The sequence below is a fragment of the Moschus berezovskii genome, chromosome 11 (genome assembly GCF_049115385.1).
Source record: "Moschus berezovskii isolate FMDL1 chromosome 11, NW_MosBer_1.0, whole genome shotgun sequence".
Classification (NCBI taxonomy): domain Eukaryota; kingdom Metazoa; phylum Chordata; class Mammalia; order Artiodactyla; family Moschidae; genus Moschus; species Moschus berezovskii.
The window spans coordinates 1,037,996-1,102,420 of record NC_142470.1 but is presented as its reverse complement, the minus strand read 5'-3'; the positions used below and the strand labels follow the sequence as shown (position 1 = coordinate 1,102,420).

Genomic DNA, 64,425 nt, shown 5'->3' with positions numbered 1-64,425 from the left:
TAAGACCCTTGCCTCACTGTCACTTGGTCAGGTAAGGTTGCCCTACTTCTACTTTGTGGAGCTCACCGATGCTGCCCTTGTGGCTGGACAGTCAGTTCTGTGCGTGTTTTCCTGTCTGTTATCGAGACGTACAATTCTATGTGCATGCGCGTGAATTGGCTCCAGCTGTGTCCAAGTCTTTGTGACCCCGTGGACCGTAGCCCACCAGGCTCACCTGTGCATGGGACTCTCCAGGCAAGAATACTGAGTGGGCTGCCACGCCCTCCTTCGGGAGATCTTCCCCACCCAGGGACTGAACCCGCGCCTCTTACACTTCCTGTACTGGCAGGTGGGTTCTTGGCCACGACCACCTCCTGTGAAGCCTGTAAAATTAATATACAAACCCTCATGACCTGCCTTAGACATTTCAGGACTCCTTCATCCACATCAGGGGCTTCCCTGGTGGCTCAGATGGTAAGGAATCGGCCTGCAATGGATGATTGATGATTTTGAACTGTGGTGTTTTGACCCAGGTTCAATGGGGTCGCGAAGAGTCAGACACGACTGAGTGATTCACACTTTCACTTTATCCTCACCCACAGTGAGTCCTCAGGCCCACCCCTACTGAGAGGGTGTGTGCATCTCTCCTGCTTCAAGTGCATTTCTGTTTGTCTTGACTTGTATTTTGCCTCTGGAAGTTTGATGCCAGCTTGTTCTCACCCTTGAAACTAATTCGATCATTTGCCTGGAGACCCTGAAGAATTTTCCTTTATCGGTAAAGTCTGAGAGTCAGTTTCTTTCCTGAGAACAATTAGCTCTTACTGAATTCTTTCCTGTTTTTGTTCATTTCTGCTCTTAGTTAATTAAAAATAAGAATTTCAAGATGTTCTTCTAACGTCCTGCAGTGCTTTGGCGTATTTAGTGCAGTCTGGAGTTTCATGTTATAGTTACTCCAGTCCACACACCCTCCTCTCCCCACGGTGGGATTTCCACTAGAAGAAATGCTTTCATTCTTTTCTTGATTTCTTCTTCTTAGAGCAAAGGATAAAGACTCCTTAAGCCTATTCATTTCCTGAATGGGACTGGCAGTTTGGATGCCTTTCAAGAGTCCTAATTCATATGCGTCCATACTCTCAGTTCAGTTCAGTCCAGTTCAGTCGCTCAGTCGTGTCCGACTCTTTGCAACCCCAGGAACTGCAGCACGCCAGGCCTCCCTGTCCATCACCAATTCCCAGAGCTTGCTCAAGCTCATGTCCATCGAGTCGGTGATGCCGTCCAACCATCTCATCCTCTGTTGCCACCTTCCCCTCCTGCTTTCAATCTTTCACAGAATCAGGGTCTTTTCTAGTGAGTCAATTCTTCGCATCAGGTGGCCGAAGTATAGGAGTTTCAACTTTAGCCTCAGTCCTTCCAATGAATATTCAGGACTGATTTCCTTTAGGATGGACTGGTTGGATCTCCTTGCAGTCCAAGGGACTCTCAAGAGTCTTCTCCAACACCACAGTTCAAAAGTATCAATTCTTTGGCTCAGCTTTCTTCACAGTCCAACTCTCACATCCATGCATGACCACGGGAAAAACCACAGCTTTGACTAGACAGACCTTTGTTGGCAAAGTAATGGCTCTGCTTTTTAATATGCTGTCTCAGTTGGTCATAATTTTCCTTCCAAGGAGTAAGCGTCTTTTAATTTCATGGCTTTTAATTTCATCTGCAGTGATTTTTGGAGCCCAAAAAAATAAAGTCTGGCACTGTTTTTATTGTTTCCCCATCTATATCCCATGAAGTGATGGGACCGGAGGCCATGATCTTAGTTTTCTGAATGATGAGTTTTAAGCCAGCTTTTTCACTCTCCTTTTTCACTTCGATCAAGAGGCTCTTTAGTTCTTCTTCACTTTCTGCCATAAGGGTGGTGTCACCTGCGTATCTGAGGTTACTGATATTTCTCTTGGCAATCTTGATTCCAGCCTGTGCTTCTTCCAGCCCAGTGTTTCGCATGATGTACTCTGCATATAAGTTAAATAAGCAGGGTGACAATATACAGCCTTGACGTACTGCTTTTCCTATTTGGAACCAGTCTGTTGTTCCATGTCCAGTTCTAACTGATGCTTCCTGACCTGCATACAGGTTTCTCAAGAGGCAGGCAGGTTAGGTGGTCTGGTATTCCCATCTCTTTCAGAATTTTCCACAGTTTATTGTGATCCACACAATCAAAGGCTTTAGCATAGTCAATAAAGCAGATATAGATGTTTTCTGGAATTCTCTTGCTTTTTTGATGATCCAGCAGATGTTGGCAATTTGATCTCTGGTGCCTCTGCCTTTTCTAAAACCAGCTTGAATATCTGGAAGTTCACAGTTCATGTATTGCTGAAGCCTGGCTTGGAGAATTTTGAGCATGACTTTACCAGCATGTGAGATGAGTGCAATTGTGCAGTAGTTTGAGCATTCTTTGGCATTCCCTTTCTTTGGGATTGGAATGAAGACTGACCTTTTCCAGTCCTGTGGCCACTGCTGAGTTTTCCAAATTTTCTGGCATATTGAGTGCAGCACTTTCACAGCATCATCTTTGAGGATTTGAAATAGCTCAACTGGAATTCAGTCACCTCCACTAGCTCTGTTCATAGTGATGCTTCCTAAGGTTCACCTGTCTTCACATTCCAGGATGTCTGGCTCTAGGTGAGTGATCACACCATCATGATTATCTGGGCTGTGAAGCTCCTTTTTGTACAGTTCTTCTGTGTATTCTTACCACCTCTTAATATCTTCTGCTTCTGTTAGGTCCATACCATTTCTGTCCTTTATCGAGCCCATTTTGTATGAAATGTTCCCTTGGAATCTCTAATTTTCTTGAAGAGATCTCTAGTCTTTCCCATTCTGTTGTTTTCCTCTATTTCTTTGCACTGATCACTGAGGAAGGCTTTCTTGTCTCTTCTTGCTATTCTTTGGAACTCTGCATTCAGATGCTTATCTCTTTCCTTTTCTCCTTTGCTTTTTGCTTCCCATCTTTTCACAGCTATCTGTAAGGCCTCCTCAGACAGCCATTTTGCTTTTTTGCATTTCTTTTCCATGGGGATGGTCTTGGTCCCTGTCTCCTGTACAATGTCACGAACCTCCGTCCAGAGTTCATCAGGCACTCTATCTATCAGATCTAGTCCCTTAAATCTATTTCTCACTTCCACTGTATAGTCATAAGGGATTTGATTTAGGTCATACCTGAATGGTAGTGGTTTTCTCCAGTTTCCTCAATTTCAGTCTGAATTTGGCAATAAGTAGTTCATGATCTGAGCCACAGTCAGCTCCCAGTCTTGTTTTTGCTGACTGTATAGAGCTTCTCCATCTTTGGCTGCAAGGAATGTAATCAATCTGATTTCGGAGTTGACCATCTGGTGGTCAGATGTAAACAGAGTAATCCTAGCTGCTTTCACAGCCTGTGCTGCAGTCTGAGTGTCTGAGTGCCCTCCCTCCCAACCGAAGTCCTGTGCCGACAGTAACCAACAAGGTCCCGTTGTGCAGCACAGGGAAGTCTGCTCAGTATCATGTGGCCGCCTGGATGGGGCAGGGTTTGGGGGAGCATGATACATGTATGTGTAGGGCCGAGTACCCCTGTTCACCTGAAACCATTGCAATACTGTTAACTGACTACACACCAATAGAAAATAAAAAGTTTAAATTTTAAAAAAAGAGTGTGTGTATATATATTATTTATATAAGAAGCTCTAATTCTTTGGCCACCTGATGTGAAGAACTGACTCATTAGAAAAGACCCTGATGCTGGGAAAGATTGAAAGAGGGAGGAGAAGGGGACGAGAGAGGATGAGATGGTTGGATGGCATCACCGACTCAATGGACATGAGTTTGAGTGAGCTCTGGGAATTGGTGATGAGCAGGGAAGCCTGATGTTCTGCAGTCCATGGCGAAGCAAAGAGTCGGACAAGACTGAGCAACTAAACTGAACTGACACACACACACACACATATATATATAAAACTGAATCACTTTCTGTATAGCAGTAATTAACATAAAACTGTAAATCAACTATATTTCAATAAAATGATTAAAATTAAAAAATAAAAAGTCATAAAGTGAAAGTACCTCAGTCCTGTCTGACTCTTTGAGACCCAATGGACTATACAGTCCCTGGAATCCTCCAGGTAAGAATACTGGAGTGGGTTCTACTCCCTTCTCCAGGGGATCTTCCTGATTCAGGGATCCAACCCAGGTCTCCTGTATTGCAGGCAGATTCTCTGCCATCACCAGGGTAGTCACTGGACCTATACATCTGAAAGTCACTCAGTCGTCCCCAACTCTTTGTGACCCAGAGTCGGTATAGTCCATGGGATTCTCCAGGCCAGAACACCGGAGTGGGTAGCTGTTCCCTGTTCCAGGGGATCTTTCCAACCCGGGAATCTAACCCAGGTCTCCCGCATTGCAGCTGACACCCTAAGCCCTGATGTGATGGGACTGAGGAGTGGGGCCTTTGGGAGGTGATTAGGTCATGAGGGTGGAGCCTCATGATGGGAATGGTGGTTTGGTGGTTTAGTTCCTAAGTCATGTCTAACTCTGTGACCCCATGGACCGTAGTCCACCAGGCTTCTCTCCCCATGGGATTTTCCAGACAAGAATACTGGAGTGAGTTACTGTTCCCTTTTCCAGGGGATCTTCCCAACATAGGGATTGAACCTGGGTCTCCTGCATTGCAGGGAGTCTCTTTACCGACTAAGCCACCAGGGAAGTCCAATGGGTCTGCTTCTAGCATCTGCTTTTTTCTGCTGTCTCACTCACCTAGTCTTCATCTCCCAGCTGTTTTTTCAGGAAATCCTGCTTGAAAAAATAATGAACAAGGTTAATGTGAAGGTTCGGATGATGTTTTGTCTTTCAGTGTCGTTTTCTCCCATCAGGCATCTGGAAGGCTGGTGGTCAGGCAGGGACCTTGACCACCAACAGTTCTAACTGTTGCTTCCTGACCTGCATACATGTTTCTCAAGAGGCAGGTCAGGTCATCTGGTATTCCCATCTCTTTAAGAATTTTCCAGTTTATTGTGATCCACACAGTCAAAGGCTTTGGCATAGTCAATAAAGCAGAAATAGATGTTTTTCTGGAATTCTCTTGTCAAGAGTGTATCTCTATTACCCTTTAATAAAACTTTGCTACACGAAAAGCTCCGAGTACTCAAGCTTTGTCTCTGGCCCTAGATCGAAATCCTCTCCTCTGGAGGTCACGAATCCCAGCGTAGCACATGGCTCACCACCGCAACCTTTCACTGGAACCACCAACCCAGCGCCAGTCTCCCAGTGCAGCCCACAGCACTCCTGCCTGTTCCGTCGCTGAAACACCCTCTAAACCTTAGCAGATGCTCTCCTGGAAGGCTGGCTGCCAACCAAGCAGGAAGGCTGTGTGTCCACCACGCTGACATCCTTGCCCGGGCTCTCCCACTGCAATCAGAACTGAAGCTCCCGCCAGGTTTCAAGGCACAGAAGGCTGTCGCCGGAGACCCTAACTTACAGCCCAACGCTTGTGTGACCCTCAGATCCAGCCACTTGGGCCTCCTGAAGCTTCTCAAACAGGCCAGGGCTCAGTCCCACGTGGTTGAGGGTCCTCTGTTTGACCCTCTCCATCCCCGCCCCCACTTTGTCTTCCTGACCTCCCCCCAGGTCTGCTTACCTGTCTGCTCTATGAGGGGTAGGGGCTCTGACTCCTCCGTGGGACCCCCAGCTCCGAGCACAGGACTGACACCAAGTATGGGCTCACAGTATTTGGGGAGTTAACTCACTATGCCATTGTTAGATACGCCACCCCCTATTCCGAGGTCGTCTTCAGTACAGGTAATGCCTTAAGCAAAGCCCACCCCAACAAACTACTAACAGTAATCAGGTCTCTAAGAGCTTGGAGACAAAGCAGGCGACCCAGACCAAGCTCGCGGCGAGGGGCGCGCGCCCCCGCCTGCTCCCGCCCCACGCTCCGGCCGGAGCAGGCCCCGCCCAGCGCCCCGCCCCTTCCCATCCGGCCCCGCCCCTCTCCATCCGGCCCTCCCTCTGTTCGGTCCCGCCCCTCGGTCCGCCCAGCGCCCCGCCCCTTCCCATCCGGCCACGCCCCTCTCCATCCGGCCCTCCCTCTGTTCGGTCCCGCCCCTCGGTCCGCCCAGCGCCCCGCCCCTCTCCATCCGGCCCTCCCTCTGTCCGGCCCCGCCCTCCGCCCGCCCGGCATAGGTTAGCCCGGCGGCTCCCTAGGCCGCGCCAGCCATGGTGAATCTGGGCCTGTCCCGGGTGGACGACACCGTGGCCAGCAAGCACCCGGTGAGAAGGCCGGCCTGGACGCGGGCCCCGACCTCAGAAGCTGAACTGAGCGGGGCGGGGGCCTTGGTGGGAGTACCCTCATCAGGGAAGCGAAGAGGGACAGAGGTGTGGGACCCTCTTGCGGTGGCGGTGGAGGCCTCCTGCCTGGGTGGGCACGGGGTCAGGTGGGGTGTGTCTGGGCCCCCAGGGCCTCACGATGAGTGGTCCCCTCCCCCGGGGCCGGAGTGCGCCCTAGGGAGGGACAGGAGGGGCAGGGAACTGAGCCTTCAACCCCTTCCCCCTCCCAGGGACTAGGCGAGTACGCAGCATGCCAGTCGAACGCTTTCATGAAGGGCGTTTCCACCTTTGTCACAGGTAGGCTGGGTCCAGAGTGTGAGGAGGTCGCACCCCGACTCCCCAGCAAGTGGCGCCAGGTCACCAGCCCGCAGTGCTGGGAGCCTGGCAGGTGCTGCGGGCATGCAGGCTCTGGCATGGTGGTCCCCTGGTCAGCCCCGAGGACAAGCTGGCTGATGGGGACCGTGGCTCTTGGCAGGCACCGGTGCAACCTTCGGCCTGCAGATGCTGGTTCAGAGGAAGCTTCCATACCCCTTTCAGTGGAACGTGCTGGTGGCTGTGGGTGGGTACTCCAGCCTGGGACCCCTGAAATGCACCCCGGTTGCCACTGGCTCTTCAGCAGAAGTTGGTTCCCACTGGAGGTGGGTGGCTGTGGTTCTGGGCATGCCCACCCCACTGACCCCTGCCCCCTGCTCCCCAGTCGCAGGCTCAGTGGCCAGCTACTGGGTGACCCGAGTGGAATCGCAGAAATGCAGCAACCTCTGGCTTTTCCTGGAGACAGGGCAGCTCCCCAAAGACATGGGCACAGGTGAGAGTCCCCAGGGCAGCAGGACGCAGAACCGAGGCTCCAGTGCCCAGAGTTGGAGGCAGCAAACCTGGACCCAAGGTGTAGGCTGCACAGGCTTGTCCCCTTGACATGCACACGAGGGGCAGGGGCGGGAAGGAGAGGGCCCGTGTGCAGGAGGAAGACGCAGGAGGGGCTGGGTGGCCCTGGGGGAGTGAGTGCAGGGGGAGGAGGGCAGACAGCCCAAGAAGAGCAGCTGGATGGAAAGGTCCTGCATCGGACACCAGGCTGGCTGATCTCAGGTCTGGCCTCCACTCCCTGAACCCCTCCTGTTCCAAGCCTCAGTTTTTGCTTCCAGAAAATGGGCACAGGGACTGGAAACAGCTTCGGGCTGTGGTTCTAGCTGTCTCCTCTGCTTCCTACAGACCAGCGCAGCTAGGAGACCTCCAGCCAGGCGCAGAAGACCTGGGGCCAGACAGTTCTAGAACACAGCCCTCGGCACCTCTGCAGCCCAGGTTGGCCCTCCCCACACCCGTGGCCCCCACACACAGGCATGGCCAGGTCTGTTGAACCTGTGCAGACTGCTCCTGCCCAGCCTGGCCGCCCGGGAGCTCAAGCCAGGAGACTCCGTTCCTGGGGTGGCTGCCCTCCTGCAGGCAGACACAGCGCTGGAGAGGACCAGCATGCCTCTTGCACCTTTGAGGGCAGCCCTGGAGCAGGGAGGGGGCTTTTGCACTCTGCTGCTGACACTCCCTTTCTGGCCCCTGCATCCCCCACCCACCCCCGTCAGGGATGACAGTTCCCCTGGGGGCTGGGGAACTAATAAACAGCTTGTCCTGTTTCCTATCTAAGTTCTAAAGCAGTCAGGGAACAAGTCGGAGCAGTAAGCAAATGAGAGAAACGTCTCCTTGGAACCACACTGCTGAGGGGAGGAGGCACCAGGGCAGTTCTGAATCTGAACCCCAGAATTAGATATCTGGCGGGCCCCACGTGCTCTCCCGGTGGCTGGGGGTGGGGGAGGCGCAGAGCGGACTTGTGCAGCCAGAGAGCACACAGAGAGGAGGGCCGGAAGTGACCACGCCCACCCGCCTACCATTCCAACCCACCCATCAGATTAAGTCCCTTCTCTCTGGGGGAGGAGGAAGTCAGGGGTGCAGGGGACCAGAGCCAGCAGACTGGAGCTCTGTCCACATGGAGGAAGGCTCCTGAGTGGGCAAGGCTGTCCAGCTCAGCCACAGCCCACAGAGGGAGAGGGAGCGGAAGACATGACCCGAAACCTGGGCAGAGCCATCGTCCTTTCCAGCAGGCTTCTCCGGAACACTGAAGGTGCACCTCCCGGGGCCCTGCTGCTCCAGGCCCAGCCCCGCCCTGCTGGCCTGGCCCATCACTCAAAAGAACATCTATTGCACGTTTACCTGCACCAAGGAATCTGCGTGTAGGAAGGCAAAATAGTAACCGTGGCATAAGTCAGCTAGAGTCTGCATTTTCTTTCATGTAGAAGTCCAAGGGGGTGGCCTGGGGCCAACAGGGAGTCGGGAACCCAGGCTCCTTTTACTGTGCTGTATGCTGTAAGGGCCCCCATTCCAAATCTACCTCATGGTGCCAGGCAGCTGTACCAGCTCCAGCCATCATGTCTTCATCCCTGTGAAGAGGAAGGAGAAAGGGAGAGGAGGAGAGTGATTCACTCACCACCCATGCATTCACTCCATTGGCTGGAACTAAGTCAGGAGGGACACCCAGTGCAAAGGCACCTAGGAGGGCGGCCGTGCTCCAGGCAGCCATGTGTCCCTTGGGCTCTCTATCTGAAGAGACGAGAACCAGCATCAGGGAACAGGCTCTGCGTCACACCTGGGAGGAGACGGGCAGCGAAGGAGTAGACCGCGCCCGTGGCAGGCCCTTCCTGAGGGTGAGACCTGGGCTCTGAGGGAGGGCAGAGGATGAACTTGGAGTCTCAGATGGGACTGAAAACCGAGAGTGGGCGGAAAGGAAAAGGGTCTGTGAGAGGTCACAGGAAAAGAGGCGAGCCATCACCGCACTGGGTGAAGGCCACTGCTGCAGCTGAACTGTCTCCCCCTAGTTCACAGTGTGCAGCCCTGACCCCAGGACCTCAGATGTGACTGCATCTAGAGACAGGGCCTTTACAGGCGGCGGCGTTCAGTCGCTCAGTCACGTCCGACTCTGCGACACCATGGACTGCAGCACGCCAGGCCTCCCTGTCCTTCACCGTCTCCCAGAGTCTGCTCAAACTCATGTTCAATGAGTTGGTGATGCCTTCCAACCATCTCTTCCTCTGTCCCCTTTTCCTCTTGCCCTCAACCTTTCCCAGCATCAGGGTCTTTTCTAATGAGTCGGCTCTTTGCATCAGGTTGCCAAGGTATTAGAGCTTCAGCTTCAGCATCAATTCTTCCAGTGAATATTCAGGGTTGATTTCCTTTAGGATTGACTGATCTCCTTGCTGTCCAAGCGACTCTCAAGAGTTTTCTCCAGCACCATGGTTCAAAAGATTTCTTTGGTGCTCAGCCTTCTTTAAAGGGGTAGCTAAATTAAACAGGGATGGGCCCTCATCAGACTGGTGTGCTTATCAGAGCAGATTACGACCCAAAGAGTCCAGGGTAAGGACCCCATGAGGACAAAGCAGAAGGCGGCGTCTACCAGCCTGGGGCGAGAGGCCTCAGCAGAAGCCAGCCCTGAGACACCTTGATCTGACTACCAGCCTCCAGGTTGCACGACAATAAACTCCTATTGTTTTAGCTGCTGGGTCTGTGGTGCTTTGTTTCGGCAGCCCTGGCAAACTCATGCAGGTTTGGAAAAGTAGCCCAGCTGGTGTGCACCCCCTGGAACCCCAGGCTTGAGCCACGTGGCTGTAAGGCAGGCTTGGACTAGCGGAGCAGAGGGAGGGCACTGGCCCCTCCTGTAGTCAGCTGAAGTTGTTGAAAATCACTCAGTTGTGTCCAACTCTTTGCAACCTCGCGGACTGTAGCCCACCAGGCTCCTCTGTCCATGGGGATTCTCCAGGCAAGATACTGGAGTGAGTTGCCATGCCCTCCTCCAGGGGATCATCCCCACCCAGGGGTCGAACCCAGGTTTCTCGCATTGCAGGCGGATTCTTTACCGTCTGAGCCACCCGGAAGGCCAAATTTATTTATGGAGTAAATGAGAGCTAAAGCCAGAACCAGGACTTTGCCAGGGAAATGGGGGTTGAGCAGGGAAGGTCACTGAGAGATGTGGGGTAGTGAGGGCTGAGGTTGGGGGTCTCACAAGCCGGGTACCCAGGGTGTAGTTTGAACTTGGGGTGGGGTGAGGGAATGGAGACCCTGTAGGCAGTGAGAGGTTGGCAGTTTTTTGAGGCTCCATGGAGGACCGTGGGGGTGTGGGGAGGATGGGGAGGGTGCAGTGTGAAACCACCACAAGTCACCCTGCGGATGACAGTGACCCTGACCAGGGCAGCACTCCTGAGCAGAGAGCAGCAGGGAGACTCGTGTCTGGGGGACCAACCCTGAGGCTGGCTCGGGGCAGAGGGTGGGGTCACCAGGGAGGGCTGGGAATTCCTGGGTTCCCTGGGCATTGAGAACCTCGGTCCCATCACAATGGGCCAGGATTCCAGGGGACAATCTGAACTGAGGTTCTGTGGAGCAGGCTCAGCACAGAGAGGGCAGGAGGGGTGGAGGGGCCCTAGAGGACCCCGAGGGCCGCCATGAAGATCCGCAACGAGATGGAGATGGAGGAGCAGATCCAGGAGCTGAAGACCATCACTCGGCTCCAGGGTGCGTCTGCCGCCGGGGGGCCCGGGGCTTCAGGTGCAGGACTGCCCGTCCTGACACAGAGACGGCCCAGGGCAAACTGGCTAGGGGCCAGACCACTGTTCACCTGCAAGCAGAGCTGGGAGAATGGATGGGAAGGGTCTGCCATGGGGAGTGGCTGGAGAAACTGGGGGCTTCAGAGAGATTTGTGAGTATAGTGGGCCCAAAGCCAGAGGGGACAGGAGCGTCTGGGAGTGATGACACTCCTGCCCATCCTGGTTTCCCCCCGCCCTGCCACCCAGCAACACTGTCCCCTGAACGCTGTCCAGATGAGCACCGCTGGACAGCAAAGCGGGTCCCCATGCAGGCTGGGGGGAAGCTGCGTGGGCTTAGAGGCAGCAAACTCATGCCCCCACTCCGGGCCTCCCCGGCCCGGAGCCTCGGCCACCCGGGAATCCAGGCCCGGCCCTCGCCCACATCCCACTGTCCTGCCCCTCCCCCGCCCACAGAGCAATGTCGGGCGCTGCAGATCCAGTCGGTGAAGGAGAAGACAGCCAAGAACAAGGCCGCGCTGGCTCTCCTGCGCAGCAACATCCGCCGCAGGTCCCAGGAGTGGGCTTTGGCCAAGAAGGTGGACTCGGGGCCCCTCCTGCTGCCTGGTGGCTGGGGGTAGGGGGCGCGCTCCGAAACAGCTCCTCCCCCTAACACAGGTGGACAGCTGGCCCCTGCTTTCCCCAGGCTAACTCCACCACCCACCTCAGGGGGTGGGGCCAGGACCCAACTCGGGGCACTTTCTGGAGCTAGCCCCCTGCGGCAGCCACCGAGGGGACACGGGAACCCTTCTCTCTGGACCCCATCACATCCGAATGGGGATGACCCGATGGGGCCTGCAGCGCTTTGCCCCTTGTGGCCCCAGGAGCTGGGGTCTTGCTGTGCAGAAGCGGCCCGGGGAGAGGGCCTGGAGGGGACGGCGGCCGGGTGTACGCAAAGGGGACGGCCCCCAGCTCAGCCGCCGCCACTCCGCAGTACGACCAGTGGACCATCTCCAGGGCCTGTGGGAAGGACGTGCCCATGAGGCTGGCGAACAGCCGCTGCACCATGGAGGTAGGCGGCGGGACGGCCCCTCCGCCCGGCCCAGCCGGTGCACCCCCAACTACACTACGAGGTGGAGCCGGTGGGGAGCGGAGCGAGCGCCCAGCCCCAGGGTCCTCCCGACCGGCTCCCTTGCCCCCCGCGCACCCACTCGCGGGTCGTGCCCTCCCCTACGCAGGTGGCAAGGGAGAAGCTGCGCAAGTATGTTTTCGACCGCGTGAACGTGCATAACGTGCTGATCCACTTGGTGCGGCGGCGCGGGCGTAAGCTGGAGAGCATGCAGCTGGAGCTGGCCGGCCTGAAGAGCCAGCCCGACGCCACCAAGGAGGAGCTGCGCCTGCAGCAGGTGCCGGGGCGGGCGGGGCTGCGCAGGGGGCGGGGCCTCCAGTGCGGCGGGGCGGGGCTGCGTGGGCGTGGCTAGGTGAGACTCCTCCCCTTGGAGAAAGACCAGCCCCGCCCCCGTGAGCCTCTGGGCTCCCAGGTGGCCTGTCCCCAAGGTACTCTCAATATGCCCTCCACCCCCCAACCCCAGGTCATCCGTCAGCTGGAGAACAACATAGAAAAGACGACGATCAAAATCACCACAAGCCAAAATATCCACTTCCTGTACCTGGACCTGCTGGACCACCTGAAAACGGTGAGCCCCCCTCACCCCGCATCCCGGTTCCAGGGAGCCTAACTGGGCTTGAAGGGCGGGAATCTCGGGCCCCAGGCTGTATGCAGGACTGCGGTCTCCGTGGGGGCGGGGTCCTCCAGGGCAGGGCACCCCCACACACAGCCTTACACCTCTCCTCGAGCCTGAGTGACCCCTAGAATGAGTGAGCCCTGCTTTGGGCGTTAGCTGAGCAGTGGCACCTTGTAGGTGGGAAAGAATTTGTTATTTTCTACTCCAAAACGGCGTGTCATGTGCTGTGTCAGAATTTCATCATTTTTCACTGCCCAGCTTCTGGGGGCAAGAGACGAATCCAGCATCCTCAGGAAGTCCCCTCACATCATCCAGGGCTAGCCGCCTCTGCGCAGGCCATTAGCCTGCGCTTTCTGCCCACTTCTTCCAAGCCAGCCCCCAGGCTCCCTGCCGAGGAGATGGGGGGAAGCCCCAGGGGCCTTGCGCCCTCCTAAGAGGCAACCCCCCTTCACTGGAGGCCCCCCCAGGCCCCCATAGAGCAGAGAGCACAGGCCAGACGGCCAGAAGATGGGAGGACAGGGCCCCTCTGTCACCTGGATGCGTTCTATCCTCCCAGTGGTCCCTTCTTGCCTTTTTAGAACATAAGCATTAAAAACAATAACTCCTGTGGTCATCTGCATTTTTTGTTGGTTGCATGGCACAGCATTTGCGTTCTTAGTTCCTTGACTAGGGATCAAACCCGTGCCTCCTCCAGTGGAAGCCTGGACTCTCAACCACCGGACCGCCAGGGTAGTCCCCACATCCATTAAAAGAAAAAAAACTTTCTGGGAATCCGGTGGTTAAGACTCCGCACTCCCAATGCAGGGGCACCTGTTCAATCCCTGGTCAGGGAACTAAGATCCCACATGCCGCATGGCACACACACCCCCAAAAAAAGTGGACATTAAAGAGACTATATATTCTTTAAAAATAAATTTTTAAAAACAGTGGTGAGTGTACATAGTAGTTATCAACAACAAAATACTAAAAGCTAAGATGTCTTGGATGTTTGTGAACCTGACCCTGTGTTAAATAATACATCGTTCTACCGTCTCAATCCATCCTGACAGCAACCCCTCGAAAGAGCCATTATCACCTTGTTACACACAGGGAAACAGGTTAAGTGGCTTTTCTCCGGTCCCATGCTAGCTGGTCAGGTTAGCCTTGGCTCTGAGTAATGAGTCTGCCCCCACACCATCTACTTCACTTCAGAGAGCAGTCAGCCTCCCGGGGCTCCAGGGCACTCTCAGGTGGCTGGACTCCCCATCACAACTTCTTAGGAAGTGTCTCTGGGTTCTGGCCCTGGGCAGGGAGAAAGTCCACCAGCAGGAGGCTTTTCCCTCTCAAAACCTTCCTTTAACCTGCTTTGGGCCCAGCTGGGGCCAAAGGCCAGGTCCTACTTGTCCTCTGGGCTCACACAGTCTGGGGTGATGAGTGGAGAGCAGGCATGGTCCACTCTGAGGGACAGAGGAGAATCAGGACAGGGCCAGGGGAGCCGACCTGGGACGGGCCTGTGGCTCCTGGGCCGTCAAGCGCTGTGCCCCACTGCCCTTGCCCTTGTGCTGCAGAAGCTGGCAGGATACCCCACAGAGCTGGACAAGCTGCAGAATCTTGTGGCCAACTACTGCTCAGAGTTGTCAGACATGACAGTCATGTCCCAGGATGCCATGATGATTACGGATGAGGTCAAGGTGAGCTCCCAGGCTGGGGCCCTACAGGGCTGTCTTGCAAACCTATCTGGCCCAGGGCCCACCTGGACACCCCTGCCCACACCTTGCCATCACTGGAGGAGTCCAGTGGCTGCCCTGCCAGCCTGCTCTTCTCATCCCCCATGAGTCTGGGCAGACGGGGTCCCACCAGACACAGAATCCAGGAAGTAGACGGAGGAGGAAGAGATTTGGCCTGGCCAGGGCAGGTGTCACCCCTTCACCCCATCTATGCTGAGGTCCCTGAAAGGCCAGTGTACCCCTCCTCATGAAGCAGGGCCACCTTGGGGTGCAGACCTGATTGGGGGCAGTGCACAAGCGGGTTCTGGGGGTGGAGATTGGACAACACAGTCTTGGGGTAGGTATATCAGGGCCAAAAGAAGCCATGGGGGCTGGAGCCTCCATGTGGGGCAGCAGGTGGTCCCCGGGGAACCTGGAGCCCTGGGAGGAGATGGAGGGGACAAAGGATCAGATTCATGTTCCAAATCGGAGGACCAGGATTGAGACGCTAGTCACGTGGGCTGGACTCCACGTGCTGGAGATGAACTTGAGGGCTTTAAGACGTCGCCCTGATGAGGGGTAGGGCAAGTTGGATGCGCGGGCCAAGGGAGAACACAGCATTCGGGATGTGTGAGCAGATGGGGACGGAAGGACAGTAGATTTAGCCACCAAAGCCAGACGTGCTGGGAGAGAGGCGGTTTGGGGAAAGATGACGAGCTTTTGTCTTTTGTTTAGACACATGGAATCCACTTTAGTGAATTCTAAGGGGAGCTGGCAAGGAAGTGGGAGCACCCAGATTCCTGGGTGGGGAAGATCCCCTGGAGAAGGAAATGGCAACCCACTCCAGTACTCTTGCCTGGAAAATCCCATGGATGGAGGAGCCTGGTGGGCTACAGTCCATGGGGTCGCAAAGAGTTGGACACGACTGAGCGACTTACCTTTAAGGGGAGCTGGCAAGGTCTACAAGATGGCAGAGTAGAAGGATGTACGCCAAAGGTCTGTCTGGTCAAAGCTATGGTTTTTCCAGTGGTCATGTATGGATGCGAGAGTTGGACCATAAAGAAGGCTAAACGCCAAAGAATTGATGCTTTCGAACTGGTGTTGGAGAAGACTCCTGAGAGTCCCTTGGACTGCAAGGAGATCAAACCAATCTATCCTAAAGAAAATCAATCCTGAATATTCATTGGAAGGACTGATGCTGAAGCTGAAGCTTTGATACTTTGGCCACCTGATGCAAAGAACTGACTCACTGGAAAAGACCCTGATGCTGGGAAAGACTGGAGGCGGAAAGAGAAGGGGGTGACAGAGGATGAGATGATTGGATGGCATCACCGACTCAGTGGACATGAGTTTGAGCAAGCTCCGGGAGTTGGTGATGAGCAGGGAGGCCTGGCGTGCTGCGGTCCACGGGGTCACAGAGAGTCAGACACGACTGAGGACTGAACCGACCTGAAGGGGAGCTGGCAGAGGCGGCAGAGATCCCAGGCGAAGAAATGTAACACAAGGGAGGGCTCAGAGGCCAGGAGAGGGGACGCAGCTGGAGCATCCCAGATCAGGAAGACACTGGCTTAGCACCCCACACGGCCTCAGTGGGACAGACCCCTGCTCCTTCCCCGTGTCCCCAGATGAACATGAGGCAAGGGGAGGCCACCTTCATCGAGGAGCGCCGGGCACGAGAGAGCCGGCTGAACCAGCAGAAGAAGCTGATCGACAAGATCCACACCAAGGAGACCAGTGAGAAGTACCGCCGGGTGAGCCGGCCCACTCGGGCACCTCCCTCCAGGACCCCCAGCGCTCCTCGGCCCCCCGCAGAGGATGCCCCTCACCACACCACTGCATCCCTCCCTCCAGGGCCGGCGGGACTTGGAATTCCCCTCCAACCTGATGGGTCCGGAAACTCTGAAAGGTAAGCGCTCAGCTCCCACCACCCCAGCCAAGGTTCGGACAAGTTGGTCACCATGAGGCTGGGTGTCACCTGCAGTGGCCAGGGTGAGGGAGACTGATAGACCCCGGCCCCTCCCTGGCAGGACCTGCACAGGCACACACCAACGGCCACAGCACTCGCTTCAAGATGCTGCTCTGGCTCTGGGCTCTTGGCCAGGTGTGGCTAACCCCACCCCCACACCCCGCCTCTCAGCTGTAAAATGCACTCAGCAATGCCCCCCGCCCCCCGGGACCCAAGCCCCTCTGAGAAGCTCCACTAAGCCCTGCTGCACCAGCCGCTTCTGGTCCTCCTCTGGATGGAGCCGCTCGAGGGCTGGCTGAGGAGGGAGCCAGTTTTAAGACAGAGGCGACTCTGAAGGGCACCCAGCTCTTGGGTGGCCTCCCCTGAGGACGTGGTGGGGGGCATCTGACGGCCGGCACAGAGCTCTCATGCCCTCCCTGCACGCCGGCCCTCCTTCCCCTCTGCTGCACCCAGTGAGGAGGAGAGAGACCTCCAAGGCTGACGTCGAGTACCAGACGAACGTGACTGCTCTGGTGGAGAAGGTCAAGACTGCCGTGCAATGCTCCCACCTCTGGGTACTACTCACTGACTCCTGGGTGTGGGCAGAGGGGCAGGGGGAGGGGCCCGTCCGCAGCCCAAGGCCCAGCTCAGCCTGCCGGGCTCTGCAGACACCTTCGCGTGAACAGACACACAAGGAAGCGACCCGCAGATTAGAGTGGAGGGCCTCCTGGGACGTAGCCAGCAAACCTGAGCTGTGGTCCAGGGTCGCACAGAGCCCACTGGAATTTGAGGGTTAAACCCCGAGGGGGCGGCCTCCACCTCCGACTCCTTCCCCTTCCCAAACCAACAGCAGCTGCCTCTCCACCTAACCCCCCTCTTTTACTTTAATCCGCTCTGGGATTATTATTAGTAAACCTTGAGCTCCTGTCCATGGTCCCTACATAAGCTTGTGCACCCTTGGACAAGCGACTCAGAGCCACTAGGTCTCTTGGCTGTGGTCTCTCCGGCTCTTCACTGGGGTCCTCTGCCGGCTCTGCCTGTCGTGAGGGCGGCGTGCAAGAACACACACCTAGGGCCTCACAGGCCCTCGACACACCGCCATGGTCGACGTTACTGACCACTGGGAGCCAGAAGAACCAGCTGCCTCCAGGCTCAAAACTGCCGCTCACCCCACTGGCCCTGCCAGGACATTGCCGGCCGGTTCCTGGCTCAGAAGAACACGGAGGAGGACCTGGAGCTGCAGATGGAGGACTGTGAGGAGAGACGGGCACAGCGGGAGGCCTTGATGAAGAAGCTGGAGACAGAGGAGGCCATGCTCAAATTCCGCCAGACGCCCAGCTCCATCAGGTACGTGGGGGGTACCGCCTCTCTCCGCACTGACAGCCTGGTGGCTGGCACCAGGCTTGGAGCTGAGCAGACCCGCTGTCTCGGGGCCTGGCAGGGGCACCCCCCACACCCACGTCTTAGCTCTTGAGCCCGAATTAGCACAGCACTTGCTCAGGGCCCTGCAGACATGCCCTTGGTCCGCCACCTCCCACCCTCACCCTCAACAGCTTTAAGTCTGCTGAGAAGAAAATGAACGATATGCTGAAGGAGGAGGAAGGTCGGCTGCAGCTGGCTCACAGCAACATGGTCAAGAGTCAGAAGCTGCTACTCACCATCCAGACCGGCATTGACAACCTCTACATCCGCCTGATTGGCATCCCCCTGCCCACAGGCCAGGTGCCAGCGGGGCCGGGAGGAGCCCCCAGCACAGAGGGTCCATGGGAGGCGCCAGGGCGAGACAACTGGTTCCTCCCTGCTACAGAAGGAAGCGGCGCCCTCGACCACCCTGGACATGTACAGCAAGCTGGCGTACTGCGAGGGGAGGCTGCTGTACCTGGCTGACCGAGTGCAGACGCTGGCCGGGACGGAAGAGGTAGCCCTGGGCCGGGGGTGCCTGCACGCCCCACCTGCCCCAAGGCTCACCGGCCCCGTGCCCTGCAGGTCAACACCAAGGTGAGGGATGCGCTGGAGTCCTCCACCCTGAAGGAGAAGCAGAACACCAGGATCAACTTTGAGGAGATGGAGGAGGACGTCATAGGTACAGGCGGCCCAGCAGCTGGAGGGAGGCGGGGGCAGGTGGCCAGCCTGAGCTGTGCAGAGGCAGGGGCTAGGGGTGGTGCTTTGCTGCATCTGACCAGGGTGGCCTGGAGGGACAGTGAGGGCTAAAGCAATGGGGAGGCTGCCTCAGCTGTACCCACCGGATTTTAATTGATGGAGGTGATGGGAAGGCAGCCTCGGGGCTGTCCCCCTCTTGTCTGGCACCTGGCCCTGGGGGATTCAGGCTTGGCGTATAGGGTAGATATTAGCGGTCGAGTGTGGGCTCTGGAAGGACTGGGTGAACCCTGGGCTGTCTGCCTCCCCGGGTGTGCAAGACCCCAAACGCCAGGCAGAGAGTAAGAAATACACGTCGTTGGTATAGTGGGCCCTGCCGTGAAAGGACGCCAGAGGACAGCCCAGGATCTGGGGACGCGGGCGGGGCAGAGGGGCTGCGGGCGCGGCTGCCCTCCCCCTCCTCCCTTGCAGACACCTTCCAGTTCGCCGACGTGGACCACAGTTACGTGCCCTCGCGGGCCGAGATCAAGAGGCAGGGCCAGCGGCTGATCGAGGAGAAGCTCAAGGTGGCCAAGAAGAAGAAGAAGTGACCGGAGGAGGAGGAGGCCGCCCTGCCCCACACCCCGCCCCCACGCTTGCATTGGTTATTCAAATAAACATTTTTCCAGGACTTCGGGGCGCCGAGGAGACGCGGATGCGGGGCGTCGCGTTGGGAAGTCTGCAGGGAAGTGGGATGCTCGGTGTGGATCTGGGCCCTGGGGTTCAGGGGCGAGGGTGAGTAGGGGGCTCCAGGCGGGGGCGCGGAGGGGGATCCGGACTGAGCTGAAATCCGGGGGACAACTCGTAAGGCGGGACTGCAGAGTCCAAGGCCCTCTGCCTGCACCGCGCCGCCCTCCCGTGACCTCGCGGTGCCCAGTACCCGCGCGCCCCGCGCCCGCAGCGTTCTGCGTATCCGCACCCCGAGAGCCGCACCCCGCTGACCCTCGCGGCGCCCCGTAGCCGCGCACCCCGCGCGCCGCTCTCCCGTGACCCTCGCGGCGCCCCGTAGCCGCACGCCCCGCGGCCGCAGCGCTCTGCGCACGCGCGCCGCTCGCGCGCCGCACTCCCATGGCCCCCGCGGCGCCCCGTAGCTGCGCGCCCCGTTGAGCCGGCGCCAAGATGGCGGCGCTGACGAGCACAGAGCGGCCGCGCCGGGGGCCGTGGGGGCCGGAGCGGAGCCTCCGCAGCTGAGCCCCCGAGCCGCCCTGCAGGCCGGCGTCCGCCCGCGGGAACCCGGGACATGGTGCGACTAGCGCCGCGCCGCCGCCGCCGCCGCTGAGCTCGCGGGCCGTACCGGGCTCGGACGTGGGAGCAGCAAGATGTTCTCCGCGCTCAAGAAGCTGGTGGGGTCGGAGCAGGCGCCGGGCCGCGACAGGAACATCCCGGCCGGGCTGCAGTCCATGAACCAGGCGCTGCAGAGGCGCTTCGCCAAGGGGGTGCAGTACAACAGTGAGTGCGGCCCGGCGCGCGGCGCCTGCGGGGCGCGTGGGGAGGCTGCGGGCCGGCCGCGCCGCCCGGGGAGCGTCCGGCCCGGGAAGCGCGCCGCGCCCCGAGGGCCTGGCGGGCTGCGCTCCGGCGAGCCGCGCCCTTGCCCGTGCCTGCGCGCTTGGCGGGGCCCCGGGCGCGCCCTCGGGGTCGGGGGCCGGGCGCCCTCCCGTCTGACCTGAGGGCCATTCCGCACGAGTGCTGGCCCGGCGGGGACGGTCGTGCGTCCCGTGCGCGCGGCGCGCTTCGTCCAGGCGGCTGCGGCCCCCCGACTGGCCCAGGCGACCCGGTCTGAGAGGGCTTCTTACATAACGCGGGCGAGTCTGTGGTCTGCGACTCGGGCTTAAAGGGGCGGCGGGCTCGCCACCCGCGAGAGGACGGAGCGGAGGACTCCGCGGGCTGCTAGTTTGACCTACGGGGTTTTTCTTTGTAGACTTGGTATTCGGTTTGAAGAGAGAATATTAGCTGCGCCGCTCGCTCTTGCTCCCCTTTTTTAAAAAGCGTTTGTAAGAAGAGATATATTTAGAAGCGCTCCGGAAGGAACACACTCTTGTTACTGCAGAGACTTCTCTCCTGTGGGAAGGAGAAGTTATTTACCCGATGCCCTGAAAGCCCAGATCGTTCCCAGTCCTCAGCTATAAATTATGTAAAACTGTTTAGCTCCTAGACGCTGACTGCCCTCTTGACCTCTTTAAAAGTTTTTCCATCTTGCTGGCTTTTCCGTAGCGGTATTTGGAGTTGTTTGTTTTAATGTGTTCTCTGCTTCTAAATCGTTTCCCTCTTAAGTATTTCCGTATATTGCTACAAGATATCAGACATTCCCCCATTTCCGATTTTCAGGGGAGCCTGCCGGTCTCTGTGATAATCCCTGTATTTCAGTTAATGATGTGCCATATTAAGAAACTGATTGGAAAGACTTTGAGTTTTAAAGAAGAATTGTTTTGCATGTATTCTACCCGATTTTGTGTGTGATTCTCTCACATTCCCAGAAGAGAACAGTAAATCAAAATACTCATTTTCAGGGACCTCCCTGGTGGTTCAGTGGATTAAGCATCCACCTTCCAGTACAGGGGACACGGGTTCGATCCCTGGTCGGGGAACTAAGATCCCACATGCCCAGGAGCGCACGGGCCACGACCACTGAGCTGCACACCCAACCAGAGAGAGAGGCCTGTGAGCCACAGTCAGGACCCAGCACAGCCAAAGTAAATAAACATTCTTAAAAACTCATTTCACACGCCTTGTAGTTCACATTTGGGTCCCATTATTTAATTTTGTTCAGTTCAGTTGCTCAGTCGTGTCTGACTCTTTGCAACCCCATGGACTGCAGCACGCCAGGCCTCCCTGTCCATCACCAACTCCCAGAGTTAACTCAAATTCATGTCCAGTGAGTCGGTGATGCCATCCAACCATCTCATCCTCCATCGTCCCCTTCTCCTGCCCTCAGTCTCTCCCAGCATCAGGGTCTTTTCAAATAAATCACGTCTTCGCATCAGGTGGTCAAAGTATTGGAGCTTCAGTTTCAGCATCAGTCCTTCCAATGAACATTCAGGACTGATCTCCTTTAGGATGGACTGATTGGATCTCCTTGCACTCCAAGGGACTCTCAAGAGTCTTCTCCAACACCACAGTTCAAAAGCATCAATTCTTCGGTGCTCCGTTCCGTTCAGTCGCTCAGTCGTGTCTGACTCTTTGCAGCCCCGTGGACTGTAGCCTACCAGGCTTCTCCGTCCATGGGATTCTCCAGGCAAGAATACTGGAGTGGGTTACCATATCCTTCTCCAGGGGATCTTCCCGACCCAGGGATCGAACCCGGGTCTCCCGCATTGGAGGCAAACACTTTAACCTCTGAGCCACCAGGGAAGCCCCTTTGGTGCTCAGGTTTCTTTATAGTCCAACTCTCACATCCATACATGACTACTGGAAAATCCATAGCCTTGACTAGACGGACCTTTATTGACAAATGTCTCTGCTTAATTTTATTAGTTATGGTATTGTTTGTTAAAACTTAATCTTACTCCTTTGGAAACTGGCCTGGAAAGTGTTCACCTTCTAAAAAGCCCTCCCTGGTGGACGCACCCCCTGGTTGGGGTTGGGGGGTGGGTCAGAAGCAGAAAGGGCACTGGAGTCCTTCCAGAGAAGAGCCCCCACTTCAGGTATTGGGGGGTGCCTGCCTGCAGACTCTGATGTGGAACAAAATGAGTGAAATGTGGAGTGGTTGAGAGAAAGCCATCCCTGTGCCTGTGTGACGCTGCAGGCTGACGCTGCCCCTGTGGTGGGCTAATACACACTTTTCACACTTCATTATTTCCTTTATTAGTCAGCAGAAAAGAATATTTCTAGTGTTTATTTTCCAAAATATCTTACTTAAGGAAGCACAGCAGCCGTATGATAACTGTGGACTCGGGATTTTTATGGGTAAGAGCTCTTGTGGAACTTTGTTCTCCTGAGGCAGATAAGTCGTTTTCATGTGAATTGCTGTGGCGGTGAGGAGTGGCTCACACGCAGAGTCCCAGCACACACATCACATTTAGAAGCAAAGCCCAGGTGAGACACGGGCCCGTGTCTGTGGGCCAGAAGCCATTCGCATGTACAGTGGCAGGATGCTCCCTGGGTTGTCCGCTCTTTCTGCTCCTGGTGGGCCCGGGTGGTCAGCTGTGTTTGGTGGAGTGAGGACATGCTGGTCATGTGGATTCCATGCCCTTGCCCGGTTCTGCATTCCTCACCAAGAAAACCTCCAGGTGCTGGGACAGCCAGAGTCCTGGCCAGTTAGATCTCAGTGCTAGAACTCAAGAAAGCTTTGAAAGGTTGGTCACTGGCTAAGAGAGCTTTTCCTTTCAGAAATAAACAGCTGTGTTGGCAGACTGTTTGACCTGCCCCAGCAGGGCTGATTTGCAGATCCCTGAGCGTTTGCTGCCTGTGACGTGTGCCACGTTTTCCTTTATAGGTTTTCCTTCCCTGGCATTCATCTGCTTAGCAAATATTTACCGAGCGTTCATCAGTGAAAACCCAGACCACAGTCTCTGTGTTTCAGGGCTTACATTTTAGGGGGGAGTGGAAGGCAGACAGTGGGCACAAAACATGGTGGGAATTAACCACATGACCCGACTGAAGGGTCGAAAAATTGAGCAGGGTGAGGGCTGAGATGGGACTTTTAAGCGGAAGCTTAGAGCCGGCCTCACGGAGAAGGGCCGAGGGAGTGTCGCAGTGGAGTCAGGAGAGACGCGTGGGGCCAGGCCGAAGAAGTGAGGGTGACGCTGCCTTAGGCCCTCGTGGCCCTCCGCCATCCCCCATCCCAGGGATTCTGTGAAGGGAGGTGCTGCGGGAAGGAGGGGGCCGGCTGTCCAGCGACCCCTGCTGGCGGCACCACCAAAGGTCATCGTTGGGTTTCAGTCGTGCCTCCCGCAGAGGGAGTGCATCGTTCCATCCGGGATAAACCGGAAGCTTTCTTTGTATTTAAAAAAAAAAAAGGTTCCCTGTTTCGCTGGCGGTGTGTGGCAATCTGAGTGAATTACTATAGAATCAGGAAGTAAAAGAGATTCTGGGGCCCTTAGCTGATCCTGTGCCTGCGGTGCTGTTCTTTCCTTAGAATAGAAGGCACGGAATAGAAATGCAACTGTTCTGTCAGTGAGACGTCCACACACTTCTCAGATAAGGGCTTCTTGTCACTTCTTGAGTGGGTCTTAATTAAAGGTTTTTCAGTGGATCACTTAGTTTATTTGAGTGACGTCTAAGTTTCTAAGATTGATTTGACTTCTGTGCTTAGAAGTAAAGATCAGTTACTTTTTTTAACCAGATGAAACCAGGTCTTTTTATTTATGGTATTATACAGTTTCTTCTAATTAGCTTTTTGAAGACTAGATTTCAAATTTTAAAAGGATTTCAGTTGGAGAGAAAATTAAGACTTTTCATTCTCAAAAGAGAGTAGAAAACAGATATATGTTAAAGTTGTTCAGTTCAGTTGCTCAGTCTTGTCCGACTCTTTGCAACCTGATGGACTGCAGCATGCCAGGCTTCCCTGTCCATCACCAACTCCCAGAGATTACCCAAACCCATGTCCATTGAGTCAGTGATGCCATCCAACCATCTCATCCTCCATCGTCCCCTACTCCTCCCGCCCCCAATCCCTCCCAGCATCAGAGTCTTTCCCAGTGAGTCAACTCTTTGCATGAGGTGGCCAAACTATTGGAGCTTCAGCTTCAGCATCAGTCCTTCCAATGAACACGCAGGACTGATCTCCTTTAGGATGCACTGGTTGGATCTCCTTGCAGTCCAAGGGACTCTCAAGAGTCTTCTCCAGCACCACAGTTCAGAAGCATCAATTCTTCAGCGATCAGCTTTCTTCACAGTCCAACTCTCACGTCCATACATGACCATGGGAAAAACCATAGCCTTGACGGACCTTTGTCAGCAAAGTAATGTCTCTGCTTTTTAATATGGAAGCTTTTCTTCCAAGGAGTAAGCATCTTTTAATTTCCTGGCTGCAGTCACCATCTGCAGTGATTTTGGAGCCCAGAAAAATAAAGTCTGTCACTGTTTCCACTGTTTCCCTCTCTGTTTGCCATGAAGTGATGGGACCGGAAACAAAAAAGAAGGAAACGGTTGTAAGATTATATTAAGAGTCAGAATAGAAGTCGTGTTTGAAAAAGAACCAGAGACTCTCCAGAAATGAACGCACACGGTCACTGAAGAAGCAGCCGGCCCACAGGTGGCGCAGCATGGCATTTCAGCTGAAGGTGGAGCTTGCCCTGATGGGGAAGCGCAGGCTCAGAACAGAGCCAGGCCTGCACACGTGTGATTGGAGTCTCAGAAGGAAAGAGCAGGATGGAGAAGAGGTGGTCCCTGGAGAAATGCAAGCCAGGGCTTCCTGGGGCTCACAGAGCACACGGAATGCCGAGAAGCCTGAGGCTGGGGCTTTCACACCCCAGAGCTGGACGCATCATAGAGATCTCAAGACAGCGAAATTGAAGAGGAAGATCATAGAAGCAACAGAGCAGACAGAATGCCTTCAGAGGGACAGCTGAGAGCCTGACCACACGCTGGCAGTGACGGCACTGAGGGGAAGCCCCGTCGGCCTAGCAATGCACCCGATCAGCCCCCAGTCTGCGGGGACCAGGCTGTGCCAAGGCTCCCACCAAGATGGATCCTGGGCTGTGCACACCAGGCAGACAGACGGCGAGCTCGGGAGACACAGGTGGTTTGCAGGGCAGAGAGGGGTGAACAAGCCTCGCAGCTGCCATGGGGAGCACAAAGGAGAAGCCGGAACGCTCACAGCCAGCGCAGAACCCAGAGCCGACCGGCGGCAAGCAATGGCTCAGTGGGCACCGAGCATGCTAGCATCAGACTTCACTGTGGCAAAGGTGTGTGTCAAAAATGTAAGAACAGAAATAAATTGCAAATCTTCCAAGTAAATACCAGGCAAAAAGAGGAATTTACAAAACCTTGCCCATCGTGAAAAGGCAGAAACAAGGGGAGGGAGCCTCTGCAGGACCTGGAAACTGTCGGCCGCCAGGGGAGGCAAGTGCGCAAACTCAGCTGCTGAAGAAGACTGCAGTCTGATTTCCTTCTGGTGCACCACGCGCGCGAGAGACGCCCAGCTCATGGTGGCACAGAAAGGCCAGAAGCGGGGATGTGGAACCGAGCAGTGGGCAAACATCGGCCACAGGGAGGCTGAGCCGCGGGGTCCCTCGTGCTGGAGCTGTGGGCGCTGAGACTGGGGGCAGGGCACACACTGGCCTGGTGGGTGGAAGACCTGGTGGAGCAGCAGGCGCCAGCACCCAGCCCCCCAAACCCAGGCGCATCCCTAACCCCAGCAGTCCCCACAGACAGCTGGGAGTGTGTGCCATAAAGACCACGTCTGTGGCCACGGTGAGTAGAACTGGTTCAGTTCAGTTCAGTCGCTCAGTTTTGCGACGCCATGAATCACAGCAGGCCAGGCCTCCCTGTCCATCACCAACTGCCGGAGTTCACTCAAACTCATGTCCATCGAGTCGGTGATGCCATCCAGCCATCTCATTCTCTGTCGTCCCCGTCTCCTCCCACCCCCAATCCCTCCTAGGATAGAACTGGTTAGGAACAACAAAAAGCACAGCTCTGAGGGGAAACTTGAAAACATCTCTAAGTAATTTACGGGTTGAAGAAGTATTTGTAATTCGCTGATAACGAATGCCCCACATGCTTGTGGTGGTTGTCGACCTGAGAATACAACTTGAAAACCCAGGAAAAAGAGCAGGATAAGCCCCAGGGAAGTAAAAGGAAGTAAGTGACAAGAGTAAAAACAGAAGCAAGTGATTTGTAAAAAGAATCAACGGAGGCATCCAGCCAGCCACACAGGCTATGTGCCCGTGGCTGGCCAAGCTGACGAGCCCCAGGCAAGATTAATTACAAAGACAAAACCAGTATGGTGAAGGATGCAGAGTGCACACCTGCAGCCTGCAGGCCTGGAACAAAGCAGGTTCCCGCGCCGCTGCGTCCCTCTGCTGAAAACTGAGAAGACAGCCCCCTAGAGGACGACCGCGCGAGAAACGCAGCGTCTGTGCCCTGGGCCCAGGCCTGCTGGGCGCTTGGTGCTAGCCCGGAGATGCTGCCCCAGCCTGGCCTGTGGCCTGCAGCGCGCCTCCCTGCAGGCTGCCCAGCTTCCCTCCTCAGAGGCCCAGCCTCCCACCCAAGGCCATCAGCTCCACCCCGACCTGCTGGTTCTGCCGAGCTCCCCAGCTCTCTGGGACACTCTTAGGCCGAGCCCCTGCCTTCTCTGAAGGCAGCAGGAAGCCCGCTCTTCTGCGGCACCTTGGGACCTTGTCCCCAGCCCTCCCTGTCCTCTTGGGCGTGTGTGTGAGCACGCCTCTCCTAAATAGTGGCTGGGCAGCAAAGTAGATTCCAGGCTTCCTGCCGTCACCCCACATGTGATCATGAGGAGCCCTGTGTCCTGCACCCAAGACGCCAGGGCTGCAGGAAAGCAGGTTAAGGGCAGCCGTGGGACACACGGGGCTGCGAAGGTGAGCGACTGGCCCTGCCTGCTCCGGAGGCTGCCTTCCTGAGTGCCGACTCCTGGGTGTCAGTCAGCTGCCCTGGGGACCTGGCGGGGAGCAGGGCTGCCTGCTCTCCAGCCTGTGCCCGCTGCCTCTTCCCCCAGGGCTCCCTGCTCGCGGGCACACGGGCACGCGTGTGCAGAAGGTGTGCGTGGATGCTTGCAGAGGAGCAAGTCTGCCTTGCTCTGATTGTTTGCCTGACCTCTGCTCTCTCCCAGTGAAGATCGTGATCCGCGGGGACAGGAACACGGGCAAAACGGCGCTGTGGCACCGGCTGCAGGGCAAGAAGTTCGTGGAGGAGTACATTCCCACGCAGGAGATCCAAGTCACCAGTATCCACTGGAGCTACAAAAGTGAGGAGCACCGCCGGCAGGGGGTGGGGCATGCCCTGCGGGGGAGGGGTTCTCCTGTGACTCCCCCCCAGCCGACCCCCAGGGTCCGGTGGGTGTGGCCTGCCAGGAGGAGGGGCCTCTCCTCCTGCGACCTCCCCTAGCCTGGGGTTGGGCAGGCTCTGCCTGCGGGGAAGGAGAGGGCTCTCCCATCACCCCCAGCCTGGGGTCAACCCTGGGACGCCACACACACTCCTTTGGGGTCACCCTGAAGTCCTCGCTCCTGTAGGAGACTTGTCCACTTGGAGATTAGTGCCAAGGGCTGGACCCTGGCTGTCGGGGCAGACTAGCCAGGCCGGGCCGATTCACCTGGGCATGACCAGAATGGCGGGCCCCCTCCCCTCCTGGGGGTCGGTGACCTCTGGGGCCCTGCGGGGAGGCAGGGGTGCCGCTCTGCGTGCTCAGGAGTCATGACAGTAAAAGGCCTTTGAGCCATTTTAAACATTCCGTCATCAAAAAACCAACTCCTGTGAGCCAAGAGCAGGACACCCGGGCCTCGGTGGGCCTCTGACTCCTCCTGGCGGCCGGCAGGCGGCGGTCAGCGCAGCCACGCAGGCTCGGTGTTGCCCTGCCCCCGCTGCACCAGGCCCCCCACCCCAGGGTACCCTGCTCAGTTCGGGGTGAAGCTCTGTCCCTCCTCTCGGTGGCACGCAGGTCTCTCCCCTTTCTGCACAGGATCCTGGGGAGGTGGGTAGCCCCCCGACTGCCAGGGATGTGCCCCGGACCCGACTGGTGACCCCTAGACACCGCTGCTGAAGAGCAGCTGTGGAGTCGCTGGGACCAGGCCTTCCCGCAGCAGCGGGGGGTGCAGGGCACTGGCTGGGCACGAGCCTGCCCCAGGGGCGCCTTTAGGACCCGGGGTCCTGTCACCTGAGCACGCATCCAGATTGCCCCCCGCCTTCCAGGAAGGAGCGTCCTGGACGCTGCGCCTGCCACCAGAGCAGGAGTCCTGGGAGAGGCGCCCAGGGGGACTGTGCCGTCTGCACGGCCCCTGGAGGCCCGTCTTTGAAACCGCAGGTTGACACTGGGTGCTGATCCTGTTGTTCTCCCCGTTTTAGCTACTGACGACATCGTGAAAGTTGAAGTCTGGGATGTAGTTGACAAAGGTGAGCCGTGTCCGTCGTGAGGCTGCTTTTTCTCTTTTGGGCTCTCTTCACCCTGCATCTGAGGACAGCTGTGCTCCTCCGTCTGAGCGGCTCCTCTGCTGCTCCTCGACCCGGCTCCCGGGCAGGCTCGCTGTGGGCTCCAGCAGCGGGCAGGCTGGCCGGAGGCCGGGCTCCGTGCTGGCTGTGATGTCGGCTCCTGGGTCTGCAGTGAGGGGCGAGCGCCCAGTGCTGCCCAGTCGGGCGCCATGATTTCTGCTGTCCCGCGGGTGTGAGGTGCCTGCTGGGGGCTGGGGCACAGGGGGCGGCTGCCCCGCCCACACCGTCCTCGGGCACAGCCCGTGACCATGCTGGTCTTTCCTTAAGGAAAATGCAGGAAGCGAGGCGATGGCTTGAAGACGGAGAACGACCCCCAGGAGGTGAGCTAGTCCGTTCCACGTGGCCCCAACTTCGGGGTCAGGTGTCGCACTTCAGCCCGTCTGCCCGCCTGGCCCAGCCCTCCCGAGGACTGCATCTGCTGGCGCTGGAGGGACGCAGCAGCCACTCCTGTGCAGCCTGGGGTCGTGTGAGGTGGCGAACTGACCCAAGCTGCTGCTCACGTCCGCGACCCCTGCCGCACCCCTCTTGGGGCTGCAGTGACCTGGCAGGTGTTCAGGTGGAGAGGTCACATTTCACTCCTGGCACAGAGGCCCATGCAGGCACAGGCACGCCTTCGGGTGTAGCCGGGCACACGTGGCCCGCCTGTGGCTCCACGAGGATCCCACCCCAGCCTGGCAGTCGTCCCGACCTGTGACGGTCTCTGCCAGCTTTGAGGGCCTTCTGTTCACAGCCTCCTGTCCACGCACGGCCTCCTGACAGCGGGCCGGAAAGTTTCATGACCACCGGCCCAGGTCCCTGACCTTCATGGGCATGTTGCACTGCCCCCAGCACCACAAGCTTTCCTAGTGTGGGTTCTGGAAGGTTCTCTGGGGCTGCATCCTCGGGTCTGGGATGCACTTCAGCTCAGTGGTCCCCGCGGCAGCGCCGTGAGCCCTGCGCGCAGGACACTGCCGGCAGACAGTGGGGCCCTCACCTGATGGCCTCGTGTGGCCGTGCCAGTTGGCCTTGCGTTGACTATTTTCCCCAAAAAACAAAAAGAGCCGATGTCTTTTCAGTTTAAAAGTCGTATTCAGCCTTCCCCAGGAGCCAGGTGCTCACGTGTGGGTCATGGCGCATCTCTGAGGTTTGGTTCCCCGTCCGCAGGCGGAGTCCGAGATGGCCCTGGACGCGGAGTTCCTGGACGTGTACAAGAACTGCAACGGCGTGGTCATGATGTTCGACATCACCAAGCAGTGGTGAGGAAGCTGAGGCTCCCGCAACAGCGCCTGGCGCTGCTCCAGGGGCGGCCTTGGGCTGGGAGCACCCTGGCCGTTCAGCCTCGTGGAGCCGCCGGCCTGGAAGTGGGCTGGGTGGGGTGCTCACATCTGCACTGGACGGCACTGGGGTGGGGGAGGCACACGCCCCCCCCAGCCATGCTGCCCTTGCTGAAGACGCCATCTCAGATGCGCAGTGTCGAGTGGTCGTTTGTCTTGGGGTCCCCAGATCCCACACTCCTGGGCTCGCTGAGGGGGCACACTACTGTGGCTCATTACAGCCTCAGGCGCAAGATGAGCAAAGATGGACGTGCAGGGGTGAGGGGACGCGCTCTGCCAGCCCCGAGAGTCGTGTATACGTGGGCTCTTGTGGGTGGGGCTTTGTCCCTCGGCTCTGAGCTGTGACATCACCACCTGTGGGAGGAGGCCAAGCGCCAGGCCCTCCTGATGCCCAGGACCCCGGCTCTGGGAGGAGGCTGGTTGCCGACAGGAGCATCCTCCCCACGTGACTCGGGCCGGCCTTTCCAGAGGCCTTTCCAGGCCTGTGGCCTTGAGTCTGCACGCTGCCCGGAGAGATGCTGCAGGGAGCTGTGGCTCGCTACAGAACTGGGGACACTCTGAGCAGCCCGACCTTCCCCGCAGCCGTCGCGCCTGCACCCTGGGCCACCACTGAGACCTGCCAGGACGCGGTCCCTCCCAGTGTGGGCGCTCCTTTACCATGAGCCCCCCGCGTCACTGCTGGACAGTCTCCTGGGCTTCACCCGCTCACCCCAGGGTGCCCCCAGTGACTTGGGCACCTGGGGTCCAACACAGCTCCAGCCTCGGCCAGAGCTCTTGGGACCCGCACTCCCCCCTGCAGGGACAGATGGCTCAGTGCCCACGAAGGATGGTGCACCAGTCCACGTGTGAGTGGTCCCCAGCGGCAGCTGGGCACTCAGCAGGAGGGGCGCTGCATGGCCTGGAGCTCGAGGCCAGCCCCTCTGCAGGAGTAGCAGCTCCACCTCTGGACACAGCCGGGCTGGGGGGCCTGCCCCAGGGGCCAGGGGTGCTGTCCCATCCTGGGAGCAGCATGGGCACTGGCACGGCCCTGCTGGCCCCGGGTGCCCCATCACCACTGCTGAAGCGACGGGATGCACTGTGACCGGAGGCCAGGAGGGCCCCATGGGGAGCCAGCCGGGCGGGACGGATGTCCCCGTGCCTCGGGCTGCTGGCCAGGGAAGGGGCGGGGAGGCTGAGCCCACCCAGGAGACCCGGTGTGGGTGGGGTGGTTTGGGGACCCAGGGCCACAGAGCACCAGGGAGCACGGCTCAGCTCCACTGCACTCCTGTGGCAGCGCCAGGCTGGTGGCGGTGGGCGCTGTCCCCATCATGCAGAAGCGGGTGCTGGGACATGCCAGTGTTGCCAGTCAGGCGACTTGGTGTGCACGCAGCGGCCAGAAGCGGGCGGGCTCCGGGTTAGAGCTACGTGGCCTGCCCTGGATCTGGGCGAGGGAGGGGGGCGCACTTCCTTGCACACCACTCAGGAGACAGGAGCGCGGGCCCCAGCCCCCACTGAAAGCAGCCCGGGCGCATGGTGCCTGCAGAGGGTGCAGACGGGTCTGGGGACACACGGGTACAGGGTGACCCCTCGGGCTGGCTTGCGGAGTGCATGGTGTGCACCCTGGGGGTCCTCTGACACTGCGCCCACGCCCTCGGGTCGAGGCTCAGGCAGACCTCTCCCCACATGTGCCCCCTAGGACCTTCAACTACATCCTACGGGAGCTGCCCAAAGTGCCGACGCACGTGCCCGTGTGCGTGCTGGGGAACTACCGCGACATGGGCGAGCACCGCGTCGTCCTGCCCGATGACGTGCGCGGCGTCCTCGACCACCTGGACAGGTGCGCCCGCGCCCGTCCCTCGGACACGCCCACGCGCCCTGGACATGCCCATTTCCCCCCCCACCCCCAGAACGCGCCTGTCCACCACCCCCACCCCGGGACGCACCTGTCCCCCTGGATAGGCCTGCCGCACCACCCCTGACCGACCCCCCCCAGCTGCAGGGCCCGGGGCCCTCCTCGAGACAGACTTGGGCGGGGTCAGGACCAAGCAGCCCCGGTGTGCGGTGGGAATGTCGCCCCAGTCCCTGGGGCCAGCGTGGGTGGGGTCCTGGGGGGGCAGACGGCCGCAGTGGCCTGGTCTAGGTGGCCACCGGGGGGCGCTCTGCTGAGCAAAGCCGTCTAAACCTCGCGTCTCCACCTGGGATGGTGGGCCCAGCACCCAGTGGTCGACCCAGCGCCCTGGGGCACTGCCCCCACAACGGCCTGGCCCGGGTGCATCCTCGGCCCAGAGGGCCTGTGCCCCGCTGCCCCAGCCACCTCAGGCTCTCCTGTCTCTGCTCTTCTGCGGACAGGCCCCCGGGGTCCTCTTACTTCCGCTACGCCGAGTCTTCTATGAAGAATAGCTTCGGCCTCAAGTATCTGCACAGGTTCTTCAACATCCCCTTCCTGCAGCTTCAGGTGAGCGCTGCCGGCGGGGCAGGGCTTGCAGTCAGTGGGTGGGGTGCCCCAGGCTGGCCGGGGAGCTGGGCCCTTCTGGAACCACGGGCCCAGCTTTGGGGCCCCTGCATGTCTGCGCAGGTCCTTCTCGGTGCTGTGGCCCGTGGCAGTGACCAGCCCTCGTGGGTGCCCTGCTGTCCCCGCCGTGAGTCTGGGCACTGCCGACAGCTTCAGGGGCTGAGAAGTCCACACTCTCCCCTACCTGGCCGGTCGCCCTCCCTGGAGTCTCGCTCTCCCTTTTGTTGGGGGATGCTCTTAGATTTACAGAAAAGGCAGAGGCTTTCTGTGCCCTGGCTCAGCTCACCCCCGCCCTGCCCTAGCGGTCGCCCCACACGTCGCAGTCACAGCTCTGCAGCCTGCAGTGGCCCTTCAGACGTGTCTGGCTCGGGATCTGACATTAGACAAGTGATAGGCTTTCAAGATGAGACCCCAGAGGTGACAGCCCTGCTCGTCACGGAGCGCAGACGCACAGCACTCCACGATCCATCCCTGGGGTGCTGGCCTGTGACTCCTGCTGCCTCAGAGGCTTCTCGCTTCCTCTGAAAGGGCACAGAGCTCACCAGTGACAGCGACCGTCTTTCCTCCCCTCTTGCCTTCTGAAGAGACAAGGCTCCTGAAGGCCAGGATGCCAGCACTCACCCTTCACCTGCCTTTTGCCTGGGGACCCTGGGGGTGCTTTGAGCTTCCTGTCCGAGCACAGTGTGCACACAGTCGCAGGAAAACACCCCCGGCGGGGACTGAAGGGCGGCGGTGGGTGGAGTGGAAGGTGGAAGCAGTCCTGACGTGGACCACCGGGCTGGCAGGAAGCACATGTCTCAGCAAATGCGGGAGCTTCTGGAACCTCAGGGCACCTGTGTGAACAGGGTGCTGTCTCGGGTGCTTCGCGCACGTCGCGACCTCCGCCCCTCGAGCCCCATGGAGCCACCGAGGCATCTCACCGGCCCCTGGGCGCAGCCCTGCGGGCTCCTGGCTTCGTAGCGGCCTTGTCCTTAGGGCCACCAGGCCAAGGGGCGATCACCCCTGGACGGCCCCGGCTCAGCCTCCTGCTTACTGTCTGCAGAGGGAGACGCTGCTGCGGCAGCTGGAGACAAACCAGCTGGACATCGACGCCACGCTGGAGGAGCTGTCCGTGCAGCAGGAGACCGAGGACCAGAACTATGACATGTACGTGTGTCCGGGCCGCGTTCGCGCTCAGACCCGCCGGCGGGCTCCGCAGGAAAGCGGGTGCGTGCTGGGACAGGCCACGCCCCCAGCTCTGCCCTCCGCCGGTGGCACGCGCATACGTCCCGCCGCGTAGACGAGTCTGCGCAAGGAGCCGATGCTCAGAGAAACCGAGTCGCGTCAGCTCTGAGTTGGTCCAGGCCCTGGGCCTTGCTGCACTCAAGCCTCAGCCCTTCCTGGGAAGCAGATGAGACACCGGCTCTTCCCCAGCTTCCCTGGGATGGGAGGTCGGGCATGCCGGCTCTGCCGCCCCGCCCACTGAGCACTTCCGGCCGGGCCTGCCTCGATGGGTGTGATGGGCGCACGGAGTGGCCGCCTGTCTCGGGGGCGGGGGTGATCAGGCCTGGTACGGCTGTGGGCATTGGCTGCCCGGCCTCCCTGCCTGTCCAGACCGGCCCAGCTGCTGGCCACCTGGCGTGCAGCCCGGGGCGCCCCAGCCCCGTGTCCACCCCTGCTTGCCAGCGGAGACGCCATCCCCATTTGATGTCATTGTTCCCGGCTGACACCCGTGGAGACAGCTCCTTGCCCTTGGGAGGGCGCGGGAAAACCCAAACCTCCTGGCCCCTGATAGAGGGAAGGGTGTTGTCTGAGCCCGTCCAGCGGGATGGCTAACCTGTGGGGAGCAGGCCTGGCAGCCATTTCTCTGACCCGCGACAGGGCGGGTCGTGGGCGGCCAGAGCACGTGGCAGCCCCGTCTGCCTGAGGATGAGGTTAGCTCCTGAGGTGGGCACGTTTCTCCGGGGAAGGCCTGGCCCCAAATTCCCCCCTAAACCGTGTTCTGTGCTCTGCTGGGTGGTCTGGGGGCAGGGCAGCCACTGTCCCGCCTATGGCTTGGGCAGAACCCTCAGGTTTCCTCACCCACCCAGGGCCTCAGGGAGGGGCTTTGGGGCCTCCCTGCAGGCAGATCCAGCTACTGGTTCTGACACAGCGAGAGAGGGGAGGCAGGGGTCATCGGGGTGGGGGTGTTTTCACCCACCTGTCAGGCTGGCCTTGCTGCGAACGCCCACACCCCCACCCAAAGCTGACCAGCTCCTGCCAGGTCTCCAACAACGTGGGCACCAGGTTCCCTGGGGAGGTGGCAGCTGGAGCCCCCGCATGGTGCCCACCCCCCTCGCCAGTCCCCAGGAAGGTCCCTGGAGAAGGCGGCACCCTGGGGGCTCAGCAGTGGTGTCCCTGCGACCTGCCCTGAGCCACTGGGGGACCTCCAAGGTCTGGGGCGGACCCCACCCCAGCCCCTGCCAAGACTCCGTATTGTGCCTGCCCTACCCTATCTCCACACGACAGCCTAGAGGCGAGGACGCCGGCTCCCCATTGCATACCTTCTGTTTGAAAGCCCGGCACCCCCAGAGGAAGGCCCTGCTCAGGCTTCCGTGCCACCAGTGTCCTCAACCAGGGGAAGGTGGTGCCCAGGACTCCAGGGCAGGGACCTTGTCGCCATCAGCACAGCAGTTTCAGGGACCTTAGGCGGGGAGGGCCATGTCCCTGCACGGGGTGGGTGGTGCGCTCACGGGGAAGGCTGTTTCCCCACATGGGGCGGGCAGTGTGCTCACACGGGGAGAGCCGTGTGCTCATACGGGGAGGGCCATGTCTCATGTGGCCCTTTCTCTGCAGCTTCCTGGAGATGATGGAGGCACGCAACCGTGGCCATGCGTCCCCACTGACCACCAATGGGCAGAGCCCGTCCTCCGGCTCCCAGTCCCCCGTGGTGCCTCCGAGCACAGTGTCCACGGGGAGCTCCAGCCCCAGCACCCCCCAACCGGCTCTGCAGCCGCCCCTCCAGGCCCCCCCAGTGCCCACTGCCCCCGCTGAGGCCCCGCCCCCGCCGGCTGCACCTCCCCGACGCAGCATCATCGCGAGACTGTTCGGGGCTGCCCCTGCCACCGAGACGGCCCCTCCCCCCCCAGGTAGGCCCCACCCCCGGGGAAGACCCACCCCTGGGGAAGACCCCCCCAGGTAGGCCCCAGCCCCGGGGAAGACCCCACCCCTGGGGACGACCCACCCCCGGAGAGGCCTGGAGGCAGGCCCAGGCTTCCTGAGTGGGAGCAGTCCTGTCTGTCTCCCTGGCCCCGGGAAGGATAAGGTCCCCCATCCTCCTGGGCAGGTGGCCCCGCAGCCCGGCCACACCATCCCACTCATGGCCCAGCTGGGAGGGTTGCTGAGCACAAGCTGGCACCCGCTGTCCTCAGAGCCGGCCCCAGCTGCCGAGGCCTCGGCAAAAGTCCAGAACGTGGAGGACTTCGTTCCTGAAGACAGCCTGGACCGCAGCTTCCTGGAGGACACGACCCCTGCCAAGGATGAGAGGAGACTGGGGGCCAGGGGCCCCCCAGACAGCGACAGGTGAGGCCAGGGCCCGGAGGCAGCGGGCAGCTGGGGGCCATCCTCAGCCTGGCCCTCCACCTGTCAGGCGTGGACTCCGGGAACACGCCCGTCCACATCTGGGCACTGGGACAGCAGAGGTGCGCGGAGTTGGAAGGGAGCGCAGCCTCAGGCCAGAGCCTGACTCGGTGTCGCGACGTAGCGGGCATGCCCCTTGCCTGACCCTGAGCTTCTGCCACTTGAGAGCACAGGCCGGGCCTGGTGGACGGAGCCCAGGGCCAAAGAGCCGCTGTGTGCTTCTCCCCGGGGCAGGGCGGGCACACGGGAGGCTCAGGCTTGTGGCCGCCCACAGCCCCTCCGCACTTTTCCCAGCACCCTGTCCCCTTCAGACCTGCCCCCCACCTCTGCCTTTCTCATACACGTGACCACCCCCCCCCACAGAACTGCCCCCAGGCCACCCTGGCAGCCAGTGCTACTAGGCCATGTCCACGCAGGGCAGAGCAGCCCCACAGGCCCAGGCCTGGAGGCCAGAGTGGGCGCTCTGTGCCCTCCTCGTGACCTCTGACTGCCCCGCCCTCCCTGCAGCGACGGGGAGACTCCGGCAGGGAATCCAATGGTGGCAGGTTTCCAGGATGACGTGGACCTTGAAGATAAGCCTCCCAGCAGGTCCCTGCCACCCACAGGCCCCGTCCCCAGCGAGGACATCACTCTGTCCAGCGAGGAGGAGGAGGCAGGGCACCCCAAGGCCGCAGTCCTGGCCCCTCAGAAGTGCCCTGAGCCAGAGACCAGGTGGTGTGTTGGGGTGGAAGGGAAGAGGTGCGGGGGCCCCCGGGGGAGGGAAGGCGGAAGGCGGCCTCAGCTCCCTGACGCTCCTCAGTGTCCCCAGGTCCTCTAAAAAGGCCTCGGGGCTGCCCCGGGATGCGGTTCCCAGGGCAGCAGAGCCTCGCCGGCCGGGTGGCACCAAGCCCCGCCCTGAGGGCCCCTCTGGCAGGCTGGAGGAGGGCACAGAGAAGCCAGTGTCATCAGATAGCGACACCGAGGGGCCCATTGCCGCCCAGATGCTGTCCTTTGTCATGGATGACCCGGACTTCGAGAGTGACTCAGATGCACAGCGGAAAACGGTAAGGACCAGCCTTGCGCCCACACCGCCTGCGAGCCCAGGGCAGCTGGGGGGGGGCGGTGGACGTGCCGCATGAGATGCGGGGGCTTCCAAGGCACGGTCAGGCCAGTGGGGCCTGCAGGGCTGCCCCACGGGGCGCCATGTACACCAGGCCTGGCTGACCCTGCTCTGGGGACAGCTGGGGGGCTGCTGTGTCACAGCCACCACATGCGGGCCATTGTCACTGGGGAGGCCCATGGCCCGGGGCGGGGGATAACAGGAGCCCCTGGGGGTCACATGACAGCCAGGGGGATGGGGGGTCTGCGGCTGACCCGCCTGCTCCCTGTCCAGGGCGAGTTCCCCGTGCGAGAGGACCTGTCCGACCTGACCGATGAGGAAGCTGGCCCCGTGCCACCCCCTGCGCCCCCCAAGCCCCTGGCCCCCTCCTTCAGACTGAAGGACGGCTCCGATCTCTTCGGGCTGGGAGAGCCGGGCCGCAAGGACAGCAGTGAGGAAGGTAGCTGCCTTGGTGCACCCGCCCCTCCTGCCAGGTGCCAGACGACCTTGCCCTCGCCCTGAACCCGGGGCTCCGGAGCAGGGGCAAGGGGGCCACAGGCAGGCCCCTGCGGGGCCAGGAGCCCCATACCCAGCCCTGCTCAGCATGGCCCCACTGTTCTCTGACCGCCTGCCAGCTCCCCAGGCACCTGACCTGCGGCCACACGGGAGGCCTCTGTTGGCATGGGCGGTGGGCGGGCGCGCTTCTGGGCTGCGGTTCCACCCTGCCTTTCTGGCCCTCCGCAGAGAGAGGGCCTTCTCTGGGCCTGCAGGGACCCGCAGTGTCTGGCTGTCGGCTCCCGGCATCATCCCGGTCTCTGGGCAGCTGATGCCTGGAAGCTCACCTGGGGTCTCTCTGTTCCTTCCTCGTTCCCAGAGCAGAGAGGAAAGGACGTCTGTCTGCAGGAGCAGCCCAGGCCCCGCCCAGACCCAGGACAGAGGTCGAAGGGCTGGGTGCTGGCTCTGGGCTGTGCTCATGCTGGGGACCCAGGGACCCCAGCTCAGAAAGGACCTGCCCACCCCCGGTCTAACCCAGGCTGCCCTCCCCTGCCAGGCCGAGGGCGGGCCCAGCCAAGGGCCGGGGCACTGACACCGCCTCTCCTCTGCAGATAAGGAGGGCAGGCCCCCTGCGAAGGAGAAGAAGAAGAAGAAGAAGAAGGGCAGAGAGGTACCTGCGCCCCTGGGAGCCCCGGGGCGGCCCTGCCTGCGCGGCCGCCCTGACGCCACGCTGTGCCCCCGCAGGAGGAAGACAAGGCTGCGAAGAAGCGAAGCAAGCATAAGAAGAGCCGGGAGCGCGCGGGCGGGGAGGGCAGGCCCGAGCGGCGGCAGCCCCGCGGCCCGCAGAGGACGGCCCTGGACGAGCTGGAGGCCTTCCTGGGCGGCGGCGCGCCCGGCGGCCCCCTCCGTGGCGGCGGCGACTACGAGGCGCTCTAGGCCCTGGACCGCGGGCGCCCCGTGCGCTGGGGGCTGGGCCTGCCCTGCAGGGAGGGGCGGCGGGCAGCCGGCCCCCCGCGCTTCTCAGGGATGGGACAGGCCGAGGAGGCCCGTGAGGCTGTTTACAGAGGGGGTGTGTCCCCGCCGGCCCCTGCTCGCCCCTGGCCCGCCGCACGCGCTCACCTGGCCTGCTGCATGCGGGCCGTCCCCGCTTCCCGCTGCGGCTCGGCCGGCACTGCAGGCCTCCGTCCCCAGGACCCCCGCGTGCTGAGGCCAGGCAGTGCTGGCACCCCTGCGGGGGCGGTTCTTCCCAGGCACGGTGTCTGGCTTTGCACCTGAGCTCAGGCATGCGCGGGCCGAGCAGGAGGCCCTCCACACTTGTGTCTTTCACCGTCCTTCCCCACCACTTGGACCATAAAGCTCTCCTGTTTTACTGCGCGTCTGCGAGTGCTGCTCCTGCCAGGGGCCCTGCCCAGGTCAGCGTGGGTGGGCAGGAAGGTCCCGAGCTCCCTGCCTACAGGCCATGGGGCCCTTCTCCCTGCGAGGTGACTGTTCTCCAGGTAGGAAGCCTCAGGCAGGCCCAGCCCCACTAGTGCTGTGCCCCCCGCAGGAGAGGCAGCGCAGCCCTCCGTGGACTGGTCCCACCCCTGAGGGCGGCTGTGCACCCCTGCTCCCACCTGGCACTGACCTCAGCCCTGCAGGACCCTCCAGCTGTCAGCAGGGCTCTGCCCCACCCACAGTTGCCAGAGAACTGTCCCCTCCAAGGGCATATAGACTGCCTTCTAAGGCCAAAAAGGGGCTGGTGGGCAGGCCACCGTCTCCCCAATTCCCCAGGATGCAGATGGCCAGCAATGACTAGGTGGGGGCTGGGCACCACACTGACTCATAAGGGCTCCCTGTAGCCCAGTTTGTGAGGCTGGCTATCCTTGTAGTGCCCACTTGCATGAGGACCAGACTGACCTGGAACTGGCCCAAAGGCCCCTCAGCTGACAGGCCCGGAACATGGCCGACCCTGCCCTTGGGAGCCGCAGGCACCAGCGCCCTGCCCATCTGCCAGCCTGCAGTTTCCTGACTCAGCCTCCTGTGAGAGGCTGGAGAGAGGTGTCACCGTGCAGTTCAGGGGTGTGCACACTTGACCAGGGCAGTGGGCCCTCTGCCTGCCTGGACACTGGACACGAGGGGCAGAGGAACCTGTCCTCCTGGGGAGGCCACATAGCGGGGGACAGGAGGCAGCAGGGCCCCCCGGGGTGCCCACGTGCCTGGGGAGGGCTTGGCGAGGACAGGCCTGCAGCACAGAGGCCAGCGGGGTGTGGGGCTGCCCATCTGCTCCTGCCTAGGTCGGCCGCAGGCGCGAATTCCGGGAGCTGTCCGCAGCGCAGCCAGGGCTTGGGCCGCCTCCAAGGCTGACCAGGCTGCCAGCTGCCCTCCAGCAGGTGTCAGGGAGGAGGGGGCGGGCAGGATGGACCAGGTGCTGATCGGCCCGAGGTCTTCTCGCTGGACCCCAGGCCTGTATCTCGAGAGTGCAAAGAGCCCCTCACCGCGCGCCCAGCTCGGCTCCAAGTAGGAGCCAGCGCGCCACGCAGATCCCCGGCCCACCGCGCGGTCCCTTTAAGTGCAGTCCCGCCGGCCGCCATCGGGGGCAGCACCGAGCGGCCCGGCAGCCTCACGCCGCTGCCTCGAAGCTTCTGCCGGGGCCGGGGCCGCGGCGGCGCGGGGGACGGCAGAGCGCGCGCGGGCCTGCGCAGACCGCCGGGCGCGGTGCGGGAGCACCGCCCAGGTAAGGGGTCCAGGCCGCTGCCCCGCGGATCTTCCGTGAGTGCGGCGCCCACGAGGACCGGGACGCTGCGCCTTGGAGGACGGCGGTCCCCACCCCCGGGGGCTCGCGGCTGGGCCGGGCTGCGCGCCGGGGAGGGCCACCCGCCGGGCTCCTTAGACCTGGGACCCGGCGGGGGCAGACCGTCCCATCCCCAAGGGAAGGGGTGTCGCCCAGTGTGGTTCATCGGGGCCAAGGCCGGGCTGTCACCTCCCTGGGGCGGAGCCTCATACCCGGTCATTCAGCCCCCAATCCTGGCCTGGCTTCAGGGTGGGAGGGGGTGGGAGGGGGATGGGCCTGCAAACCAGGGACAGGTGGAGGGGGGGGCTCTGAGGCTGAGATGGGGTCAAGCACTGGGCCTGGGTGGCCCTGACCCAGGGGGGCAGCTCTGCTGGCAGGAAAGCCCTGGCACACCGGGGACACAGAGGGTCAGCCAGACCAGAGGTCCTGCCAAGTGAGCACCCACCTCCCCACTTTTCCGAGCTCACCTTGGAGCATGCTCCCCCAGCCTGTGAGAAGGTGGAGACCCTGTACCACTGTCTGAGCCACCCCCCTTCCACCTTCAGCCTATCCAGGCTCTGGGCACCCAGAGAAGCCACTGGCCCAAGTCTGAATGTGGGCCTGTTACAGAGGGGTGGACCCCAGCTCAGCCTGCATGCGGGGGCATGGAACCTCAGGTTTCCATGGAGCTCTCCCGTGATGCTGTGGGGACGGCCTGCCTGAGAATGGCGAGTGGCAGGGGCTCGATCCACCCACCGCCCTGCCTCCCCTGCTGGCGGCCTCCTGGCCTGCTGCGCCGCTCAGGGACCTGGGGGCAGCCTTGAGCTCCTTGAGCTCACACACCCCCACGTGGTCCGGCAGCTGGGGCCTGGTTTCTGCTGCTGTGTGTTCACTGCAAAGATGGGGGGTTGCTCTCCTGGCCTTGTCATGACAGCGCCAAAGAGCTTGGGGGTTTTCAACCACCCCAAAAAGGGGGGTTCAGAGGCGGTTCCTGCAAAGCAAGGGGAGCTTTGGGGCCCGGGTATGAGCCCCAGAAGCACTGCTGTGGCCAGGGCCACACGGAGACTGAGGGCAGAGCAGCAAGCCCGTGAGCCTCTGTGCCACGCCTGGGCCTGACAGGGCCACTTCAGGGCCCGCAGGGACCTCTGCGCTGGGCCTTGACACAGCTCTGGAGGATGGCTGCATGTCCAGCCTCACCAGTTGGGGGGGGTGGGGGGTGCAGGAGGCTGGTTAAGGTTGCTTAAGGCTGGGGCCAAGGGCTTCAGACTGCAGCATGGGGGCTTGCTCTGCACTAGGCGTTAGGAGGGGGCTTCATCACCTGCTTTATAGGAGCCAGCACCTTAAAGCAGCCTGTGAAGGCCCCCAGTGGGCACACAGGTGCTCCGCCTGTGGGCACCAGTGGGATGGTCCTGGGGCCACTCTCACTCTTCCTACCCCACTGCTGGCCTGTCCCTGCCAATGGTCACTAGTGAGCACAGGAGCTCGGGGACCGCTGCGATGACATCCCCTTTCTGGTCCCCACCCCCTCCCAGCAGAAAGTGGCCGGGGAAGAATGGTCTGGAGGAGGGGGCCGGACCCGAGGGGCTGGACAGCCGGGCTCCCCCTGCAGGTGCCTGGGACGCCGGCATGGAACACAGGCCTGGGGCCGTGGGCCTCGGCTGCCTCCCGGGCTGTGCCCCAGGTAAGCCGGGCCAGCGCTGGGGGTTAGCGGGGCCTGGGCTGCAGAGGGGCCGCCCTGACCCGCGTCTCCCCTCAGGGCGAAAGCCCCGAAAGGCCGAGTGAGCTGACGCCTGGAGACTTCTTTTAAGATGACCCGCACCGACCCGCCGGACCTGCTGGTGTCAACCGTGTACCAGGACATCAAGGTGGCGGCCCCGGGGCCCGTGTCGAGGCCCCCGCCATGTGAACGCCCCATGGCCCGGCCTGCGGCGCCCGCGCCTTTCAACAAGCGCCACTGTCGAAGCTTCGATTTCCTGGAGGCGCTGGACGGGACAGCCATGGAGGCCCGCCCGGAGGCGCCGCCCCCGGAGCCGGCCGCGCCGCGCACCCGCTCCCGCGACGGCGAGACCCGGCGCCGCGCCCGCTCCAAGAGCGCCCCCCGCGCGGCCCCGAGCTTGGCGCCCGCGCCCGCCTCACCACCAGTGCTGCCGCGCCGAGGCCGAGAAGCGCAGCGCACGGCGCGGGCCGACGCGTCGCCCGGCCGGGAGCCCGCGTACCCCGCGCTGCGCGCCCTCGCCAACGAGCTGCACCCCATCAAGCTACAGCCGCAGCGGGGCGGCCCCGGCCGCATCGCGCCCCTCTGCGCTGCGGCCAACCGCTGCACGCCAGCCGAGCCACCCGCGGGGCCCGCCCCCCACGTCCGCTGCCGCCTGGACATCAAGCCGGACGAAGCGGTGCTGCAGCACGCCGCCCGGGGCTCGCGGCCCTGCGGGCCCCCGGAGACCACGCCCTGGCCCCGCGCCGCCCCGCAGCTCCACGGCCTCACGGTGCCCGGGCCTCGCCACGTGGCCCTCTCACGCACCCCCACCCCCAGTGACTCGTACTGCACCGACCCCCGGGCGCTGTACTGCGACGGGCCGCTCCCTGGGCCCCGGGACTACGCAGAGCGCCGGAGTATGCCCTTCACCACCCCGCCGGGGCCCACCCAGTTCTTCTACACGGAGGAACCCGAGGGCCACCCTGGGGGCTTCATGGCCAGCCCTGGCCCGCCCTTCAATGGCTACTATCCCAGACCCTTTCTGCCCGAAGAGCCCCCGGGGCCCAGTCCAAGACGCGGGAGCAGCTACTATGCGGGGGAAGTTCGCACCTTACCGGTCCAGGAACCACCCTCCCGCTCCTACTACGGGGAGGCCCCCCGCGCCTATGGCCTGCCCTGCGGCCCGCGTTATGCCCCCGAGGAGCCTCGAGCCCGCCCTGCCGCCCGCGCGTTTTACACTGAGGACTTCGGGCGGTACCGCAATCGAGAAGTCCTGACGCGAACTTACCCACACCCGCGAGGCAGCCCGGCCTGGGGTGACTGGGGCCCGCGGCCTTACCGCACCCTGCAGGTGGCGCCCCCGCCGGACCCCGGCCCGCTGCTCGCCTCCTGGCACGGCGGCACGGGCACCAGTCCACCCCGGCTAGTGACCGACAGCCGCCACTATTCGCGCTCCTGGGACAACATCCTGGCACCAGGGCCGCGCCGCGAAGACCCCTTGGGCCGTGGCCGTAGCTATGAGAATCTGCTGGGCCACGAGGCGGGGGAGCCGCGGGGCACGTCCCCCGAAGGCCGGCGCCCGCCCGTCGTCGTAAACCTGTCCACCTCGCCCCGACGCTACGCAGCGCTGTCCTTGTCCGAGACGTCGCTGTCCGAGAAGGGCCGTGTGGGGGAGGGCCCCGGCCGAAACTGGTACGTCACACCGGAGATCACCATCACTGACAACGACCTGCGCGCCGCCGAGCGCCCGTCCGCCAGGAGCTGGGAGATGCCGGGGAGCCGCCCGCGACGGTCTCCTGCCGCCCCCGACGGCCCCGCCTCCGGCCGCCAGCGCAGCCTCGAACAGCTGGACGAGCTCATCACTGACCTGGTCATCGACTCGCGGTCCCCAGCCGGCCAGGCGCTCGAGCCCGCGTCCGACGGCCTGGGCCGCCAGCTGCGGCGCCTGCTCGACTCGCGGCCCTCGGGGCCCGGGGGCACGGCGCTGGCGCCGCGCTCGCCCCCTGCGTCCGCCGGTAGCGCCGAGGAGCCCGCGGGCCAGGGGCAGGCGGCCGACGCCTCCCCAGAGCCCAGCGCCGATGAGGACGACCTGATGACGTGCTCCAACGCGCGCTGCGGGCGCACGGAAACCATGTTCAACGCCTGCCTCTACTTCAAGTCCTGCCACAGCTGCTACACCTACTACTGCTCGCGCCTGTGCCGCCGCGAGGACTGGGACGCGCACAAGGCGCGCTGCGTGTACGGCCGCGTGGGCAGCGTGTGCCGCCATGTGCTGCAGTTCTGCCGCGACAGCGGCCCGGTGCACCGCGCCTTCTCGCGCATCGCGCGTGTCGGCTTCTTGTCCCGCGGCCGCGGGGTGCTCTTCCTGGGCTTCCCGAGCCCCGGCTCCGCAGACAACTTCCTGCGCTTCGGCCTCGAGGGGTTGCTGCTGTCGCCCACCTACCTGTCGCTGCGCGAGCTGGCCACGCACGCGGCCCCACTGGGCAGCTATGCTCGGGAGCTGGCGGCCGCTGGGCGCCTCTACGAACCAGCCGAGTGCTTCCTGCTCAGCGTGTCGGTGGCTGTGGGCCCCGGGGCCACCCCGCCCGGCGCCCCTGCCAGGCCAGCGCCCGCGCCTCGCAGCCCGGGACCCACGGTGCGCAAGTTCGCCAAAGTGGCGCTGGCGGCCGGCAGCCCAGCACGGCCGCCCCCCGCGCGGGGCCGCGAACCCGACATGGAGACGTTGATCCTGACGCCGCCGCCCGGCACTGCGGGCCTAGACCAGGACGGCGAGGCGGGCCGGCGAGCACGCGAGGTGGCCTTTATTCACATCCAGCGAGAGCTGCGGCTGCGTGGCGTCTTCCTGCGCCACGAGTTCCCGCGCGTCTACGAGCAGCTCTGCGAGTTTGTCGAAGCCAACCGGCGCTTCACGCCCACCACCATCTACCCCACGGACCGGCGCACCGGCCGCCCCTTCATGTGCATGATCATGGCTGCGTCCGAGCCGCGCGCGCTCGACTGGGTGGCCAGTGCGAACCTCTTGGATGACATCATGTGAGCCGTGGGGGAGCGTCCGGCCCCACCCAGGGCCCACCCTGAACCCCGTCAGGTCCACCCAAGCCCCACCCGGTCCACCAGGCCCCGCCCACATCGCCGCAAACTCCGCCCCGTCGCGGGCTCCAGAAGCGCCGCCTTCCCCCCACTTCCGGCGACAACCCTCCCAGTCCCGCCGGGCTCCCTCTCCCCCGGTTCTCCCTCGGGGCTCCCTAGAGGCAGGTCCTCGGCCGCTTGGTGCTCCCCGCTGGGAGGCGGGGTGGGTCTGAGGACCAGCCCGCCCTGCCTTTGCGCGGAGGGGTCACTACTGCAGACCCGACCGCGCGTATCCGACTCGTCCGTCCCCTGCCCATCTGCAGGGCCTCCCTGGAACCTCTCCAACCGCGGTTCGCCGTGGTCCAGGAGCCCGAGTTGACCAAAGCCTAGTCCTGTCCCTTTAAACACAACCCCCTACCCGCTTCCTGTGGTCTGGGATGCACCCTGCTCAGGCTTTTCCTCTCTGGAGGACAGACAGGCCGATTGGTCTGTGTCCGCATCCCGAGCACTTCCTGGCCTGGTGGGCAGGCAGGGCCGGCGGGGACCTGCGTGGGGCCCTCGCCCCTACTGGGTCGGGCCTCGGTACACTGACGGTGCTGCCCGCCCGGCCGCAGGGGTTGGGGCAAGCAGCAGTGAAGGGGTACTCGGGGTGGGGGTGGGGGGTCCTCAGCCAAGCCACAAGACACCCAGCCAGAGGGGAGGAGGTCCTGGACCGGGGAGGCAGAGGGGAGGGCCGCTGGCCAGAGCTAAGGCCGGCAGGGCGCGGGTCGGGCTGCCTGCCCTCACCTGGTCGGTGGCCCCAGGCGTGCGCCCGAGCGGCCCTAATCTCACAGGTAGGCGGGAGCAGGTGCAGAGGCTGGGTGAGCGCGAGCGGCCCAGGAGGCCCTCCATCTGGGACCCTGTCAGTATCCCTAGTGAGGACCGAGGAGGAGGTTCGTCCCCAGTCTGGAGCAGGGGCGGGAGCGAGCTACTTCCACAGGGCGGCGGTCGGTCAGAGGCGTGGGGGGCGCAAGCGCCCGCGCTCTAGCGCCCTCTGGCCCCACCTTGTGGTGCCGGCTGGACGCTTGAGGCTGGAGTGCACGCTCCAGTGTCCGTGATCCCCGCTCTCGTCGGGGGGTGCCCGCTGTCCCTGGCCCGAGAGGGCGAGGCCCGGCGCCCGGAAGGGCCCTCCTGAAGCGCCAGGCCCCCGTCAGGGCCAGGAGGTGGGAGGCATCGATTCAATCCAATTGTGGGGCCCCCACCCCGACCGTGCACCCGCGCCCGTCTCCTCTCGTTCCTTCTCCACCTGCCCGCGCGCCCGCCCCGGCTCCGCGCACTCGCACCGGCCGCGCGCCCCGCTTCGCCCGTCCCGCCTTCGCAGCCTCACAGACCGGCCGCCGCGCCCCCTGCCCAGGGGCCTCCGCCTTCGGCCCCACGCGCCGCCCGGGAAGGACCCTGCACTGGGGTTACTTCCAGAGGGGGAGCGCTTTCGAACCAAGGAAAATATAACTCGAATGTAGCCACTGCTGCCTCGTTTTTTGTTCAGAGTGGGTGCGACGCTGAAGATTTTCGGAGCCGTGGGGGGCGGGCCTTCGGAAACAGGGGTGGGAAACCACTCAACAACGTGGAGTTGGAAGCCGGAGAGAAGGGGACGCGGGCGGGAGGCGGCGGGGCTCGGGGCGGGAGATCGTGGAACTCGGCGGGGACGCGGGCGGGAGGCCGCGGGGCTCGGGGCGGGAGATCGTGGAACTCGGCGGGGACGCGGGCGGGAGGCCCTCAGATACGCTGCGGGGACCCGGGGGGGAGCCGAGGGCAGCGCGCGTGGTCTGCGGAGGGAGTCAGGGCCAGCGCGCGCCGCCCAGCCCCGCAGAGGGGCCCGTCGGCCGCCCCCAGCCCCCAGGCAGGGGCTTCTCCGTAGGCCGAAAGGAACGCGCACCCTCTCCCGGCTCCTCGTTCCCCTTTAAGGGGAGCCGGCGCGGTCACCGCGCTGCAAGGAGCTGGGCCGCGATTGGCCCGTCTGCGCCGCCGGCCGGCCGCACGGTTGGCTGAGGCGCTGGGCCCGGGCAGCATGCCCCCGCGGGATTGGCCAGCGGCCTCCAGGTCCCGCCCCCCCGCGCGGTCCCGGCCGCCAGGGGTCGCGTGGGGCAGGGCCGCGGGCCGCAAGGCGAGCGCGCTCCGGGAACATGGCGGCGGCGGGCCTCGCCCAGATCCCCGACGTGGACATCGACTCCGACGGCGTCTTCAAGTATGTGCTGATTCGAGTCCGTGCGGCGCCGCCCTCCGGGACCCCGGCCGGGGAGACCAAAGAGATCGTGCGCGGCTACAAGTGGGCCGAGTACCACGGTGAGGGCGGGGCCTCGGGCCCTGTGGGCGGGGCCTCGGGCGGGCGGGGGTGGGCCCTGTGCCGGGTCTCCTCGCCGGCTGGCTTGGGTAGCAGGGAGGCCTCCAGACTGTCCTGGAGGCGAGGGGCTGCCGTGGCCCGATCCCCACTCCTAGTCCCAGGGCCCCTGCCCAGGCGCTCCCTTTCCTCCCGTCCAGAGGGTCACTTCTCCTGGGGGCGGGGTCTGCTTAGAGCTGCGGGGCCGGCGTGTAGGGCGCGCGGGGAGGGCCTGAGACCCGCCTCCGCCCTGGCTGGTGCTGAGCTTCCCTCCCATTCCAGCCGACATTTACGACAAGGTGTCAAGCGAGATACAGACGAAGGGCTATGACTGCGAGTGCCTGGGGGGCGGGCGCATCTCCCACCAGAGTCAGGACAGGAAGATCCACGTGTACGGCTACTCCATGGTGAGCCCACAGCTGAGGGCCCCAGTGCTGGCTGGGGAAAACGCGGCCCTTCCCTGCAGCAGAACCCTGCCTCCAGGGCCTGCAGCCTCCCAGTCTCCACTCGACGTGGCATGACACAGGAAACGGGGTGGGAAGGAGCCACTGCTTGCCCCCCGGTGGGCTGTGTGCTGTTCCTGCCCGGAAGGCCTGGCCGGGCTGCTTTCCTCCAGCGCTTCGAGGCTGCCAGCACTGCGTTGGAGCTCTGGAGCTCGGGTGCCTGCCTCTCCCTGCAGGGCCACAGGGCACCCAGAGCCGGCTCGGCCTCTGGCTGGAGGGCCCTCCCTCCAGGTTGGCTCACCCTGGAGGCCACACTTCCCCAGGAGAGTGGCTCGGGTGGCTAGGGGGATGACAGCCTCCTCCCCAGCTGGCTCCTGGTGTCCCTGCTGCCTGGGGGCCCCCAGAGCCAGGCCCGGGCGTGTGAGAACCACCTTCTTCCTTCAGGGTTACGGTCGCGCCCAGCACTCTGTCTCCACTGAGAAGATCAAAGCTAAGTATCCGGACTACGAAGTCACGTGGACTGACGATGGCTACTGAGGCGCACTCGGGCCCGCTCCGCCTGGCGGCCACGAAGAGCTCTGCCCTGAGGACCCCTCCCAAGGGCCGACTGCACCCCCTGGCACTTCGCCACGCTGGCCAGGCCTTGGTGCCTGGGGTTCCCTCTCGGGAGAATTAAAAGCATCGTCAACTCTGCTGCTGCCTGAGCGCTGTGTCTTGGCGTCTGTGTTCCAGCTCACCTCTCTGTACTTCCAGCTAGCCTGGGTGGGTGGCCGAGCGCTGGAGGCTGCCCCTCACCCGGATCTACCCTGGGGGGCCCAGGGAGCGGCAGTGCACACTCAGCCCTTTGGGGTCTGATAAGGGGGCCCTGGCCGCTGCCCCCGTTTATGGCCTGATTGCTTCTCCATGCACCTGCTGTCCCCACGGTCATCTGGGGAGAGGCCTGACAAGCCCTTACGCAAGGAGCTAGGGCTGAGTCCCTCCAGCCTGCGGAGGCGGGGCCCCTCCTGGTATGGGGGGGCACCAGCAACCCCCGTCTTGGCCACTGCTGACTGAGGTCACGAGTAGGCTGGGCAATGGTCCCTCAACTCCAGAATCAGGGCCACTGCCTCAGGCTCGTGCTCCAGGTAAATTGGGTGTCACACTTGGAGCCCTTCCCCCAGGACCGTTCTCCTGGTGCTGTGGGGCCTCCATCACACTGCGCCTGCCTCCTCTGGACTCCAGGGCTCTCGCAGGAGCCTCTCCAGACAGGCACCACTGTTACGCTTTTAAAGATGAGGAAACTGAGGCTCAGATTAGACAAGCTCCCAAGGCTGGACAGTGAGAAGCTGGGCAGTGCCCAGCTCCAGATCCTCCTCGGGTCAGTGCCACGAGGCCCAGAGCCCCTTGGCCCCTCTGGACCCTGTGCCTGGCTGCGCCCAGCCCACACCACACTGCTCGAGCACTTGTCGACGAGAAAACAGTCATCGTTTTTAAGCGAGCAAGCGAAGAGGAACCCACAGGCTGAGTTACGGGGAGGGACTAGGGTTGCCCCCTCTCCGTGCAGGGAACTCAAGCCAGGTGCGTGGTTTGCACAAGCTGGGTTCCTGCGGGACCAGAGACCCCAGGAGAAGCAGCTGAGGCCTGTGCCACTCGGTGCTGTCTCCAGCGGGGCCTCCACCAGACAGGGCTGGGCAGCAGCGGGCACCACAGCCGAGGTCCGACCTTCGGCCAAAAGGGGGCCAGGCAGGTGGGAGCCCCCCCGGGCTGGGGCCTCTCTTCCTGGGTGCATTTACAGCCAGGTGTTTGTCCTTGTCAGCTTGGGGTGGGGCCCGGTGAGGGCTGCAGATACAGAAAGGGCTGAGCCAGGTCCACGGTCAGAGCAGAGTCGACCTGTGGGGCTTCGGGCTGATAGCCGGGCAGAACCCCCACAAGGCTGACCAGGGTACACAGCGCCCCAGGCCTCCCTGCCTCGGGCCCGACCATGCCTCTGTGCGGCCACCTCTTGCCCGCCGTGTTCATGCTCCTGGGTGAGTCACCAGGCCCGGCTCCTGAAGCAGGAACATCCGGAGGCCCGGTTGCTGGGTCTGCAGGGAAGGAGGGACGCGGGCCTGGGACAGCCTGCAGTGGGGATGCCGGGAGAGCCCTCGGGGTCCTGGGGACGGCCTCGCTGGGGTAGGGGTCCGAGTCCAGCCCGCCCTGGCCCAGTCTCCACCCAGGCTCCAAGGCGAGAGGTCCCTGAAGGCAGACCCTAGCCGGCCTCACTACACCTGTGCCACCCTGCCACAGCCCCTCCGGAGTATGCTGGACTCTGGTTCTCCTCCCCAGGGAGGGACCCACGTCGGGGTCTTTGGTCCCAGGCACCCCATCCTGACAGCCAGCCTTTCCAGGGCTGGACATGCCCTCCTGGGCACTGACAGGGACCCACAGGGGCAGTTCTCTGTGGGTTTCTGGCCCCCTCCCTGCACAACCTCCTGACTCGGCCCCCAAATGTCCCAGGACGCCCAACTCTGAGGGGTCTCTGGGCTGGGGAACAGCAGGGTCTCCCTACCCCAGGCCACCTGGCTGTCTCTGCCGGCAGCAGGGTCCCCCGGCTGGGCCTGGGTCCCCAACCACTGCAGGACCCCCCGCGAGGCCGTGTGCAACTTTGTGTGTGACTGCAGGGGCTGCTCCGATGAGGCGCAGTGCGGTGAGCCGGGGCCGGGGGGCAGTGGCGGGGCCAGCCCTCGCGGCCATCCCACCTGACCCCCGGCCCTCCCAGGTTACCACGGAGTCTCGCCCAGCCCGGGCGCCCCCTTCATCTGCGACTTCGAGCAGGACTCCTGTGGCTGGCGGGACATCAGCACCGCGGGCTACCGCTGGCTCCGAGACCGCGCAGGGGCTTCGCCTGAGGGGCCGGGGCTGCGCGCCGACCACACTCTGGGCACTGACCTCGGTGAGGCCCGGGCGGGGCTCCACCCTGTCCCCAGCCCTCTGTGCCTCCCACCCCGTCTCCTGACCTCTCGGCTGGCCAGGCTGGTACTCGGCAGTCGGCACACACCGCGGGAGGGAGACAGCCACCGCAGCCCTGCGCTCCCCTGTCCTGCACGAGGCCGCCCCCACCTGTGAGCTGAGGCTCTGGTACCACGCGGCCTCAGGAGGTGTGCACCCCGTACCCTGCAGCCCGAGGCGAGGGGCGCAGAGATGGGAGGGCACCCCCGGGGTGGGCAGCGGTCCTGGGGCAGGCACAGCCACGGGTCTGGGGGGAGGCCTGGGGCCTGAGCTGTCCCCGGACCCCTCACTACAGATGTGGCCGAGCTGCGGCTGGAGCTGACCCACGGTGCGGAGACGCTGACCCTGTGGCGGAGCGCAGGGCCCTGGGGCCCAGACTGGCAGGAGCTGGTGGTGCCCACTGGCCGCATCCGGGGCGCCTTCAGGGTGAGATGGGCGCTCTGGATGGTGGGGACGGCGGGGAGGGTCCGAGCCCTGACTTAGGGACCTTGCCCTCTCCAGGTGACCTTCTCTGCCATGCGAAATGCCACCCACAGGGGCACCGTGGCTTTGGACGACGTGGCCTTCTGGCGCTGCGGGCTGCCCAGTAAGGTCTCCTGACCGTGGGACCACTCCTAGAGCGGGGAGGGGGTCAGCAGGAGGCTCTGGTCAGCGGCCCCGCCCGGGGACTTGGGGCGGGTGGTGGGTTAACCTTCCCCCCAGCCCCCCAGGCGCACTGCCCCCTGGGGCACCACCGTTGCCAGAACGAGGCGTGCGTGGAGCCCTCCCAGCTGTGCGACGGGGAGGACAACTGCGGGGACCGCTCAGACGAGGACACGGCCCTCTGCGGTGAGTGGGGCGGGGGGCTGGCCCTTGGCACCGTCCCTCGGGGACTGAGCCAGCTGGCGCCCACTGGAGCCAGGGCTGTGAGCACAGGCCTGGGCGGCGCGGGGGCCAGGCAGGAGGCCCTGCTCGGCGACCGGAGCCCCCTTGCCCCCCAGGACACTACGTAGCCACCGGTTTTGAGATGGGCCTCGGCCTGTGGAACCACTCAGAGGGCTGGACCCAGAACCGCAGTGCCAGTGGCCCCGGGCACCCCGCCTGGCCACGCGGTGACCACACCTGGAACAGCGCGCAGGGTGAGGCCCAGGGGAACCCCGCTCCGCCCCTCCCCGCCCCGCCCCTCCCCGCCCCACCAGCCACCCAGCCCCAGGACCCCCACCCCGCCAGCCGCCCCGGGACCCATGCCCCGCCCCGCCCTGGGACCCCCACCCTGGGACCCCCACCCCACCAGCCGCCCCAGCCCACACCTGCCATCTCCCCAGGCTCCTTCCTCGCGTCTGTGGCCGAGCCCAGCACCCCAGCGGTCCTCTCCAGTCCCAAGTTCCAGGCCTCGGCCCCCCACAACTGCTCGGTGAGCGGGTGGGAGTCTCAGGGCACCGTCCTGCCTGCCCAGGCCCTGTGGCATCTCCGCTGACTGTGCTCGGCCCCCTCCCAGCTCGTCTTCTATCACTACCTGCACGGGTCTGAGGCTGGCTGCCTCCAGGTGTTCCTACAGACGGGAAGCCCTGCGGCCCCCCGAACGCCCATCCTGCTGCGCAGGCGCCACGGGGAGCTGGGGGCCGCCTGGGTCCGAGACCGAGTTGACATCCAGAGCAAGCACCCCTTTCGGGTGAGGCTGGCGAGGGCAGCATCGTGGGGGGAGGTGGGGAGGTCCAGGGCCCCTCAGGGAGTCCCATGTGGGCCCCTCCACCGTCTCAGGAGGAGGGCAGGAGGGGGTCCCTGCAGAAATGACCCCTGAAGGGCTGGGTGTCCAGCAAGAGACAAGGACGAGGTGTGGATTCTGGGGAGAGGACTCAGGGGCAGACCGGCCTGGGGATCACAGAGGGCTGCGGGGGCACCCCCGAACCCGTCCGTTCCCAGATCCTCCTCGCTGGGCAGACAGGCCCTGGTGGCGTCGTGGGCCTGGATGACCTCATCCTATCTGAGCATTGCAAGCCAATCCCAGGTGAGCCTGCTGGGCGCCCCCATACCCCACCCCGGGAGAAGCACAGCCCCTGCCAGCCCGCCTGACCCCTGCACCGGCCCACAGAATTGGCGGGTCCACCTCCGGGGCGCTGGGCCCCAGGCCCCTGGCCCCAGCTATCCAGCCTGCAGCCTTGGAACTTCTGCAAGCCCGGACACTTCTTCTGTGGGGACTTGTGTGTCCCCCCAGAGCAGCTGTGTGACTTCCAGCAGCAGTGCCCAGGGGGCGAGGACGAACAGGAGTGCGGTGAGTGGGCTGGGGGCCTCACCTCCCTTCCCCCGGCCTCCCCTCTGGGAGCGGCTGGCGAGACCTCAGGTCTATTCGTGCCCCCTGCCCTTGCAGGCACCACGGACTTCGAGTCGCCCTCGGGCGGGGGCTGGGAGGACACCAGTGTAGGGCGGCTGCAGTGGGCACGCCTCCCAGCCCCAGACAGGGGGAGACCCAGCCCGGATGCCCATGGGGCTGCTGGTGAGGCTCTGCCCAGGGCAGCCTGGGGCCTGCCTTCGAGCTGCCCCCTCTCCCTAGGGAGGGCGCTGAGTCGGGGTCCCTAGGAGGAACCGGCTCTGAGGCCTGCTCTCCCCAGGGCACTTCCTGGCTGTGCAGAGGGCCTGGGGGCAGCTGACTGAGGAGGCGCGGGTGCTCACACCCACCCTCGGCCCCTCAGGCCCCCGCTGTGAGCTCCGTCTGGTTTACTATCTTCAGAGTCACCCCCAAGGTACCACTTCACACCCTCTGCCCTGTCCTGGGGTGGGGAGTCAGAGCCCCCAGGTGAGGGATGGGAGCAGGATGGCCGCCCACAGTGACCCCTCACCAGGCTTCCTGGAGCTGGCCGTGGTGGAGGGCAGCCGCCGCGAGCTGGTGTGGCAGGCCCCGGGCAGCACTGCTGGGGGCTGGAAGGTGGACAGGGTCCTTCTCGGGGCTCGCCACCGGCCGTTCCGGGTGAGGAGAATGACCTGGGGCGGAGAGGGGCCCCCATGGGGCCAGCCCTGGCTGACGGCCTCCTCCCTCGTGCCCTGTGAAGCTGGAGTTGGTCGGGCTGGTGGACATGGACGGCCCCGGGCAGCAGGGCGCAGGGGTGGACGACCTGACCCTGACGGGCTGCAGCCCCGCAGCAGCCGCTGAGGAAGACTCAGGTGCTTCCCCTGGGTGCCCGGCCCCCTACCCAGGCCTCCTCCAGGGGCCCCCGGGAGACCCCTTTCCAGGAGTCAGTCTCCCCCACCCTCTCAGCACTCAGGAGGGGTGTCGGGGGTGCTGACCCACCTCTGCCCGCCCCCAGAGGTCTCCTGTAACTTTGAGCGGGGGGCCTGCGGCTGGCACACCGGCCACCTCACAGATGCCCACTGGCACCGGGTCGAGAGCCGTGGCCCGAGGTATGACCACACCACGGGCCAAGGTAAGGTGGGGTGCCCGGGGGACGGCTGCCAGACCCTGACTCCTGGGGGCAGAGGGGAGCGCGGGGCTGAGCCCCTGCAGCCTGGGGCCCCTGCAGCCCAGCCTCTCATGTACCCGCAGGCCACTTCATGCTCCTGGACCCCACGGACCCCCCTGCCCGGGGCCCCGCTGCCCACCTGCTCACCCAGCCCCAGGCGCCCTCAGCCCCTCAGGAGTGCCTCTCCTTCTGGTTCCACCTCTACGGTCCCCAGATCGGTGAGGCCTGCAGCTGGGCAGGGCCTCAGGGGAGCCTCATTGGGGCCCCGAGTCCTGCCTCTTGCTCCCTCGGGGGGCCCGGGAAGGGATGAGAGGCAGGGTCAGGGCCTTGTCGCCTCCCAACCCCCTGCCTCTAGGGACTCTGCGCCTGGCGATGAGGCGAGAAGGGGAGGCAGAAACACACTTGTGGTCGCGGTCTGGCACCCACGGCAACCGCTGGCACGAAGCCTGGGCCACCCTCCACCACCAGCCGGATGTGGGCGCCAAGTACCAGGTGAGGCCCGGGTCGAGGGCACAGTGGGCGAGGCGAGGTCCCAGCCGTTGACCCCTCTCTGCCCCCCAGCTGCTGTTTGAGGGCCTCCGGGACGGGTTCCATGGCAGCATGGCGCTGGACGATGTGGCCCTGCGGCCCGGGCCCTGCTGGGCCCCCAGGCACTGCTCCTTCGAGGACTCGGCCTGTGGCTTCTCCACGGGGGGCCAGGGCCTCTGGACACGCCAGGCCAATGCCTCATGGGGCCCCCACGCTGACCACACCACGGAGACGGCTCAGGGTGCCCGCTGGGGTGGGGCGGTGAGCAGACGGGTGGGGGCGGGGAGGGCAGGGGCGGCGGCTGGCGGGCTGACCCTGCCACCCCCCAGGGCACTACATGGTGGTGGACATGAGCCCGCAGGCCTTGCCCCGTGGCCACACGGCCTTGCTGGCCTCAGGGGAGCACCGGCCCCTGGTGCAGCCCACCTGCCTGACCTTCTGGTACCACCTGAGCCTCCACAACCCAGGTGAGGGGCTGCTGGGAGCCGGGGCCGTGGAGTCCCCTCAGGGGGCCTTGGAAGCCCCACCACCGCAGGGCCCAAACGGGCAGCCCCCGCCGCGCTGACGGGGCTGGCTGCTCGGCGGCAGGCACCCTGAGTGTCCACGTGGAGGAGGCCGGGAGGCAGCAAGTACTCAGCATCAGCTCCCGCGGAGGGGCCGCCTGGCGCCTGGGCAGCGTGGACCTGCAGGCTGGGCGGGCCTGGAGGGTGAGCGGAGTGGGGGGCCCTCCTCACCCCAAGGGCTGTCCAGGACGCAGCAGGCACAACCCCCACCCGGTGCCCCCAGGTGGTGTTCGAGGCGGTGGCCGCTGGCGTGGAGCACTCCTATGTGGCGCTGGACGACCTGCTCCTCCAGGACGGGCCCTGCCCCCTACCAGGTAGGAGCCCGCAGCCCGGCTCCTGGTGGTCCTGGCTCCCTGCCACCCCCACGCCCCACGGCGGTGGTGCCCCAGGGCTGGAGGTCGCGGGACAGCACCCTCACAGCTGGCCCCTTGCAGCTTCCTGTGACTTCGAGGCTGGTCTGTGTGGCTGGAACCACGTGCCCCGGCCCGGCCTAGGCAGGTACAGCTGGGACTGGAGCAGCGGAGCCTCGCCCTCCCGCTACCCACAGCCCCCCGTGGACCACACCCTGGGCACAGAGGCAGGTGGGTCCGAGGTGGGAAGGGGCCCCAAAGCCATGCACGCCTAACCCCAGCCCGGCCCACCCGGCGCCCAGCGGGGTCGGAGGCCACAGGTCGGGGCACCGGCTCCATCGGGTCCACCGGGCCCCTCTTGTTCCCAGGCCACTTCGCCCTCTTTGAGACCAGCGTGCTGGGCCCAGGGTGCCGAGCGGCCGGGCTCGTCAGCCAGCCTCTGCCCCCCACCGCAGCCTCCTGCCTGCGCTTCTGGTACCACATGGGCTTCCCTGAGCACTTCTGTGAGTGGGCAGGAGCCGTGGGGTGGGGCGGGGGCGTGGGGGCTGCCCCACTCCACCTGACCGTCCTCACACCCTGCTCCCAGACCAGGGCGAGTTGAGGGTCCTCCTGAGCAGCGCGCAGGGGCAGCTGGCCGTGTGGGGTGTGGGCGGGCGCCGGCGGCACCAGTGGCTGGAGGCCCAGGTGGACGTGGCCAGCGCTGTGGAGTTCCAGGTGAGGCGGGTACACTGACCCTGGAGCCCTCAGGCAGCTCCGGCCCCCTCCCCAGCCCACACAGCCTCCTCTCCCTCCCGTCAGATCGTGTTTGAAGCCACACTGGGCGGCCAGCCAGCCCTGGGGCCCATCGCCCTGGACGACGTTGAGTATCTGGCTGGGCAGCGGTGCCAGCTGCCTACACCCAGCCAGGGTAAGCCCTGCCCAGCGGGCCAGCTCTGCTCCAGGGCAGGGCCTCTGCCAGCCCCGGGGATGGGGGGGTCACGCCCTCACCTGAGGGACCAGGATAGCCATAGGCCGGCTGCCTTCGCTGCTGGGCCCCAGCCCAGGGCCGGGCCGTCCCGGGTCCCTGGGCCCCCAGGAGCCGGGTGCCCCCTGGCCTCTGCCCGCCATGCTCTTGCTCCCAGTCGGGGCAGAGACCACGGCCGCCCTCCTACTGGAGCACTCGCTGGCGGCTGTGACTTCACAAGGGGGCGTCCAGCCTGGGGCCGTGACCCCGGGTCTGCAGCCCCGTGCCCGCCAGGGCCCAGCCTCAGCCCGTGACCGGTGACTTCAGAGGGGACCTGGAAACCCCAGGCCGTGGGGACAGCCACGCCGGGCACCCTCCTCGAGCCTGGGTGGGGCTGAGACGGGACTGGGATCCCGGGTCACGTGCCCTGTGGCCCACAGGGGACGGGGCGGTAGCCGCGTCGGTGCCGGCCGTGGTCGGTGGCGCCCTCCTCCTCCTCGTGCTGCTGCTGCTGCTCGGGGTCGTGGGCCGGCGCTGGCTGCAGAAGAAGGGGGGCTGCCCCTCCTGGGGCAAGGTGGACACCACGGCCCCCGGCTTCGACAACATTCTCTTCAGTGTGGTAGGAGCCCTGGGTGGGGTAGCGGGTGGGAGCCGGGGGTCGCTGTGTGCTAAGCCCCGCGCACAGCCTGACGCGGTACACAGGGCCCCAGCGGTCACTAAGCTCCTCCCCTTTCCCCCAGGACCATGTCACCCTGCCAGCATCAGTCACCAACGACCAGTAGACGACCAAGACCTCAGCTCCTCACATGAGCTCACCCGCCACCGGGACCCCCGCCCAGTACATTGAGATCCTGCGTCCATCACCCTCACAGGGGCTGTACCCACAGACCCAAGTGTGGACCTTACCCCAGCAATAAATGCCCCAGCCCACAAGGGACACCCCCCCGCCGGCCAGGGTCTGCCCGTCAGCAGCAGGAAGGGCAGTTATCCAGACCCAATCCAATCTGCCTGAGAGGACATGCTTGGGGGTGCCTCCTGTGGGCCTCAGTGGCTAAGGAGATGGCCAGGGGCTCGAGGCACCTGGAGGCAGATGCGGTGGGTCCTCAAGAAGCCACTGTCCCAGCTCAGGCCAGAGGGTGCCCCCCAGGGCCCCACCTCACTGGGCAATTCCATATCTGATAAAAGACGGAAACTCCCACAGGTTCAGGCAACAGACTCAGTAGCAGACACTTGTCAGGATCCGAGGTGGCACGGAGCTGGACTGGTGGGGGAATGCTCTAATCTGTCCAGAGTCACAAATAAAGGTCCCTATGTCCACCCTTCCAGGGTCAAGGTCCCCGTGTCCACCTGCCCACAGTCAAAGTCCCCACGTCCACCCTTCCCCGGTCAAAATCCCTACCCACAAGCCACCCTTACGTAATAAAATGGAGCAGAGTCTTTCTAACCCAGAGACAGTTCCAGATTCTGATCTTACACACAGCAGATTCAGACACCACCCACCCAAGTCTGCAGAGGCCCCCAGGCTTGACTGTCTTGGAGGGCGTGACGGCCACACCTGCACAGCCAGGTGCCCCCTCCAGCCCAGGTGGCACCACCTTGCCACCCAAGCCCACTGGGACCCACAGGCAAGGATGTGACTGGGGACTCAGCACCAGGGGCACCAAGGTCTGATGCCCAGAGGCTGACCTATGCCCACTAACCGTCCTGGCAGAGGTGACGAGAAACAGCTTGCAGAGGGACCGTCCCAGCCCCTCAGGCTCCCCCACAGTGCCTCGTGAAGACAGCCCTTTGCTGCACTGCAGGCACGACAGCGGAGAGTCGGGGGCAAGGATCCACCTCCAGCAGGAAGGGAACAAACTTTATTAGCTTCTCTATGAGCTGGGCTAGACATACAGCTCCTCTCCCAGATGGTGACTGCCCACCCCACGCAAGGTGGTGTCCCCCCCAACCCCACCAGCTCCCCAGAGCCACCCCCGCAGTGGGATGGACCCCGGGGGAGAGGAAGGCAGTGCTCTGCACCCCACTGAGGGCGGGGTCAGGGAGGAAAAACTCAGAAGCAAACACTTTGCAAGGTTTTGTTCGTTAGTTAGACAGCAGGTACGAGGAGAGGGGTTCCCGGGTGGGGCTCCTGGCCTGTGTTCCGCTTGGCCGCATGGAAAGAGCCGTGCTGGCACCGGTGGTCGAGGGGACCAGCAGGACGAGATCAGCCAGAACGCACTGATTTCGAGGCTTTATGTTCATTTCGCCCTTGGCCCCTTCTCGATTGGCTTCCCAATGTCCTTCCCCCGGAGCTTGAGGCCTAAAAGAGCCATGGGCCCCCACTGACCACTGCAGCTCCCACTCTGGACTTCAAGGCACAGGGTAGCTCCTCAGCCTCCGAACCCACCACCTCGCAGAGGGCAGCGCCTCCACTGTCCCTGGGGCACTGACTCCTTTCCTCTGGAGGGGGCGGGGAGCGCCGTCCTGGCCCTGGACTCTCACCCACCCCAGGATTACTTCTCATGCCTGGTTCTAAAGAGCATGTGCCCACCCCTCCTCGAGGGGAGAGGACGGCCCCTCCCAAGACCAGGTCTGACCTCTGAGCCATGCTGCTGCCAATGCCAGGTGGGCGACACAGGGGAGACATGAGGGGGTACCCAGACACAGCATGCTCCTGGGAATGTCCTTCAGGCTCTGAAGAATGCCGGGGCCCTAGGAGCCTTCCTGCACCCTCCTCACCAAATGCACCCAGGAGGGGCGGCCACCCTGCACCTGGTCAGGCAGCGAAGGTCAGCAAGACACTTACCAATGGCTCTCTCAATCTTGCCCAGAACCTGGTTGTTGGGAATGGCCCGACCACTCTCGTAGTCCGCAATGACTTGCGGCTTCTCGTTGATTTTCTAGGGAGAATGTGCGTTTGCCCGTCAGCTCCAGGCGGTGGTGGGAAACGGACACAGCCAGGGGATGGCCGCAGGCTCTGTGCAGCCGTGTGCGGGCCCAGGGCCGGATTAGACGCAGCTCAGCAAGTCACCGCTGACTTGTGAGGCCCCTCGGGTCTCGGGGCTCCCGGGGCAAGAGGGAACAGAAGGCCGGAGTCGCTGGGCGAGCAAGGCCCCGCCCCGCCGTGCTCACTGTGGCCCGGCCCCGCCTGCCTGACCGTGGCCCCGCCCCGCCGCGCTCACCGTGGCCAGGTCCTTCTGCGTCAGCCCCTTGCTCTGCCGGCCCTGTTGGATCACTTTGCCCACCTCCAGGGTCACCCGATCGTGGTGCAGCTCCTCAGTCTCCCGGTCCAGCTTAGCTGTGTTCTTGGTGATCGAATGCTGCTTGTTCTGGCCGGCGGCCCCTGGACCATGCAAGGCGAGAGCAAAGGAGAGGGTCTGCAACAATCCCACAGGTTCGGAATGGAACCCAGCCCCACAGGCACCCTGAGCCTGGAAGACAGGCTCAGCCAGGCCACCCAAAGTGGGGACAACTTCTCAGACCTAAGAGCACTGAACCCAGGACTCCTCCCAGCGACAGGAAGTGGGTGGAGGATCCCTCCTGACTCATGCCGACCACCACTGGCCCAACAGGACCCTCACACCCCCAGATCTGCAGCCACGTCGATTGCCAGCAGCCACGCTAACGCCCGGGGAACCTGGCCACTCCCCGGTCCTGTAAGTGGACACACGAGTACCTACATTTCTTAGAAGTCTCCACATCTTCTCCTCGTCTCTGAGCTGCTAAGATGGCCTAGAAAATTAGAAAGTGTTTTTGGTCAAAATCAGCTTTCCGGTACCTGGCAACCCCAGTTTAGGCTGCTGTCAGCCAACTGATAACGCCTCAAGCTTTTCGAGCCCTGGCAGTCAGGCTCTGAACTCACACCCTGAAGTGCCCTGCTACATGCCTAGAACCTGATGTCTTTTCAAGGACTGACAAGCAAATGCTGGGTTTAAGCCAAAGCTTGTCATACAAATCCCTTCTACGTCCAACTGTCCAGGCAACTCTCAATAAACTTCTGCTCAAGAAAACAGAAAGAACTCATGACTTTGCTGTTGAAAATGATGGGCAAGTGAGTCCTTTTAGAAACGCGCACTTGAAATAGATTTCTCTACGAGACTCTCCTGCAAAAGTCAGAAGGAACGTCAAGTAAGGACCTGGTGTGGTCTTCCTCAGCCAAACTGGCTCCTAATAAAATACAGCACATTGCACAAAGCCTGTAGCCCTTGCCCCAAACGCTGGCAAAGACAGCGATACTCCTTGATCCACAGTTGTAGAACATGAATGTAACATATTTCTTAAAGTTTCTGACACCTTAGAGACATGGCTGTGGGACATTCCAAGTGTGACATGTTCACAAACGTTTTCTAGAGCTGTTCACGTGATTCCTAGCTTGTGGCTATTAAGGTTCCTTTGGAAAAAAAAAAAAAAGAGAGCGAGCGCGAACTTGGTTTTGACCTACTGAAAAGTCCTGGGCAGGCCAATGAATGCTAGTCACCAAGGCCAAAGCCAGTCGTGGCCCAGACCTGGCACTGCGTGTCTAAGGCTGGCCCAAGGCTGCTGAGAGCAGAAACCAGCAGGACTGGAGGCTGACCTGCCCTTCCCCGCTTCCCTCACAGCGACTCACAGGGGAACCCGGTGGATTCGCGGAGAACCGTCTGCCCCAAGTGCCCCTGGGAGCATGCCGGCTACTCTGGCAAGATGGGGACACCAGGGTCACCAGCAAGCTGGGTTCTGGGCCACTCAGCGCGGGGCCAGGGCCTCCCTTCGGCCGGTAGCGTGCTTCCGTGGGCTCCGCGGGCGGCCTCGGACTGGCCGGGCCCCGGGCAGCGGGCGGACGGGGAAGAACAGGCCGGGGCGGCGGTGCCCGCCAACCCTGCCGCGTCCGATCGCTCCGCACGGCCCGCCGCTGACCGTGCTCGCCGACAGCCTCGGCCCGCTCGCCTCCTGCAGCCGGGCCCCGCGGGCCCCGTCCCCGCCCGCAGCCGCCCGACGCCCGCGGGCCGCCGCCGGGCCCCCTCCGCGCCCGCCCGCACCTGCTTGGACTTGGCCTGGGCGGCCGTGGGGCCCTTCTTGCGCAGCACCGTCACCGTGTCCCAGTCGCTCTCGGCCATGGCGGGGCGCGGGGAGGGCGGGCCGTCCGGCGGCGCCGCAGCTGCTGCTCCAGACCCGGCGACGCGACGTCCCCGCGTCGCTGCGCCGCTTCCGGCGCCCGCGGCGGGCCCGCCCCTCCTCCCATTGGCCGGCGGCTCGGGGGGCGGGTACTTCCCTCGGCTCGGAGCCAATCCGCGCCCGGCTCGTCTAAGGAGCCCCCGCTGTGCGCGACGTGGGGCGGGAGACGGCGCGGCCGGGACGCGGGGCCGGGGGGCGGGGGCGGCGCGGAGGCCGCTGGGGGGCGCGCGGCGCGGGGGGCGCGGAGGCCGCTGGGGGGCGCGCGGCGCGGGGGGCGCGGGGGGCGCGGAGGCCGCTGGGGGGCGCGCGGCGCGGGGGGCGCGGAGGCCGCTGGGGGGCGCGCGGCGCGGGGGCGGGAGACGGCGCGGAGGCCGCTGGGGGGCGCGCGGCGCGGGGGGCGCGGAGGCCGCTGGGGGGCGCGCGGCGCGGGGGGCGCGGAGGCCGCTGGGGGGCGCGCGGCGCGGGGGGCGCGGGGGGCGCGCGGCGCGGGGGCGGGAGATGGCGCGGAGGCCGCTGGGGGGCGCGCGGCGCGGGGGGCGCGGAGGCCGCTGGGGGGCGCGGGGGGCGCGGAGGCCGCTGGGGGGCGCGCGGCGCGGGGGGCGCGGAGGCCGCTGGGGGGCGCGCGGCGCGGGGGCGGGAGACGGCGCGGAGGCCGCTGGGGGGCGCGCGGCGCGGGGGGCGCGGAGGCCGCTGGGGGGCGCGCGGCGCGGGGGGCGCGGGGGGCGCGGAGGCCGCTGGGGGGCGCGCGGCGCGGGGGCGGGAGACGGCGCGGAGGCCGCTGGGGGGCGCGCGGCGCGGGGGGCGCGGGGGGCGCGCGGCGCGGGGGCGGGAGATGGCGCGGAGGCCGCTGGGGGGCGCGCGGCGCGCAGGCGAGAGGCGGCGGGGCGGGCGAAGGGGACCCCAGCTCCGGAGGCGGTGCAGGGCGGCCCGCGAAGCCGGGCGGGGGCCGCGGCGTGCGGAGGAGCGCTGGGCGGGGAAGGGGAGCCGCGACGGTGCGAGAAGCGGGCAGGGCCGCAGGCGGCGGGAGGGACGCGGACGGCAGCCGACACCTGGCTCCTCGCGCCCGGGTGGCGGGGAGGTGGGCGCGAGAGCTTGACGCGGGGAAAGCGGGCCTGTAGATTTCCCCGCCGTCGGTCCTAGCTTCTGCTTCCTGCCTCTTCTGCTCACCTTGCGAGCCAACTGAAGTTCTGTTTCTCTGGCGGTATGATCAAGCGATGCAGAGAGGGTGGGGCTCAGGGTGGATGCAGGTTAGGTGGGGCCTAAAGCAAATATATTTTGTGGGAGGACGCCAATGAAATATGTAAAATTATAAAAACAAAATTAGTTACACAATATGTTTTTGTGTAACGTGTATTTTGGATAATGTATACATAAGTTTACAGTATAATATAAATGTATACATAGTGTAGTGAATGCTATTTTACAATAACTATTACAGTTATTTTATGGTAATCTTGGATCATGAGAAAATAAGTCAAAAATTGATAAATGCCACAAGCATAACAAAATTCAGAAAAATAACCTTTGTATGGGTTAATGAATGCAGCTTTAATGCTTTTGCTTCCATTTTTGGCTGTATTCTCATTGAATGCCACATCATGACTTTGCAGGATTGTTTTCTGGAAAGAACAGTTCCGACGTTTCTTTAACCTGTTGGATCAAAGTAAATGTTGACCTTGGTTTGGGCAGCACTCCTGGCTTTGCATAGACGTGCTCTGTTGGTAGCATTCCTGTAGCTTTATGCTCCACAACAGAGGAATTCTAGTACCCGTGTAGACTACACTGGCAGACCACAGGCAAGTGGAGAGCGTGGGAGGACCTTACTTTCACAGGGAAAAGGGGGAGGGGGCTTCCCATTGGCTGGACTGCTGGAAGCTCTGACAGACCGAGCGGTATGTGGGTGGGGGACCGGGGAGGTTTCCTTCCTCAGGCCTGATGGTAAGTAGACGCACCTTCCCAGCGGGAGATGTGGACAGAGAGCTCTTCCTGTCTGGAGTAGCTGACACACCTGGTGGGAGTGTGCGCGTCCCCAGCCCGAATCCACCGTCAGGTGTGGTTTTTGTAACTAGTTCCATGCTTCCCCCTTTCATGAAGGTCTTTTGCCAAAGTATCAGTGATCAAGAGTTGGGCTCTCGGGACTTCCATGATCATCCAGTGCCTAAGACTCCGAGTTACCAGTACAAAGTGCCCAGGTTGGATCCCTGGTGAGAGAAGTAGATCCCACATGCCCCAACTAAGACCCAGCTCAGCCGAAGACATTAATTTAAAACAAGCTGGGAGGACCTCCCTGGGGTCCAGGGGCTCAGACGCCAGCGAATCAATGTTAAAAAGTGAAAAGAAGAGGGTCTCTGTGTGGTCTCTTCTCCCTCGGTGCCAGGGACCTTCCCTGGCTGTCTCGTCCCTCCCATATTGGTGGTGGGTTAGTCACTCGTTGTGTCTGACTTTCACAGCCCCATGGACTGTCATCTGCCAGGCTCCTCTGTCCATGGGATTCTCCAGGCAAGAGCACTGGAGTGGGTTGCCATTTCCTTCTTCAGGGGATCTTCCCGACCCAGGGATCAAACCCGGGTCTCCCGCATTACAGGTGGGTTCTTTAACAGCTGAGTCACCAAGGAAGCCCCACATCACTTCGCATTTTGGAGGAAAGGTTAACAAACGAGACGGCATCTGAGTAAGGGAGAGGACAGTAGGGAGAACTCTCAGCGTTCCTCTCACAAGTCCGTGCTTA

General features: G+C 63.1%; 7 protein-coding genes across 19 annotated transcripts; 6 read left to right on the top strand and 1 right to left on the bottom strand.

The window, feature by feature from the left end:
* The first annotated feature begins 6,124 nt into the window (after window positions 1–6,124).
* Window positions 6,125–9,853, top strand: TMEM141 (transmembrane protein 141). 7 transcript variants are annotated; one of them, XR_008682384.2, is made up of 6 exons: window positions 6,128–6,270; window positions 6,558–6,624; window positions 6,803–6,886; window positions 7,025–7,132; window positions 7,534–7,623; window positions 9,699–9,835. XR_008682384.2 is itself a non-coding variant. In XM_055399162.2 (5 exons), the coding sequence occupies exons 1-5, from the start codon at window positions 6,217–6,219 to the stop codon at window positions 9,722–9,724; spliced, it is 405 nt and encodes a 134-aa protein (XP_055255137.1). In that variant the 5' UTR covers window positions 6,125–6,216; the 3' UTR covers window positions 9,725–9,853. The 7 variants fall into 7 exon arrangements, 3 of the variants coding, with proteins under 3 accessions (XP_055255137.1, XP_055255134.1, XP_055255138.2); XR_008682383.2 differs by having other exon boundaries at window positions 9,694–9,830; XR_008682382.2 differs by lacking the exon at window positions 9,699–9,835 and adding an exon at window positions 8,415–9,687.
* A 949-nt stretch (window positions 9,854–10,802) lies between these two features.
* Window positions 10,803–18,956, top strand: CCDC183 (coiled-coil domain containing 183). The gene is made up of 14 exons (XM_055399166.2): window positions 10,803–10,872; window positions 11,358–11,479; window positions 11,875–11,952; window positions 12,119–12,286; window positions 12,473–12,577; window positions 14,173–14,295; window positions 15,936–16,061; window positions 16,162–16,216; window positions 16,730–16,830; window positions 17,442–17,602; window positions 17,809–17,977; window positions 18,063–18,173; window positions 18,242–18,338; window positions 18,824–18,956. The coding sequence occupies exons 1-14, from the start codon at window positions 10,803–10,805 to the stop codon at window positions 18,940–18,942; spliced, it is 1,605 nt and encodes a 534-aa protein (XP_055255141.2). The 3' UTR covers window positions 18,943–18,956.
* A 550-nt stretch (window positions 18,957–19,506) lies between these two features.
* On the top strand, window positions 19,507–38,838 carry RABL6 (RAB, member RAS oncogene family like 6). 6 transcript variants are annotated; one of them, XM_055399158.2, is made up of 15 exons: window positions 19,507–19,840; window positions 27,123–27,257; window positions 28,352–28,399; window positions 28,763–28,815; window positions 29,639–29,730; window positions 31,484–31,624; window positions 32,137–32,242; window positions 33,342–33,445; window positions 35,114–35,406; window positions 35,689–35,839; window positions 36,404–36,607; window positions 36,750–36,939; window positions 37,269–37,434; window positions 38,081–38,139; window positions 38,214–38,838. In XM_055399158.2, the coding sequence occupies exons 1-15, from the start codon at window positions 19,711–19,713 to the stop codon at window positions 38,403–38,405; spliced, it is 2,064 nt and encodes a 687-aa protein (XP_055255133.2). In that variant the 5' UTR covers window positions 19,507–19,710; the 3' UTR covers window positions 38,406–38,838. The 6 variants fall into 6 exon arrangements, with proteins under 6 accessions (XP_055255133.2, XP_055255128.2, XP_055255132.2 ...); XM_055399153.2 differs by having other exon boundaries at window positions 36,696–36,939; XM_055399157.2 differs by having other exon boundaries at window positions 36,404–36,610.
* A 1,230-nt stretch (window positions 38,839–40,068) lies between these two features.
* On the top strand, window positions 40,069–45,661 carry AJM1 (apical junction component 1 homolog). The gene is made up of 3 exons (XM_055399151.2): window positions 40,069–40,182; window positions 41,754–41,899; window positions 41,975–45,661. The coding sequence occupies exon 3, from the start codon at window positions 42,027–42,029 to the stop codon at window positions 44,949–44,951; it is 2,925 nt and encodes a 974-aa protein (XP_055255126.1). The 5' UTR covers window positions 40,069–40,182; window positions 41,754–41,899; window positions 41,975–42,026; the 3' UTR covers window positions 44,952–45,661.
* A 1,423-nt stretch (window positions 45,662–47,084) lies between these two features.
* Window positions 47,085–48,475, top strand: PHPT1 (phosphohistidine phosphatase 1). 2 transcript variants are annotated; one of them, XM_055399165.1, is made up of 3 exons: window positions 47,085–47,305; window positions 47,622–47,746; window positions 48,227–48,475. In XM_055399165.1, the coding sequence occupies exons 1-3, from the start codon at window positions 47,146–47,148 to the stop codon at window positions 48,317–48,319; spliced, it is 378 nt and encodes a 125-aa protein (XP_055255140.1). In that variant the 5' UTR covers window positions 47,085–47,145; the 3' UTR covers window positions 48,320–48,475. The 2 variants fall into 2 exon arrangements, with proteins under 2 accessions (XP_055255140.1, XP_088697129.1); XM_088841003.1 differs by lacking the exon at window positions 47,622–47,746.
* Window positions 48,476–48,685: 210 nt separating this feature from the next.
* MAMDC4 (MAM domain containing 4) lies at window positions 48,686–58,136 on the top strand. The gene is made up of 30 exons (XM_088841698.1): window positions 48,686–48,789; window positions 49,326–49,508; window positions 49,852–50,057; window positions 50,340–50,447; window positions 50,520–50,693; window positions 50,773–50,898; window positions 51,045–51,175; window positions 51,251–51,335; window positions 51,452–51,577; window positions 51,730–51,867; window positions 52,054–52,142; window positions 52,227–52,400; window positions 52,652–52,736; window positions 52,821–53,000; window positions 53,097–53,222; window positions 53,338–53,693; window positions 53,776–53,887; window positions 54,031–54,147; window positions 54,267–54,401; window positions 54,539–54,675; window positions 54,745–54,952; window positions 55,041–55,178; window positions 55,300–55,418; window positions 55,498–55,588; window positions 55,709–55,855; window positions 55,993–56,127; window positions 56,211–56,338; window positions 56,423–56,531; window positions 57,008–57,186; window positions 57,308–58,136. The coding sequence occupies exons 1-30, from the start codon at window positions 48,686–48,688 to the stop codon at window positions 57,347–57,349; spliced, it is 4,188 nt and encodes a 1,395-aa protein (XP_088697824.1). The 3' UTR covers window positions 57,350–58,136.
* Window positions 58,137–58,411: 275 nt separating this feature from the next.
* EDF1 (endothelial differentiation related factor 1) lies at window positions 58,412–61,733 on the bottom strand. The gene is made up of 5 exons (XM_055399164.2): window positions 61,562–61,733; window positions 60,227–60,278; window positions 59,729–59,889; window positions 59,353–59,446; window positions 58,412–58,866 (listed from the first exon to the last, which is right to left on the bottom strand). Exons 1-5 carry the CDS (start codon window positions 61,637–61,639, stop codon window positions 58,805–58,807), a joined length of 447 nt encoding a protein of 148 aa, XP_055255139.1. The 5' UTR covers window positions 61,640–61,733; the 3' UTR covers window positions 58,412–58,804.
* Between the last annotated feature and the right edge of the window lie 2,692 nt (window positions 61,734–64,425).

What these genes read in the sequence shown, in the direction of transcription:
- TMEM141 (XM_055399159.2), top strand. Translation starts at nt 6,217, where the DNA reads ATGGTGAATCTGGGCCTGTCCCGGGTGGACGACACCGTGGCCAGCAAG. An exon ending in CCGTGGCCAGCAAGCACCCG is followed by an intron (nt 6,271 to 6,557) that starts GTGAGAAGGCCG and finishes TCCCCCTCCCAG; the next exon opens with GGACTAGGCGAGTACGCAGC. An exon ending in TCGGCACCTCTGCAGCCCAG is followed by an intron (nt 7,624 to 8,414) that starts GTTGGCCCTCCC and finishes CCTTTCCAGCAG; the next exon opens with GCTTCTCCGGAACACTGAAG.
- CCDC183 (XM_055399166.2), top strand. Translation starts at nt 10,803, where the DNA reads ATGAAGATCCGCAACGAGATGGAGATGGAGGAGCAGATCCAGGAGCTG. An exon ending in ACAGCCGCTGCACCATGGAG is followed by an intron (nt 11,953 to 12,118) that starts GTAGGCGGCGGG and finishes TCCCCTACGCAG; the next exon opens with GTGGCAAGGGAGAAGCTGCG. An exon ending in TCCCCCTGCCCACAGGCCAG is followed by an intron (nt 17,978 to 18,062) that starts GTGCCAGCGGGG and finishes TCCCTGCTACAG; the next exon opens with AAGGAAGCGGCGCCCTCGAC.
- RABL6 (XM_055399152.2), top strand. Translation starts at nt 19,711, where the DNA reads ATGTTCTCCGCGCTCAAGAAGCTGGTGGGGTCGGAGCAGGCGCCGGGC. An exon ending in GAGGACCAGAACTATGACAT is followed by an intron (nt 33,446 to 35,113) that starts GTACGTGTGTCC and finishes CTTTCTCTGCAG; the next exon opens with CTTCCTGGAGATGATGGAGG. An exon ending in CAGATGCACAGCGGAAAACG is followed by an intron (nt 36,940 to 37,268) that starts GTAAGGACCAGC and finishes CTCCCTGTCCAG; the next exon opens with GGCGAGTTCCCCGTGCGAGA.
- AJM1 (XM_055399151.2), top strand. Translation starts at nt 42,027, where the DNA reads ATGACCCGCACCGACCCGCCGGACCTGCTGGTGTCAACCGTGTACCAG.
- PHPT1 (XM_055399165.1), top strand. Translation starts at nt 47,146, where the DNA reads ATGGCGGCGGCGGGCCTCGCCCAGATCCCCGACGTGGACATCGACTCC. An exon ending in CAAGTGGGCCGAGTACCACG is followed by an intron (nt 47,306 to 47,621) that starts GTGAGGGCGGGG and finishes CTCCCATTCCAG; the next exon opens with CCGACATTTACGACAAGGTG. An exon ending in ACGTGTACGGCTACTCCATG is followed by an intron (nt 47,747 to 48,226) that starts GTGAGCCCACAG and finishes TTCTTCCTTCAG; the next exon opens with GGTTACGGTCGCGCCCAGCA.
- MAMDC4 (XM_088841698.1), top strand. Translation starts at nt 48,686, where the DNA reads ATGCACCTGCTGTCCCCACGGTCATCTGGGGAGAGGCCTGACAAGCCC. An exon ending in GCATTGCAAGCCAATCCCAG is followed by an intron (nt 52,737 to 52,820) that starts GTGAGCCTGCTG and finishes ACCGGCCCACAG; the next exon opens with AATTGGCGGGTCCACCTCCG. An exon ending in ATGTGGGCGCCAAGTACCAG is followed by an intron (nt 54,676 to 54,744) that starts GTGAGGCCCGGG and finishes TCTGCCCCCCAG; the next exon opens with CTGCTGTTTGAGGGCCTCCG.
- EDF1 (XM_055399164.2), bottom strand. Translation starts at nt 61,639, where the DNA reads ATGGCCGAGAGCGACTGGGACACGGTGACGGTGCTGCGCAAGAAGGGC. An exon ending in CCCAGGCCAAGTCCAAGCAG is followed by an intron (nt 60,279 to 61,561) that starts GTGCGGGCGGGC and finishes CTAATTTTCTAG; the next exon opens with GCCATCTTAGCAGCTCAGAG. An exon ending in CAAGATTGAGAGAGCCATTG is followed by an intron (nt 58,867 to 59,352) that starts GTAAGTGTCTTG and finishes TGGCTCTTTTAG; the next exon opens with GCCTCAAGCTCCGGGGGAAG.